Genomic DNA, 72,089 nt, shown 5'->3' with positions numbered 1-72,089 from the left:
AAGTCTACAATCAAGAGAAGACTTCACCAGAGCAAATACAGAGGCTTCACCACAAGGTGCAAAGAAGGCCTGATTAGACTTTGCCACAAAAAATAAAAAATAAAAAACATCTAAAAAAGCCAGAGCACTTCTGGAAAAGCATTCTTTGGACGGCTGAAACTAAGATCAACCTGTACCAGAATGACAGGAAGAAAAAAGTATGGAGAAGACTTGGAACTTGGAATGATCCAAAGCATACAACATCATCTGTGAAACATGGAGCAGTGTGATGCATGAGCTGCGTGGCTTCCAGTAGCACTGGTTTATTTAGTGATGACGTGACAGAAGACAGAAGCAGCTGGAAGAATTCTGAAGTGTATAGAGATATACTCTCTGCCCAGATTCAGACAAATGCAGCAAAGTTGATTGGGCGATGCTTCATAGTACAAACAGATGATGACCCAAAACATACAGCAAAAGCAACCCAGGAGTTTTTGAAGGCAAAGAAGTGGATTATTCTACAACGGCCAAGTCAATCTCCTGATCTCAACCCGATTGAGCAGCATTTCACTCGCTGAAGACAAAACAAACCATGACTGAAGTCAGCTGCAGTAAAGGCCTGGCAAAGCATCACAAAGGAGGAAACCCAGTCTCTGGTGATGTCTATGAGTTCCAGACTGAAGGCAACCATTGCCTACAAAGGATTCTCAACAAAATATTAAAAATCAACATTTTATTTACTATTTTAGGTTATTTTTATTTTAATATTTTACTATTTTAATTTTTTAATAAAATGAGACACCCATTTATTTGATAGATGCTATCTCAGGGTAGCAGAACACAAATACTGATCAATAAAAATGTGTGGTCTCATGGCCCTCAGGGGTCCATTTTGCTTCCACTTCCAGGACATCAAAAGAAAGAAACATGAAAAAAATTGTATGGTGCATAAGAGGATGACTATAAAGGGAATATATCCACCCTGCGGACAGTGAGCTGACAGACACATGCTGGTGAGTGCAGAATTGAGGAGCCATTCAAATGAGAACAAAGATTCCAAAGCATCAAATCAGACGCAAAACTGTTAGTCCTTCTAGTTAAAAAATAACATAAAATAAAAAAACAGCTTTGAGTCATACAGTATATGACTGATCAATGGGTCACACTTTACTTCACCAGTTTGTTATGAATATGTCTAACACATAGATCGATTCAGCAGTCTTTGGTTTGGATACTACAACATGTCTTTCCTTATTGATTGTACTGCATCGTTTGGTAATTTGTTCTTCTTACTGAAGTTCCTCATCTCATTTCTTGAAGCATGAACTTCATGGACTTAATTTTACATGTGTAAGAAAGATGTTTTTTGTTGTTGTTTTTTTGTTTTTCTGCATGGTCATACAAAAACAGCACGTTAGTATCTTATATAACTATGCTATACATAGATCATTGTACCACCCCAGTATGTTTTGATACTTGTTGTTTAAAGGATTATTAATGCCAGTAATGGATGGGAAATTGACCTGTGTTGCTAGCCTGAAAATCTCAGGCTTTTCATATAGAGAAATTACTTTGAATCATGTAGACCAGGGATCCTCAAATCTGGCCCACGAGATCCACTTTCCTGCAGAGTTTAGCTCTAACCCTAATCAAACACACCTGAACATGCTAATCAGTGTCTTCAAGATTATTAGAAAATCACAGGTAGGTGAGTTTGATCAGGGTTGGAGCTAAACTCTGCAGCAGATTGGCCCTCCAGGGAAAGATTTGAGGAACTCTGATGTAGACTTTAACCATATTTCTGAAATGAGAAAAAAAAAAAAAAAAGTCAGAGTACTCTGACAGTCAGCACAGTTGGACTTCAAACAAAACCTGGTTCTAGATCCTTTATGATCCTATTTCATCCTGTTTGCTTCCATTCCACTGTTATACTAGCAATAAATAAAATAATTGAATTAAATGTATACAACACCAATATGAGTAAGTGAAATTCTTTTAAAATTATATTTTAATTATAATGAAAGAATAATAATAACCCTCTAACACTAGCTATATCTATTCAATCTCTTTTCTATCTTTTATTGTTTATTTATTATTAAAAAAAAAAAAAAGCCTTGCTACATGTACTGCATTAGACTAACCGGGACTTGTCACAGCACTTACATATTGTTGCTCTTTTGTTGTTTTGATTGCTTCTATTGTCCTCATCACTTTGGATAAAAGCATCTGCTAAATGATTAAATGTAAACTTTAAAGGGGTCATGAACTGAGAAATCAAAATCCCTTGATTTCAGAACTCAAAACTTTGCTGTTAGTCTAAAAACAGCTTATATTGAAGCCAATCTGCCAAAATGACTTGTGGAATGTTCTACTCTATGATGTAATAGTGTGGATAAGCACCGCCTCCACCGAAGATCAACGCCTGCTTCTACATCACTGCCTGTTTAGCCCTGCCCACCGATTCTACATCACAGCCTGTTTAGCCCCGCCCACCAATTCAACGTCACTGCCTGTTTAGCTCTGCTCACCAATTCTATGTCGCTACCTGTTTAGCTCCGCCCACCAATATGTGGTGAAAATGAAAGGTTTTTTGAATTTAAACTTTCATCACCACAACGGAAGGCCTGCCTCTCCATTCATTCGATTGGACAATGGAAAAAAACGCGAATGACATGGGCGCTTTTCTGCTGAGAGTTGCTTTTTTTTTTCAACTTCAGGCGCTCACAGCGCTCCTGCAAAAATGCGAGGTGCCCGGGGCGCAAAGCGCTCACTGCCGATAGAAAACAATTCAAAAAGGCGCCTCTCACTGCAAAAAAATGTGTTCTGTCTGATCGGTTCCTTACTTCTAAATTATGTTTTTTGATGTAAAAATCTTGATAACATTATAAGTGGACCTTAGAGAACAGTACAAAATAATCATTTAAAAAAGCAGTTCATGACCCCTTTAATATGTATGACATTTTTACCTTAATATTTATTTTTACATTCTCTGGGCAAATGTGATTGAAACTCACCTGAGGGTTCCAGGGCATTGCTATGCTGTTGATAATTGTCACCTCCATCTAGAGTTTTGTTCATGTTTTACATTCTACTGTAATTGAAGTCATGTCTTTGAGTGCCACATCCTTAAAGCAATTTCTGAGAAACACCACTGAAAGTGGATCGACCCGAGCACCAAAGCATACTTCTAGCCAATCACTAGCGAGGGCATGATGGGGGAGGTGCCTGTGTTGCACAGCATGTTTGTGAATTTGGGAGTAGCTATATCAAGATAGGAATGTGACCCTTCTGGGTAAAAAAAAAAAAAAAAAAGCTGAATGGAAATGTCAAAACGTGCATAAATTCTAAAAATTAGCAAAAACTACAATGGAAACACAATTACTTAATACATTTCTTGATGTGCATGTTGTCTCAACGGATCATGTGATTGGATAACTGGACTAACCAGTGGGCCATTCTCATCGCACATCATCTCGAATGTTATTCTATTAATTTGGAAATGACTGAGCCAAAGTTCTTCATCAAAAAGATTTAATCACCTCTCATAACTGTCTCGCACGATTGCATTCCCGAACATCAGGCATTCAAACACAAGATAACATGACAGAGTTTGTTACTGCGTTTCATCTGGCACAAATCATTTATTATGTAGGAAAAAAGAGCCACAGTCTTCACCGGTTGCAGCGACTACAAATTTCATTATTGATACTTTAAGCCAGTTTCCCAGAAAGTGATGCAATCACACTAACTATTTATTTTCCATTGTTGCCATATTTTCCAGCCACACACCAAAGCCGGCATGCTATACAGAATACATGATAATGCAAAAACATGCATACAAGATATATGCATGGTTACATGACTCATAGCTGCATGTCATTTACATGCAAATAATGTTGCATGTGTCATGTAAGCCCAAATGCCACGATAAGAATTATACTGTTCTTGTCTTAGAAACTCTACTCTTAAAAATAAAGGTGCTTAAAAGGTTCTTCAAGCGATGCCATAGAAGAACCATTTTTGGTTCCACAAAGAACCATTCAGTCCAAGGTTCTTTAAAGAATGATCTCTTTCTTACCTTTTTATAATCTGAAGAACCTTCTGAAGAACCTTCTGTGAAACAGAGTTTCTTTAGATGTTAAAGGTTCTTTATTGAACCATTTTGACAAAAAATGTTCTTCTATGGCATCATGAAGCACCTTTATTTTTAAGAGTGTATATGCAAATACACGTTTGTGAGGCATGAATCGGTTCTCAGTTTTTCCAGTCACTGCTATTTTGTGTGGATTACGCCTGTTTTACGGAGGTGGTTGAAGCACGAGAGGCGCTTCTAAAAATGACTATTGGGAATGTATCTAAACACTCCCACCTCGTGTCATATATCTGAGGATTACGCCAAGAAAACTTGAGCAACAAAGAGAGATTAATGAAGTATGAAATGATGATTAGGAGGCGACAGTTCTGAGCGAGCTCACACAGCATGTCCTGTCGTGAGTGGGCAAGATAAGGCCCGTCACAGACAAGGTGATGATCTGCGTCCCTCCCTCCGCTTCCTCTCTCTGTTCTGCCACTAAAGTGAACTCCTATCTTCACACCTGAGTGATGGGGCTCACACCTTTGTCCATCTTTTTCCATTTTTCTCATTTTCTCTTTTCATCCTCCTAAAGCAGCGAATGTGAAGTCACACCTGCTGTCGGAGCCCATTGAAAGCGGCCCACAGTGACTGCCAGCGCGGCGTCGACCGCATTGCCGTTGTGACAGCGCATCAGCTGTAATGTCACGCTGACTCTGGGCTCCAGCTCATGTATTTGTGGAGCACTGATCCAACAGTCTCTTTTCAAGCCTTCATCTCTAGTGTGCCAAAGACCTTCCAGAGACCTTCACAACAAAGGCTTGTGCTGCTGTCTCGCCCATCTCACTACAGCAAGACATATAATGAATTCACTGTTTAAATTGCTGTGAGACATTTTCCAGCAAGATCAAATTTATGAGGAGTATGGAGTGCAATATATAACTTGTCACTGAAGGAGCCAAACCGTATGTTACAGTCTGGACTGACTAATAATGAATTGCTATTAATCATATGTGACCCTGGACCACAAAACCAGTCTCAAGTCGCTGGGGTATATTTTGTAGCAATAGCCAAAAATTATCCATTTTTCTTTTATGCCAAAAATCATTAGGATATTAAGTAAAGATCATGTTCCATGAAGATATTTTGGAAATTTCTTACCGCAAATATATCAAAACTTCATTTTTGATTAGTAATATGCATTGCTAAGAACTTCATTTGGACAACTTTAAAGGTGATTTTCTCAATATTTAGATTTTTTTTGCAACCTCAGATTGCAGATATTCAAATAGTTATATCTTGGCCAAATATTGTCCTAACAAACCATACATCAATGGAAAGCTTATTTATTCAGCTTTCAGATGTTGTATAAATCTCAATTTAAAAAAAAAAAAAAAGACACTTAAGACTGGTTTTGTGGTCCAGGGTCACACATAACTTCTTATAAGTACAATCTGTATTGTGTACCTGTTTCACTCGAAACAATTGAAGTACTTTTTAACAAATCTGATGTACACTAACATAAGATGAAGGTTCCAGTCATATTAGTGGCCTAAGAGAAGGTCATTTATATTTCATGGAGTGAGTCGCTTTATGGGGACTGACATGTTGAAATCATTCAGATCTGACATTTTCACTTTTGACGTAAAGTAATCGTTGATAAATGTGAAGAACATATTTCTACAATGGTTCTTGTTGGAAATCTGCACCGTGGTCCTGTGAGGCACGACATTTCGTTCCACTGTATGCCCCCGCATGTAGCGGAATGACAATAAAGCTCAACTTGACTTGACTTGACTTGTTACTGAAAACATTTGCTTGATACATCCACACCACTAGGTGTCAGTATACACTATCATTTAAAGGTTCGAGGTTGATAAGATTTCTTAATTTCCACCAAGGCTGCATTTATTGGCTAAAAATATAGTAAAAACATGATTCTTTTATTACAGTTTAAAAAACCTGGTTTCTATTTTAATATATTTAAAAACTATACAATTTATTTCTGTGATCAAAGCTGAATTTTCAGTATCATTACTCCAGTCTTCAGTCTCACATAATCCTTCAGAAATCATTCTAATATGCCGATTTGCTGAAAGACAAACATTTCCTATATTTATCATTGTTCACCATTCTGTTGCCCGACTCGTGTATTTTGCCAAATTAACATCTTTTACAATCAAAATTTATATTGCAGATATTTAATGATATTCTAGTAGGTGGTGACAGATTTCCAGGTGGTTTGAAATGGACTGAAGGTTGTAATTAACTATTTAATCACTGAGTATTAGCTTAGCCAGACTAAAACATTTTTAGCATGTTTTAAGCTTAAGAGCAGTTGGAGATTTATTAGGGATTTGACATATTAAATAAACATGACAAACACTTTTTGATTTATCCATCTTTCCCCATTCCAGTACCAAAATGGCTGCTGAATAAACCAACCTAAAGAACTTGCTTCCCTGGTTTTCCAATGTCAGGTAATATAAATCATAATTATGTAAAATTCTTAGTGTACAAATGATCTACAGTGTGTTACAACACAATGTTGATGTCTGATAATGGTTTTACTTTCACAGCTGGTTAAGTTTAGCCCATACAAAACATTTCATGCGTCACAAGTCGCAGACAGGTTTGAAATGATTTATGTGTGGAATGATATGCAGTGACAACAAAATTTACTTCCCACATTCATTTTTTTTTCTTCCTCTAAAACAGCGCCAATCAATTTCCTCACGCACACTTAAACGCATAGTATGGGTGAGCTACAATTCAGTGGTTCTTCCCACATTAACGAGAGAAGTGTTGTCAAATTTGTTAACTGATCGTTTGTTTTTTTGAACAGGCTGATACAGTTCATGCTATCTGAATTATCACAGTTAATTTTTGGTAAATCTTGGTCATGGCTGTCATTCTCAGACAAGACCATATAGTCTATTTCTGATAATTACCTAAAGTACAGGTGGACGCAGTATCTTCACTGTTACCGAGAATCAACTGAAGACGCCCATCATGGCTGTGAATGGCCACGTTTAAACAGATCAGGCTCAGTGTTCACAGTGAATGGTGGGACAGGAGGGATCTAGTCTTCACTAGGGGGTCTGGTTTTGGTTTCTGGTCTTGACTCCAGCTCTGGCTGATATAGGCCTGTCTAGCGGCTACAGAGGAAGAATCTTAAAAACGTATTTATCAAATGCATTTCATTTATTCTGGAGCACGTTCACTTAACAATTGGCACTTCAGCGCACATTATTTCAGTGAAAAGCCTGTCATGTTTAACCTCATGTCCAACTTAACCAGCTGTATGTGTTGGGGATAATTATTTTTAAAAGTAATGCATTACTATATTGCGTTACTTAGTTACTTGCATGGGAAGTAATGCCTTACTTTACTTTTCCATAACTTTTCCTCATCTGGGCTTGCTTCTTTGTTTTTAATACAAAAAAAAAAAAGTTATATTTTTGGCAAATGTAAAAGCCCCTTCACACCAAAAGTGAAATCAATAAGCCTCAGTCTGAAGGAAATGAGAATTCATGTATTTACAATAGAGGCCACAGCTCAAACAAACCTTTCAGCCGTGATGCCATTCTGCATTGCATGAAGAAAAAGACACAGGAGAAGAAAGTTCAACACTCTTCAGCAATAAAAAACACAAATGTTATGTTTATCTAAAGTCATTTTTGCTTATTAGCATGGTTGAATTGTATTATTGAATGTCAGCAATAAAATAGGATTAAATGCATAAGTTATATTTGTCTTATTTAACATATTTAATTATTGCAGGTTTGCATCATGTTCTGAGTTTGCATTTCATTTGAGGTACACTGTATCTGTTTTTGTATAAGTGAGATGAATAAATACATGTTCATATTTAGTCTAGATCTACAGTAATATCATGTTCACACCGCGCACACAACTCCTCTGCACTTAATCCTGATTTCTCTCAACATGGCAACACGAGAGCTGTCAGTCAATACATGAGGGGAAAAAGTAACTCCGATATTTCCTTCTAAATTTAAAAGTAATGCATTAATTTACTAGTTACTTGAAAAAAGTAATCAGATTAACTCATGCCCCTCTTCTTGGTGCAAACTTCATGTAAATGAGGCTCATTAGAGAAAGTTATAGAATGCTGCATTCACAAAAGTCAGCATAATTAAGTAAAGATACCTGCTGTAAAGAATCACACAACCATTCAGCTCACACAAAGGCTTTTGTGAAGAAAACTTAAACGTGTCAGTGTTGTTTTGGCCAGAGGCAAATTATGTCATCACGCCCAGTCTTTTGAAACATGAGGTTAAAGGGCACATGCTATATTCAGAAAACATCCCGTTTACTCATCGATTACATAAGTGCATGGTCTGGTTGCCATGACCACACAAAAAAAGTATAGCAATTACCATGCAATGCAAGTAATGCAGCCTTGAAGTCCTCCTGGGAAGTTTCTACTTATGAGCTTAGAAATGGTTATTGCGTGATGTGCGTTTGGTCTGAATAAAGTGGACGTGATGGCCAATGTCATGCTTCTTTCTCTCTTTTTCATTCCCCAACAAAGACATGAAGCCTTTTAGCGCTACCACAAATGTGAAAAGCAAAAGACATGCATTAGGTGAGTAATCAATTCTTTTTATCATTCTCGTTCTGCCACAGGCTTGAAGAAAGTCTGGAGCTTCCTGTCGGTAATTACAACTTTTCAGTGGCGTTCATGTGCACTGAGCTCATAAATACCATCAGTCTGACCCGACTTTGCTTAATCGCCTCACAAAGAAACAACTAAGAACAGAAAGATTTCACCTAGAGGACAGACACTCGTGTCTTGGAGTCCCGAGCGTCCTCAGAGTGCAGCTTCAGCTGTCTCGAGGTGTTTAGATCTGGAGGGTGGTTCAAACAGCAGCCGCCCATCAGAGATACGCGAGCTGACAGCCCTGATTTAGCAGCCGCCATATCACCAAGAGAGAGACGGCGACATGCCGATTACAGCAGTCTACTCGACTTATTTCTGCTCTTTATTAAAGCAGATACACCCACACATAGTGCAGATTTTCATAATCACACTCACAGAAAGACCATACGCACTTACATACAGGATTACTGCATATTTACTGAACTTCTCTCTCAGCGGTCCCAGTGGAGCTCAAGTGCCCCCTAGTGACCAACATGTTTGTTTGACTGAAGGCATGGCGCTGTCAGTATTGGAGGTTTGTGGCTAGATCGTGTCTGTTAGCTTTAAGATCAGTGTTTCTCAGCTGAAGCCCCAGCGCTGAACATTTTGTGTGTTTCTCTAATCAAGCACACCTGATCATTAGCAGAAACTCCAGGTCCAGAAACAGGTTTGCCAGAAAAGCGAGACCCTCAAATGTGCAGTGTTGAGAAAAGTCAAATGTTTGGAATTATTATTATTTATTTATTTAGCTTTTTCTTATCTGTCATCGCTCATCAAGGGGAATTTATTTGATCAAAATATAGTAAAGAAAAACAAAAACTTTTAAAACTACATTTTAAATGGACTGTTTTCCATTGATGAATTCTCAACATCATTACTCAGTCTTCAGTGTCACACGATCCTTCAGAAATATTAATAATGGTTCTTGTTATTATTAATGTTGAAAACATTGATTTTTTTTTTTCTGCTCAATATTTTTGTGGAGAGCATGATACATTCAAAATAACAGCATTTGTTTGAAATAGAAATCTTTTATACCATTATAAATGTCTTTACTGTCACTTTTGATCAATTTAATGTGTCCTTGAAAAAAAAGTCGTATCATTTTTTATTTTTTAAATCTTACATAATACTTTTGAATGATAGTGTATCACAGTTTCCACAAAACAAACATCGAGCATCAAAAACTATTTTTCATGCACTTTATCAAATGCAGCCTTGGTGAGCATAACAGACTTCTTTCAAAAACATAATATATATATATATATATATATATATATATATATTTTTTTTTTTTTTTTTCTTCTGAACTTATGACTTAAGTGTTTAATGTTTTAGTAGACTTTTAAATCTTTTTTTTTTTTCTTTCTTACATTTACATTCTCATTTAAACATTTAGCAGATGCTTTTATCCAAACTTCTGATAGCATGGACCAAAAGTACTGTTCAATTTCTTGTGCCTGGATTGTGTCTTGAGTGTGTGTGTGTGTGTGTGTGTCTTTAGAATTTTCATGGTTCAGTTTTAACATAAACTAAAAGCTATTACAAATAGTGACAAGCTAAACTTTCTGTTGCAACAAGAAACATCTCAGAGCGAAAAAAAAATGACTTGAAATGTTAATTTCATCGGTTCTTTAAAGATTTGATCATTTATACCTCAAAGCCAAAAAAAGATGTCATCTGTTCTTTATTGGTTTACTAATTAGCAATAATTTCTGTTTTAGAAGTAATTTAACTTCCGACAATCGATCTGTGTCTGAGAGAAATATATTTTTCCAACAACAAATGTGCACTCTAATGGCAATTCAGAACGATTTTACGTTTTGTGAATCGGTGGCAGATTTGTATTATATTAGTGTGATCTGTCTACAGTACATCCCACTGATGGTTAGGTTTAGAGGTGGATCGTGCTTTTTTTCTCAAAATTATATGTCTTCGTACCAATCGAATCATACATTATATACATATATATAGTAATATATGATATTATTTACTGTATATTAGTCACTGTTTTGTATGGATGTAAGGTGTTGGGATAGTTTGTTTAACAATGATTTAGTTTCGCAGCAGGAGGTTGTTGATGCTGAACCTCACTCGATAACACATGCTGTAACCAGGGAGTTTTGAGAGCTACAGTGTATAATTTGTTAAATTATACGTTACAGTGTTGAGTGTTCTGGCAATAAACATTTTGCCTGGCAATGATCCACTGAGAATCAACAAACCTGCAGCTATTGCAAACCCCTGACAGACGTTCTGGTCCCCACCTGGCTGAGGCGCCTCTGCTCAAAAACAGAATTATATAATATTAAATAAATAATACAGTTTAAAAAATGATGCTAACTATAAACTTGGGGCTGAATTTGAAATCACTTGTTGATAGTAGTTCACAGAGTTGGGTAGATGAAGAAAACTGTAGTTAGGTTATGTATTCTGACTACTTTTTAGATTACTTTATATTACTTTTTTATCTAACTTGTTTCAAACTTACCATTAAACGTACCATATTGATATGAAAAAGCAAAGAGAAAAAAAACATATTCTATTTTTTGATATCAACATCATAAAATGCATTAACCATTACATTACACCAGGGTTTCCAAACTGGGCTTAATGTAAGAACTGCAGTGGGTTTGATTGAATTGATACAAAGATACTAATTAATTAAATCATTAAAAAATATTTAAACGCTTGAACACTTGAAGACAAGTTGTTTGCCTGCATGTTAATGTCACCATTAACCAACATCAGAGAACTGTAAACATGCCAATGCCTTGTTAAATTATTTGAAATAATAACTGCCTTAGAGATATTTCAAGTAAGTATTTTGTTTGGCTGACTAAAACATTTGGTATTCCCTGCATTGTATGAACAAACAGTGATAAATATTAAACCAACAATGACATTACATTCTTCAAGTCTTCCAGAATCACCAGTTACTGGATGTCACTCTGGATATTATGACGTGTTTCACAGCTATAGATCACCAGTGCACTGTAAAAAATAAAATAAAAAATAAAAATAAGGCAACCAGCTTCAGCAGATTTTTGAGTTTTCTCAACTTGTCGTTTTAAGTTTATACAACAAAAATTTGAGAATCTCCCACAAAAATAAGTTGAGCAAAATCAAAAATCTGCTGAAGCTGGTAAAAAAAAATTTTTTTAAGTTCGCTCAACTTTATTTTATTATTATTTTTTTTTACAGTGTGTTTAATAACTTGCATAATTATTTGTTTCATACATGGTCTAATTGCTTGAGAAGTGTTTTTTACTCCCAAATTCAGAAGCTTGCATTGCAAATTTATTTGCATGACAGTTACATGACCATATGTGAATATAGTCAAAGCTAAATGACAATTGGATTTTTAGAGAGAAAAAATTAAAAGAGAAGCCCCTGAGAGAGAATCAATAAATTATTAATAAGTTACTGCCATTGCGTGAATAATATGTAATCATGTAATCCATAAAAAAGTAACTGTAATCTGATTATGAGCATTATAAAATATAATTACATGTAAACAATTACTACCCAGCTCTGGTGGTTCTACATGTTTTCTTAACATTCATTTACCAAATCACCATGGAATTTCAACTCAAATACGTGTAGAACTTTATAGAACTGAGTAAACTAACACATGCTAAAGTAAATGAATCTCTTTCTTTTTACTCCTATCTATCAGTAGCTTGTTAACTAACACAAATGTTATCATGACCATGAGGAAATATGATTGTTCACTGTTAGTTGCATGTAGTCAGAACTACTTCTGTCTGTTCAGACTGCAGTCACGTTCGTTCGCACCCACACTGGCTGATGTAGTGACAAGGCAAACTTGTGTGAGTTAACCAAGCAATGGATGCTTTGACACTGATATATTTCTCATGAGGGTATTATCCAAATCTGAACACGTCACAGTCTGTCACAGTGTACAAACAGGTGAGGGTGGCAAATGCTGGTTCCACACTTAAGCAAGTTTGGGATCATTAAGATTTTTGAATGTTTTTGAAAGTAGTCTCCTGGGGCCTCATTTATAAAATGTTGCGCAGAAACCATCCTAAATTTGATCTTACGATCATCTCTCAAATATGCATACGTGTGATTCATAGAATGAACGTACGAACAGAAAATGTGCGTATGCCTCTCTTTCAGATGTGAAATCTATGAATCGCAAATGATCTTGAACTTGCGCGCATTGAATGGTTTCAGCTCTCTGCCTGGTAAAGGACTCATAATTAATGTAATTAACATATAAAAGATCACCATTCATCATAATTTTGAAAATAATTTTTTTTTACATTTCAAAAACCTGCAATACTCCGACAAGAAAAAGTGTGTACATCTGCTCAGACCCTGACGTGACGCTAAGCACTTTTCCACATCAAAGACAGTTTTTACAAATATGAGCGCTGGCGTGGATTTAAGCGTATGCACGCTTTATAAATGAGGCCCCTGGTCTGTATTTATTTGATTGTTTTCCATTTAAATGCATTGTAAAATGTAATTTATTCCTGTAATGCAAAGCTGATTTTTTTGCATCATTACTCCAATCTTCAGTGTCACATGATCCTTCAGAAATCATTGTAATGTGCTGATTAGCTGCTCAAGAAACATTTCTGATTATTATCAATGTCAAAAAGAGTTTTTGCTGATTAATATTTTTGTACAAACTGTCATACATTTCAGGAGTGTTTGATGAACAGAAAGTGCAAAAGAACTGCATCTATTTGAACAAATCTTTTGTAACATTGTAAATGTTTTTACTGTCATTCTTGATCATTTTAATAATAACAAATAAAAAACCTGCCCTTAATCTTTTTGTAGACCCATAAAAAGCATGCTGGCTGGTGGTAATGCATCATCCTCTGCAATTTTGATTCAATTCATTAAAAACTAACAAGTCCCACTTTCTCACCTCATCTCATCAAAAACCATAAAAAAATAAATAAAAAAACCCCACTTCATTTCAACATTCACTCTCCTCATCTAGTCCCATGCAAAGCATGCTGGGAACTAGAAAGTTTAATTTCACACAAAACAGTTAAATATACTTCTGTCTTACAAATTTAAGTCAATAGCATGTAATATATTTATGTTAGGAAAAAATGTTCAAGACTTAATGCATTAGCTCATTTTAATTCATTCAAACAAGCAGCAAAATAATGTTTTGTGTGAACTGTGTAAGTGTGAACATTATGCTAAACATCTCCATTTATGGTCCACAGCAGGTTTAGAACGACATGAGGGTGAGTAAATCATTACAGAATTATAGATTTTGCACGAACGATTTCTTTAAATGGAATAAATTAACTTGTTTTGCAAAATTAACAACAGTGTATTTATAAACCTCCAAATCAAGTATTTTTGCAATTACTTTCCAAAACATAAACTCAGAAACTGTAACAGACTTTGAAATGCACAATCCCGCGATCTACCATCATTTACAATATATAACTCACGGGGGAAAGGAAGATCCGTTTTATTTCAGTGAAGGACACACAGGATCCATTCACAAACATTCATAACACATCTTTCATTATGTGTGCTAACGGTGTGGATCTCAACTCTGATCCTGGGAACCCAAGCATTGCACTTTTACCTCCTTTATTTACACACAATTCAGACTATAATATCACTAGCAGAGCGCTGCATGAACTGAAGTGCTGCGGGTCTCCAGGTCCGGAGTTAAAAACCACTGTGCTAAAATATCACCAACATTAGTGCCATTTATACCCTGATGTCAGTAAGTACAAAGAGACCACAGACAGTGTAATTTCTCATTATGGGAGTGTCTTAAATATCACTTGAATTGTGAGTCTTCACCTTCAGATTGGAGATTCACAAAGTGGATAATCTGGCTACAACAAGACATTTTGGCACCAAAATAAAGGGAAACTGAAAAATAAGTGCCTGGTCTAAACTTCCACACTCAAAAACAAAAGCAAATACTGAATGTGTTCCAACGAAACATCACAAATTGTTGCTTTTCGCACGTAAAAAAAAAAGGAATACTGAACTTGCTTTTACAAATACGTGACACGTCAGGCTTGAAGAGCTGAGCTTGGCTGTGCAGGAAGAGAGTAATGAAAAAACGAGACAGCTGGAAGGGCAAACACAAACTCCACCTGGGGCGACACAATCCCCGTCCCTGTCTGATTCGGGTCCGTCAGTCTCTGAGGGCGGTTTGTGTGAGCGTGTCGGTGTCTCATTTGGCTTTGTCGGCGCCCTGCGTCTCTTCCTCTACCACTACAACGGGCAAATTGTGGAACTGACCGTTGGCCTCCAGCTGTATCTCCTCCGTCTCGCCTTGCACCACCTCCTCACCTCCTTCCACCACAGTCGCTCCGCCCTCGGCTTCCTCGCCCTCGAGCTGCAGCTCCATGACGCTCACGCTGTGGTCGCCGGCGGCTGGGTCTATCTCGATGAGGGTGGTGTTGTCTTGGTTCTCCTCCTCCTGCACGACACTGACGACGCTCTCTTGCATCACTACCGTACCTGCCACCATCTGACCCTCCTGGGCTACGCCGGAGGTCGTCTTCTGCGTGAACTGGACGAGCTCGACGGGGCTCATAAGCTGCCCGTGGTCCTGCATGGCTGTGGTGCCCAGCAGCGTGAGCCCAGAAGCCGGATGGAGCGTGATGGCTTCGGTTTTTCCGTCCGAACCCGCAGCGATTCTGGTGAAGAGCTGTGAGCCGGCGGGGAGAGCGTGTAGGGTGACCGTGTTGGAGGCTTGGTTGAGGCCGGCCACCGCGAACGACTGGCCGATGGAGGAGAGGGTGATGGGGGAGAGCACAGTGAACTGCTGGGGCTGAAGGGTAAGCGGCTGGGCGACGGACGTGCCGAGCACGGTGGTGGAGGCGGGCCGCTGGAGGCGGGGGCGTTTGGGAGCACGTTTGGATGGAGGCGTAGAGGGGAGAACCAGACTGCTGAGGGCCTGGGATTGAGACAACCAGCTGAGCGACTGTTGCCGTTTCTGCTCCTCCACCTGCTGTTCCAATGCTAAACAGACACACAAGAGATACAAGAGATGGTATTGTTTTCAGAGAACTGAAACAATCTATGAGACTGACCAGTTCTCACTATTTATTATTAACTTTGAATTTGCATCATTAAACTCTTAATTTGCTGCTTATTAATAGTTAGTAAGGTAGTTGTTAAAGGGATCCAATCTGTATAATTGCAGTGAATGGTGCCCTTGTTTCATATGATAGGCGCAACGTAAGATCCGGGTACAATTTACTTGTTCACATGGTTTTCCTGTGCTGTACACAAAACTTTGTTCTCGCGAGATTACACGCTTCTCCCCGGAGCTTACTCTCACGAGACTACAGTCTTCTTTCTGGATCTTACGTTGCGCCTTTCATTACGCCTACATCATACGCTCGACCGCCTTGTTGTGAACGCGCCTGCTTGAGAGACCGGAAGCTGCACATTATAGTTTATAAAGTTTTAAAAATCAACATTTTTCTTAAACTAACGCATCGTTTCTCTTCAGAAGGCCTTTATTAACACCTCGGAGCCGTGTGGAGTAGTTTTATGATGGATGCATACTTTTTTCTCTGATTCAGAAACAAGGGCACCATTCACTGCAATTATACAGATTGGAACAGACAGGACAATGTGGAATATAACTCTGAATGTGTTCATCTGAAAGAGGAAAGTCAGACACGCCTAGGATGCCCTGAGGGTGAGTAAATCTTTGGTAATTTTCATTTTTGGGTGAACTATCCATTTAAGTTTAGGTATTTACCACCAATAACGATAACTATAAAGATAACTATATTAGCATCCACACCAGCGAACGATATTGTCTGTTTATTCTAAGTGCAGGCTCGTCTTCCGCTTTAAATTCTCGGGCTTGTGACTGCAGGATTGATTCTGATTGGCTGTCAATATTTTTATTGTTCATCAGCTGGAAAAAAATCTTTCTGAAAGTGATTTCAATAATATTGTTTCTCTGTGCCTTTATCATTATAGTTGAGGTGTGGACTCCGCTATTCTTTAATATCGAGAACGACTTTCACAACTATACTTTTATCGTTTTCTTTACAGTTATCATTCATGGTGTGAATGGGCCTTTAGGGATCTAGATTATGGTCATGCAGACTAAAGGCTCGTTCACACCAAGAATGATAACTATAAAGATAACATTAAAGATATAGTTCTAAAAATTGTTCTCAATATTAAAGGCAGGGTAGGTGATTTGGTTCAAAAACATTTTTTTGTTATGCTGGTTCAAAGTCTGTTTTGCATCATTAAACTGCTGATTTGCTACTTATTAATAGTTATTATAAAACGGTTAGTTCCAGTCCTCAATTCTGATTGGTCAGCAGCTGTGTTTTATTCAAGATAAAGCACAGCTATGACCGTTTCACCCAGCGGTTCTGTGTATCACTGCGCAACAACCTTAGCAACCACCCTTAGCAATATAAATGATCAATAATATAGCATTAAAACGGTGTTGTATATTATGCATTTCGGCAAAATTAACTGTTTGTTATTTATTTAATGAAGTATGAGTGACCCCTGCTGGCATTATGTTGCATCTTTCATCTTTAATTTTGAGATCACGCCCTTCTGCTTTGCATCGTGCCTAAAAACCCCCTTCATCTATGATTTATTCACAATACAGCACAGCCTCGAGAACCTTGGTGTTTACGTAAGGTAGTTGTTAAGTTTAGGTATGGGGTTTGATTAAGGGATCTAGAATATGGTCATACAGACTAAAGGCCCATTCTCACCAAAAACGATAACTATAAAGATAACGATAAAGATATAGTTCTAAAACATCATATGGTGATTTGGTTCAAAAACATTTTTTGTTATGCTGGTTGAAAGTCTCTTCACATCTCGATAGCAATCACTAAGTTAAGTGGTCTACATTTATTTATATGTATTTATATTGACTGTGGAAGGCATAGGACCATAAAATGTTCGTCCAAACAAAATGTTCGGTCCGAACATTATGATAGGCTGTCCTGCCTGCCTGTCAAATATGTATTTGCATACCTCTGTGCACCCGGTTTGCGCAGACATGCTATATGATACGTGATATATTTTCTCACAGGTGAATGAGACATGAGGTAATCTGACAGCATTGCATTCAATCCTTCACCAACGCCGTCTCTCATCGTGTCGCTGGTTAAGCCTCTGGTCTGCCTGAGCGCGTTCATGTGTTTTGGGGGAGGTGTGGCTTTGCAAAGTGAAGGGAGGGTGGGGATCTTGCTTTCAAAGCTAGCTTGCTATTGCTAGCTTTTCCGAAATCGCCTACCCTACCTTTAAAGAATAGCAGAGTCCACACCACAGCTATAACGATAAAGGCACAGAGAAACGATATTGTTGGAATAACTTTCAGGACAGTTTTTTCCAGCTGATGAACGATAAATCATTGACAGCCAATCAGAATAAATGCTGTAACGAGCTCGAGAATTTAAAGCGGTAGATGAGCGAGAATAAACAGATGATATGGTCCGCTGGTGTGGACGCTAATATAGTTATCTTTACAGTTATCGTTCTTGGTGTGAACGGGCCTTAAGACATTAATATGTGCTAATAAGTACTAATAAACTGCCAATATTGTAGAAATATGCATGCTAATAAGGAACTAGTTAATAGTGAGAATTGGTCCTTAAAATAAAGTGGTACTCTGTGACTTTACCACGGTAATGAGTGCTCTTATAAGCACAATGCTTATGTCTAAACCCCACTTAAAGATGGCATGAAACGGAAATTGCGATTGAGTTTTCTTCCCAACTGTGATGTATGTCTGAGTGAAACGACTTCTCGAATTAGAAAAAAAAGAGGGCAAAACCCAGCATTACAATATCCAATCAGAGACCAGGCTGCTAAATTCTGATTGACTGCCTTGACAACCAGTCACAACATTCCTTGCATTACCGACGACAGCAGAAGATGAAAAATACAGTGCATGCATAATTATTATGCAAGTTGATATTCTGATCATATTTTTTTCCAAGCACATTTTACCAATTCCAAACAACATCAATCTTAATACTACTATTAATCTTGTATTTAATCACTTATAACCAATATATAATTGTTCATGAACGCTGGAAGTGAAAAATGCCTTATATTTAGGTGTGCAGAATTATTAAGCAGGTTATCTTCTACAGATAAAATCTCAAGACTAAAAATGAACTCCCAAAACTTACTGCCAGATTCTGGAAGATAAATAGAATATAAAGATAAATTAATAGAAGATAAAGAGTAGTACAAGAGGATGTGGTGCTGGTCCTTCAAGAGTCACTCTCAACTTATCTGTCTATAAAGCCTATAAAAATATTTAAAAAATCAGTCTTCACTTCAGTATGCGATTCTTATAATGTAGGGGTCATTTTATTAGGATTCTATACTTAACCTAAGTCTCTGAGAACCTGACACCTTGTACTTCTGGAGACTCATTGCAGTTCTGGATAATGGTGGCGCTGGAGACTAAATGGTTCCTGGTGATTTCACACCTAATTCTTCACCTTAATTCCTAATTCTTTTGCAGTTAACATGCATCTTTTCTTCTCCACATGTTTTTGACTGACCCTGCTGACCCACTGAGCATTTTGCTGTCCAATGGTCATGCATTATTAACTTTGCAATTTCTAGTATTGCATTAGTTTTGAATATTTCTCATGGGCATTTAATAATTTTTGACTTTCAGTCTGAGTTAAATCCCTATTTTGGACCATTTTATCTGTAAAAGAAAACCTGCTTAATAATTCTGCCCACCTGAATATAAGACATTTTTCACTTCCAGCCTTCATGAATAATTGTATATCAGTTATAAATGATTAAATACAAGATTAATAGTAGTTATTAAGATTGATGTTGTTTGGAATTGGTAAAATGTGCTTGGAAAAAAATATAATCAGAATATCAACTTGCATAATAATTATGCATGCACTGTATTTTTCATTTTCTGCTGTCGTCGGTAATGCAAGGAATGTTGTGATTGATTGTCAAGGCAGCCAATCAGAATTTAGTAGCCTTGTCTCTGATTGGCTGAAATTATGGCATATTGTAACGCTGGGTTGTGTTGAGCGTTTAGAGCAGCACTGAGGGCAGGCATCAGGGGAGCAAGCTAGTGAAGCATTGCACGCGCAAAAGAGAAGGTCTGCACACATCCAAAAACATATTTTAAATGCAAAAGTGAATTTTGTGCGCTCGAAATACTTTCTTCTTTGCGAAACAAATATTTTCTCCACAAAACTCAGTTCGCGCACGTGCAAAACACACTCAAAATATGATCTTTTGCGCGCAAGATTGTGGCAGAGATCTAATCCCATAGTTTCAAGGGATATTTGTGTTCACGAGTAAGAGATAAAAGAATGTCTCCATTTCAAAGTTTATGGGACAATGCTGTGAAGCAGTCATTTTTCATTGCTACTGATTGTAGTATCATAATCTTAATAACTAAGTTTCAATAAACTCTGCTTCTTTTTTATCATCATCACTTCGTCTCCTGCTTCTGCTCTTCTCGGGCTTGCCTCAGTCAACTCTTGGTTAATAGAGTTTTGGGTACCAGACTAAACACTGGTTTTAGGTATGAGACACGACTTGCTGTTAACAGGATTTGGGTATTAGACAACGTTGCTGACTAATTGTTCTGTTTCCAGACAAAGCAGATATTTTCTGACAGGATCTGGCGTCTGTGGCTGGATCTAATATTTCTAGCGTGGAAGCTTGATCTAACACACTAAACCTGATCAGTAGCTCAGCTGGAACAGCATTGCACTTGTAATATTGAGCACTCGGGAACAAATCCTGTCAAAACACAAGTCACGACACTCAATAAAAAAGCTCAGACTTGTATCAAGCTAAAATTTTAGCTTTAGCAAACACGTTTTCATCCCATGTTTGATTTTGTCAACACTACTTGTTAGATTTAGGTGGTATGTTATTGAGCATTAAACTTCCTTTCCAAACTGCCACGATACAAACAACAACCATCGTAAAAAAAAAAACATTGCCACATTCACTTTCACCTGTGTGGGATAAACTGAACTTTGAAAGTGGCGCAAAGCGTGCAAGAAGCAACGTAATGTCATTTTGCAGAAATGTCACCATAGGTATGTTTTTCCAATGAGTCTAAAGCCCTATTCGGATGGGACTAGTTTTCTAAACTACGTTTGAGTTTTGATTCCTATCGCCCGACGTCTGCGATTTATGTCCCGATTCAGACAGGACTAAAATCTCTGTGTTTATTAGAGGTGGGAGGGTCTGTTTTGTACATCTCGCTGTTGCAGAGATCACATGCTCTGTATGCGTGCATTGCGTATAATCATATGGACTGTTTGCCATTAGAATAACCACAGGTTTACTACAAATGCCATGGTTAAGCTATGGCTAGTATAACAAAACCATGGTTAATTTGTGGTTACTTTAGCTTAACTATTTTATTTTTTATTTATTTGTAGTAAAACCATGTGCAATTTTCGTAAAGGTACATATGTAAATAAAAATATTATGTAATAGAGTGAAGGTGAGTAATCTTACCTGACTCTGATATTAAAGTAGCCAGTCTTATATGAAACATATCAAAAATGCGCGCAGTAGTAAGAGCATCTACAGTAGTTATTACAAAGGATGTGTGAGAAAAACACAGCCGTGGCAGATTCGGACAGGATTAAAATCGCAAAGTACGTCTGTGAAACACAAATTTCTCTAACAACCCCCTGTAAAACTATTCCTGTCCGAATAGGGCTTAAGTTAGAAGAATGTCTGTTGGGGAGCATCAAAATAAAGTGCTAGAGGATATTAAGTAGACAGTCTACTAATACTCTAATGACTGCTAGTTGACATGTAGTTGCAAAGTTACTTTAGTTAGTATAGTGTCTAAAGTGAACTATCAAAATAAAGTGTTATGCCGCTATTCCAAATGTCTATATGCAGCTCATCCAATTAGAATTTATAGTAGAAACTATAGGAGAATCTTTCACAAAATTATTTAATTTAATATGTTTTAGAAACACTTTTAGAAAACCTGTGAATACGAATGATGGGAATTTGTGAAATAATCTAAAGGGCGGCTGGGCTCAGAAAGGCATGTTACCATACAAAAATGTAACTCGCACAAGATGACACTCGTGTTTTTCCGCTGACAGACAAAGATAGAAGTATACTTGACTGATAGGAGATCACTTCAGAAAATGAAGTGGAAAAATTTAGAAAATTACCTTTCATGCAGTGTGTAACACAGCTGTAAGTGAATGAAGACATCCTGCAAAGTTTTAAATCTGAAAGTGCACCGTGTATAAAGTTATTTAAGAGTCGACTCTGAATCATTGAAACGAGTCATTTTTAAAACGAATCCCAAGTCGTTTCATGTTGACATCAACATTAGCATACTGACACTGTGCTCTGCACTGAGGGTAACTCCGTTTTATTTGGTTGTTTTTACTGCCAAAGGACGAGGCTGTGAAGAATCAATGGTTAAAGTTAATTTTTACAGCAATACCACAGCAGTATAGCCCCAACTTTGTGTTGTGTCCCCGTAATTTTATTGAAGACTGCTACAGTGTTTCCCACAGACTTACACTCTATGTGTGGCGGGGCTTCCCCCATGATACATATATCGGTTCACATTTACAGCTCTGCGTGTTTGCTGCGTGAAACCATCAGTCGATTTTCGCGTTGGTCTGAATGAAAATGCAAATTCATTCTTTGCCACTAGGTGCCGCTTTTGGAGCGTTAAAAATAGCTGTTTCCCCGGTAACGCTGTACACAAAGCAGCACTGAGCTCACAAAAGCTGCTTTATGAAATGGAAATTAACTCGACAAATCGGACCAATCACCGCAGATTAGCGTCACGCAAAGGAGGGGTTTGGAAAAATGAATCGTTGAGCGAATCGTTTGGGAGTCGTTGAGCAAATAAGGTAAAAATAAATGCATATTATAAGAAAATGAATGTGTTTTTTGACCTTGCATGCATGTCAACCTGTTGTTGGGGACTCCCAAAACCAAAATATGAACCTTTCATAACCCATAATAGGGGCACTTTAACTGAATTCATAGACAGACTGAGTTCAGAAAATGTTTCAGCTTGTCCAAAAGTTTGAGATGGAGGTGGTGCAGCCTGGAGCAATGGGCGTGCTGAAAGGAGGCGTTCTGAAAGGTGAATCAGCACAACAGAAACTACCCCTAACCCCACCCCCACACCCTGACACACAGCTTTGTCGACCAATCATGAAGACTATTCTCCATGCCCCTACCTTTCGGCACGTCCATTGCTCCAGCCTTCTTGAAAAGTTCTAGTCTGAAATAGAGATGCATCCATCCGATACTCAGTATCGGTATCGGCTCCGATACTGGCAATTTCTACTGGATCGGATACAAATATTGTGAGTATACTATTCTGTGTTATTGTTAAGCCCCACGAAAGGCTCAAAATCATTATAAAGCAGCATAAAGTTTTCATGCGCTATATTTCAAGTGTTCTGAAGCTGTTCCATAGTCCGAGGTACAGATGAATATTTAAGTAATTAAATTCAAGTTCAAGTAAACTCTTCTCTCCACTGTCTGTCATCCTCCATTCAGCAATCAAACTGCGTGTCCGGTTACTACAGTCAAAATGATGAAACTCTCTTCAAAAGTGCACAATAACTGAGATTTAAAACTGTTAGAAGAAAAGGCTCAAACTATTGCACAAATATAATACACTACACATCAGTATCTCTTCTCTTTGTACTTTGAACTCTTCTATGCGGAGCACTGTGACTCCGTGTTGCTTCAAGCGCATCATTCTGTGCACCGGATGCACATAAGTGCTTTGTGCCGCTCTGTATTGGAGCCATAGCCTTTTTCTCTAAATGTTTAGATTTTATAAAAATTATTGTGCACTCATGATTTTCCTAGATTAGGCTATCTCTTGCTGATGAATCACCACTAACCTAGTTTATAACACTGTGCTGGTATCCGATTGGAATGGATCGGTTCTGAAAAAAAATGGTATCATTGCATCCCTAGTCTGAAACCATCTCTACTGTCTCTTCACTCACTTGTCAGTGCTCTGAGGACCTGCGTCTGCTCCGGGTCCGTCATTTGCCGTCGAACATTCAGAATTTGTTTGATGGAGTCCAGCAGGTCAAAGACTTGTGCCAGGTTACTCAGAACCGCAATCTCTGCAAGATTCACAGATCACTTGATCACATCTCACGCACACACACTAAACACCAACTCAACATTAATAGCCACATTCTGCTACCACAACTACACCTGAATTACAACACTACAACATAAACTGACAACAAAATGACACACTAAATGTGTTTTTCATGGATCTCCAATCCTCTACTTGAACTACAGGCCACAAGATGCTCCAAAAACAAAACACACCTACAGGTGAATCTCATCAAGTCTTAAAATGAATTGAACTGGTTAAATGAATAAATTCAATTAATTCAGCATTTTTAAATGATTGACAGCTCTAGCATAAAAGTTATATATATATATATATATATATATATAAAAATTGTATTGCACCTGTATGTGTGTATATATATATATATATATATATATATATATATATATATATATATATATATATATATATATATATATATATATATATATATAGGTGCATCTCAAAAACTCATTTTGATATAATTTACAAAAAATAACTTTTTCACGATATTCGAATTTTTCATATACATATATATATATATATATATATATATATATTATTTTGTACATTATTTACAAATAGTATTGATGGTCCTATTTATATTAAATTAACTGCTGAATTAAGTGGGGTTTTTTTCATTTATTGAACCGACAGCCTGCCTGCCAATATTTATTTGGATTTATTTATTATTTTTGGAGTTTTCTGTGAAAAATCACTGACAGTTTTGCAGCAGGAAGGATTCATTTTATGGTACTTTGATCATTTTTGTGGTATCCGCAAAGAGTGACTGACAGTTGTACAATTCTGAGAGTAATTCAATTATGTCACAGCTATAATGTGATTGGTTAGCAAGGTTTTCTGTAACAGACTTGTTATTTTAATGAAGTCTCTTAAGGTTGTGAAAAAATGTAATGGTATAAATGTTGCAAAATACTATGAAACTCTATTTGGCATCTTGTGAATCTGTAACTAGCATCTGGTTCAGATGTTTTTGATTAGGGTTGGAGCTGAACTTCACGGGACAAACCTGTCACAGATGAAGCACTGACCTGCGTCCTGTAGAGAGCTCTGATCCGTGCGCAGCTGAACTCCTCTCAGCAGACTCAGCAGCTCTGAGCGGATATTGGTCACCACCTCCCCCATCAGCCCCACCTCAGCGATGCCCCTCCAGAAACTCAGCGTCTCGTCTGGGGTCACACACACAGTACAGCACTCGTGACGTCTGTGGATGCCATCTTCATTAACGCATGAGAGTCCTGAGTGAGGTCTGAACGCTTACCTGAGATATCAGGTGAGTCTCTTTTCTCTGGGGTTTCTACCATGGCTGTGCTCCACTCCACCGTACCGATCACGTCTTCTTTCTTCTCCTCTGCTGTGGCCGTCTGACCTCCGTTACCCACAGAAACATGCCCTGCAGGACACACATACAGACACTGTGTATTAGGGTCGTGATATAATTTAGGGTACATTTTATGTCCATTGATGATTACATAACTTTCCTAACATATTTTATTAATTGAGAGAATACATACTATAATTGCACACATATATTTTGCGCACCCTGTTTTTCAGTTTGACCCTTATATCACAGTTTTATTTTTGCGATGTCTGCTTTTTGAATGAAAGAGTCTTGAGTTCAAAATAATGAATAAAAAATATATATTAGTGCTGTCAAACGATTAATCGCATCCATCCAAGTTTTTGTTTACATAACTTATGTGTGCATACTGTGTATATTTATTATGTAAATATAAATACACATAAACACATCCACGTATATATTAAAGAAAAATGTGTTTATATATTAACTATATTTATATATAATATACAATATAAGAATATGAATATATAAATGTATAAACAAAATATTTTCAAAATATATACTGTATGCGTGTATATTTATATATACACATAATAAATATACACAGTACACATACATATATATATATATATATATAATGTAAACAAAAACTTTTATTTTGGATGCGATTAATCACGATCAATCATTTGACAGCACTAATATATATATATATATATATATATATATATATCCTCAATTTATTTCTGCAATCTAAACACCTTAGAAAAATAGATTTTTACTCACGTCCACAAAAACTAATTCTGTCAACTACATTACAAACCAAACATCCCCCTGAAAACTAAAAATGGTTTATCATAAAACTATATGACCAGCACCATGTGATCATGTCATTTTCTTCTGCAGCTGACATTTTGAACACATTATGTTAAATGTTCTTTAATTTTTTTTAATATATTTCATCTCCAATGTGACCTATTGTTAAGGAGTATATTAATTGCATGTCAACAATGTTGGGGGCATTGTTATGGTTTGCAATATCTGTATCATTTTAATTCAAATAAATATTAAAATCTGAGGTTAACCTGGTCAAGAAATTAACATTGGGTTGGCCAGACAAGGCCTACCATTAAAATTATGAGTCAAAATGGCCAAATTGTCAACTATGTTACCCGTCGATCTATACAGTTTGTCTGTAACGCAGTTAACAAACTCACCAACAGGGAAAGCATCTTTTATCTGTAATATCAAAACGGTGTTTAATGATAAAGCTTGGTGACTAGCAGATAAGTTACACTGATAAAATATATCAAGTGAAACCAATAGCTGTTTTATTGAGAAAGCATTTTATATTTTATATAAGCAATTATACGTAAATACTTTGACGACAGACTTTGTTCAGGCGTTTCAGAATGAACATAATATTTCAGACGCTGTGGAGCGAGATCTGTCCGCTGGTTAATCAGGTTTTGTCGTCCCATAGCACAAAGTCGCATGACTTTTTTTGATGTGCATGGAGGAGTTTATTCGTCAAATGCGTTTCCATCTCCCATTATTCACATTAACGCTTAAGTCAAAAGCACCTCAAGCTAGCGTAAAAAACTTTTTTGCGAATTACGTGATGTTTCCATCTCTCCTTTCTGATGTGATACTTCAAATGCGCATAAAAATAGGGTGATGGAAACACAGCTACTGACTACCCAAGTGAAAAATAAATATACTTAAATGCATTTGAAATACATTTATTTCATGCTAAGTATATTACAAATAAAGTTTTAATATTTATACACTTAATAAAATCTCCTGAAATTGTACTTTTAGTATACTAAACTGGTATACAGTCTGCTAAATTGGAACAACTAATTTTGTACTTAATGCACTTTAATTGTGCAGAAGTAGTGCTGAAGTCCAATTAAAGATATGCTTGATTGTGCTAAAGTGGAACTATTGCAAGTATACTTCAGGTACACTTTAAATATTTTGCATTTAAAGTCCGATATTATTCAAAGATCACACAATCCTCATCAAAAGTGACATTAAAACACATTTTAGACTCAATATTAAGAAAAGTGCATTGTGCACAAGTAATATGCCAAGTACAGTTTAGTTAAAAATTTTATATCAGTAAGTCTCGAGTTGTCTGTCAGTAAATATGTTGATAGATTTTAACTACACTTAGTTTAAAATAAATGTATTTTAAATATATCACTTTTTTACTAGGGTAAATAAGCCCTTTTGTGTCAGTTTAAAGTATAAGTCGTGGCCTAATGGTTAGAGAGTTGGACTCGTGAAGATTGCGAGTTCAAGTCTCAGGTCCGGCAGGGATTGTAGGTGGGGGGAGTGAATGCACAGCGCTCTCTCCACCCTCAATACCACGACTGAGGTGCCCTTGAGCAAGACACCGAACCCCCGACTGCTCCCCGGGCTGCCCACTGCTCCGGGTTTGTGTTCACGGTGTGTGTGTGTGTGTGTGTGTGTGTGTGTGTGTGTGCGTTTTTGTGAAAAGTCAGGACATAGATGTGTATAATGACAAAGGTATGACAGGTATTACAAGGTGAAGGTGACTTTTCAGGACATTGACCCATGTCCCCACTTTTCAAAACGCTTATAAATCATACAGAGTGAGGTTTTTTGGGGGAAAGTTGACATGCACAGTCTCCTGTAAGGGGTAGGTTTAGGTGTAGGGTTGGTGTAGGACAATAGCACATACAGTAAGTACACTATAAAAACCATTACGCCTATGGGATGTTCCCACTTTTCACAAAAACGAACATGTGTGTGTCTGTGTGTGTGTTCTGACCCTGAGCTGTGGTGGGTGTGCTGAGCCCACTGCCGTCCGGTGGGAAGCGCGTGTTGTTGATCAGCAGGTCGAACTTGGTGCTGCGGCAGGTGTTTGTGCAGAGAGTGCTGTGCTGATAGAAATCCAGCTGACCCGAGTCCATCATCTTCCTTCATGACACACACACACACAGCTGTCAGAGGTTATGACTACCACTCACTGAAGAATATACGTTTTCATTGAAAATCCAAAAGGGGTCAAAGTGGGGACTTTTCCTTGAGCTTGTGTAACAAATGAGCTTGATATACAGTGGTGGCCAAAATTATTAGGCCACTAGTATTTTCAGCAGCTAAAAAAATGGTTATAAGTCCGTTATTTCTATCTTTGCTGTAATGTGTCAGTAGGAAATATCAGTTTACATTCCAAACATTCACTTTTCCATTGATTGTAATAATCCAGTGAGATTTTGAGATCTGATCCGATCATCATCAGTCTGTCTGCAATGACATGAAGAAACCGAACAAACAGAGACAGACTAAATCCAGAAGAACTGCGTCTCCAAGACGCTTCAAGAAACCTTCCTGCAAAGCTCCTGAGAAACTCTGCTGAAGTGCACCGAGGGCAAAAGCTGCTTTAAACACAAAGTATGCTCACACCAAATGTTGATTTTAATTTAGTTAATAGAAGTTATTTGATAAAGAAAATCTATTTATGACATTATTTTTGACAGCATCCTTATTTTACAGCATTTTTACACAAGTGCCTGAAACTTTTAACAGTACTGTAGCTTTGCAGGTAGGTTTCTTGAAGCGTCTTGGAGACGTTGTTCTCCACAGTTCTTCTGGATTTAGTCTCCGTTTGTTCTGTTTCTTGCCAGACAGACGTTAACCATTGCTCAGCGAGCAATATCGCAATACAGCTTTGCAAAGAGTTTGTTGTTGAAGGATGAGACTGTATATTGGACTCAACAGAGTAAAGGGCCGTTCACACAGAATGTGTTTTTCCATTCCAATGTGCTACTTTCCCATTGTTTTTCTTTGCAAATGCGCTACATGGATGTCTGTGACCATTGCGCTCGCATCTCATGTCTTTTACAGCGCCTCGCACATGAGTGCCTTGTTTTTAAGACGCCTTGTTAAGTTAAGAGTATTTCAACTTTAACACACAGCGCCACTTATAAACAGTGTTGGGGAAAAGTTACTTTTAAAAGTAATGCATTACAATATTGCGTTACTCCCTGAAAAAGGAACTAATTATGTTACTTAGTTACTTTTTATGGAAAGTAATGTGTTACGTTACTTTTGCATTCCTTTTTAAATCTGGGCTGGGCTTAATTGTTTGTTTTTAATATAAAAAGTTCTTCTTTTACAAATAAAGTGAAATAAAAACGCCTCAGGCTGAAGGAAATGTAAATTCTTATCTGTACAGTAGACGGCGCCGCTCAAACAAATTGCATGAAGAATATGACGCAGGAGAAAAAAGTTCAATACTCTTCAGCAATAACAAAAATGAAACATTTTTGCTTAGTAAGGTTGAATTGAATCATCAAAGGTCAGTAGCAAAGACACTGGTTAATAAAATGGGATTAAATACCTACCTTATATTTGTTTTATTTAACATATTTAATTATTGCAAGTTTTTATAATATTCCGAGTTTGCATTTGACTTTTTATTCATTTTGAGGAATACTGAATCTGTTTTTGTGCAGGTGAGATGAGAAAATACATGTTCATATTTAGTCTAGAATTACAGTAACATGATGTTCACACAGCGCACTTACTCCCGATTTCTCTCAACATGGCAACACAAGAGCTGTCAGTCAGTACATGGGGGAAAAAGTAACTGGAGTTACTTATTTGAAAAAGTAACTCAGATATTTCCTTCCAAATTAAAAAGTAACGCATTACTTTACTAGTTACAGTTACAAAACAGTGGACCAATCAGAAGCCCCCAGAGGCGGGGCAAGCGTTGCAAGCTTTTGTTTACAGTAGCAAATTGGCATGGCAACTGTTTAATTTGACGCCAACATGGCAGAGGAGGCATTCTGCGCTGCATTTTTTATAAAACCATTCCTCAGCACTGCATCTCGTGTTTTTAGACACAAAGACGCGTTCTGTGTGAACGGCCCCTAACAGCTTGTAAAAAAAGTGCAACACAATTACTAATTCCACTTTTTAAAAACACAATTTTGAATGAAGTGCATTAAAAGAAAATACAACATGTGACCCTGGAGCACAAAACCAGTCTTAAGTCGCTGGGGTATATTTGTAGCAATAGCCAACATTACATTGTATGGGTCAAAATTATAAAAAAATGTTATGCCAAAAATCATTAGGGTATTAAGTAAAGATCATGTTCCATGAAGATATTTTATAAATTTACTACCATAAATATATCAAAACTTAAATTCTGATTAGTAATATGCATTGCTAAGAACTTCATTTGGACAACTTTAAAGGTGATTTTCTCAATATTTTGATTTTTGTGCACCCTCAGATTCCAGATTTTCACATAGTTGTATCTCCGCCAAATATCATCCGATCCTAACAAACCATACATCAATGGAAAGCTGATGTATAAATCTCAATTTCAAAAAATTGACCCTTATGACTGGATTTGTGGTCCAGGGTCACATATGCGTAAATGCTGAGCAGACCTGAGCATAATCCCACCCATCCGGATCGCTCGCTTCCAGTCCTTCAAGGTGGCTTTACCCGACAAGTGCACAAACTGCTTTGGACTAATCAACTGATCCTCATACTGCGGAGAAACAGAGAAAGCCATTAAACACCTTACCAGCGGTTATCTGCAGCATTAAGCTCTACTCGACACCAACCTTCACACATTTGACATTGATTCCTGGGCAGACAAACTTCTTGAATAGGAGGATGGCTTTACTCTCGCCGCATGTAATGGGATAACCAAGCTCCAAATCCTCTCCTTCAGCAGACGCCTCATCTGAACATACACACACGCCAACAAGAGTTTATTGTGGCAAAATTGCATGAGGTGTATTTAGTGACAGCGTAATCCGCTGCTTGGAGAGAGCTGATAAGTTTGAGCAGACAGCATTTAGCTTGCAGGAAACTACAGAATGATTACTGCTAATAATTATGATGTGAATTAAAGACGGTTTGAACTACATGGCTGCATTTTATCAAGAACACATGAGCTGTGCAAAACCTGCTGCCATGATCCGAAGAAAAACCACCACTATTAAGTTTTAGGACATGGTTACCTTGTGTCTCCACAGCCACAACTGCAGCATCTGTCTCGCTGCTTTCATCTCCAAGCCTATCAAACATAAAACACCATCTATAACATCAAGCTGCACCCGTTTACTCCCAGAATAGTTTTAGTTTAATATGACAGATTTGATGCATTGTTATTATGTTTGTGTTTTGGTCACCCAGCTGTGATGGGCTGCAGCTGCAGGATCATCTGAGTCTTGCTTTGGTTGTCTGGATCTGCATCCTCTTCCTCAGCGCTCTTCACCACCACCATGTCCTCCATGGACACAGTGACTTCTGTCTCTGCCATAGCCCACGCTCTCCTTCAACACCGAGGAGTATGACAGTCCTGGTTTATATTTTGGATTTTAGTCAAACTTTGGAATAAATGTTTAGAAATTAAGAATTTGAAATCCCTGCTTTCTATTTGTATATATTGCAAAATGTCATTTATTTCTGTGATCAAAGCTGAGCATCATTACTCCAGTCTTCAGTGTCACATGATCCTTCAGAAATCAGTCTAATATTTGCTGCTCGTCATGATTATTATCAGTGTTCAAAACAGTTTGTGATGCTTATTATTTTTGTGGAAGCTATGATACTTTTTTCATGATTTTTTGACAAATACAAAATTCAGATGAACAGCATTTGAAAAAGCATTTTAAAATCTTTTGTAACATTATAAATGTCTTTACTGTCACTTTGTTCAATTTAATGTGTCCTTGAATAAAAGTATTACATTTTTAATTTTTTTTTTTAAAGAGAATGATTTCTAAAAGATCAAGTGACACTGAATTTGAAATAAAATATATTACAATAGAAAACTCTCTTTTGAATTGTAATAATATCACTTTTTACTGTATTTTTAACCGGACTTAAAAAAAAAAAAAAAAAAAACTTGATTATTTCAAACTTTTGGCTAGTAGTCTACATAATAATAATAATAATAATAATATGCATTTAAATGTTTTAATTTTTTTTTATTCCATTAGTAGATTATAAGTAGAAGACATTTAAATTTAACATTGAACGTGTTTAATTTTCTTAATAGACAATCCTGGTCTCACTGGGCACAATTCATGTGTTCATGTTATTCCAAAAACATTTTTGAAATTAATCATTTATAAACCTTGTAACATGCTCCACCTCTTAAGCAACATAAACACATAAAACTTCACAATTAAACAATGGTAACATGAGTCGACGTGGAAATGGTGTTCAACTTAAAACACCATTGTAGACTTCAATGCTTTATATTTTCTTTTTTTTTTTTTTTTTTTACAGAAATAAATTGAGGCACCAAGAATAATGATCATTGGCAGCCTCGGGTTTTAAAAATTGCACATCCGAAATCTCTTGATAGCGATTCCGTAACTGTATCAGAAAATCTCATCCACAGCTATGCCAGTCATAGCAGATGCCCTTTTTAATCTTGACAGTCCCTGACTGGAAGAGCCACTGTGAGTGTCCGAGTCTCTCAGAGACGGTTGATCACAGACAGTACTAAACATCAGACTGTATACCATTAATTCAGTATGAACAAGTGAAAATGCAATGTGTGGTCAGGCCAATCTACAAGCTAGTGTCTAACACATAACATTCACATCAGGAAAATGTGCATTCATAAAAATAAAAAAAAATAGTAAATAAAAAAAGAAAGAAAAAAAAGAGTTACCCAAACCTGATTAAAACTGCCTGAAAAATTACTTCAAACAGTCACTTCAAGTTGCAACAAGTATTTCACTATTAAATTAATTAATTAATATATTAAATTACAATAACATAAGGTATGGTTTATATTAACTACATAACCTACTAGTTTTATATCCACAACTAAAAGAAAAATCCTTACTGCCAGGCACTAGTAGATATTATATGTAGACATGTATGTATCTAAATAAATAAATACATATTCTTTGGTCATTTTTTTTTTTTTGCTCATCTGTCTAATGAAGATTACTAAACAGCTGTCTTTCTACAAGATACGTGCACCATGGACTTAGCGTGATTTATAGACATGGTACCATGGTAATACCATGCTATACTTTGAATTACGTTGGAGTAAATAAACACAGTAACGTTACCACGGTGCGTCTGAGTTCTGTTGTATAATAACTGTGATATGATCACTGTACCGTGACATCCCTAACATTTACATTTTACCATGGTAACAATCAATTCTACTAAAATACCATATCAGCTATTAGCCGAACTATAACACTGCTGCAGCGTTTGAATGAGATCTGGTGTGCATGTATTATGATTTAACAGCAGTAAAAGTATCTGTAGTATTTTAGCGGAAACTATGATGGTTGCCATGGTGAATGTTTCTAAGCGACTGCACTTTTTAGGAGTGTTGGGCTCTTCGGAGGCTAATTCAGTTAGCATGTTAGCCCTTCACGTTGCGCCATTTCATTCTCCCTCGTCTGCTGGACGTGATGCTAACGCGCTATGCTAACCCACAGCTTCATTTCGCTGTTTGTTCGTTCGCTCGTCTGGGAGTGAACGTGTGTTTACAAACAAACAGCACATTCACAAACACCTCGAGCGCAGCTAATTCACGCAGCGTTCGCGAGCCGTACTGTATCTTAATGACGCGCTGGCGTCGCGCCGCGGTGCTCTGTTCTCATGACGTCTCCCGTGCGGCGGGACGCACACACACAAACGACGCGACGCTCCTCCGCCATTCGACGGAGCTTCCGTGGACGCTTCTCGTCGACGGGCCGCCGAAGTCCTCCGCCGCGCTCGAGGCGTTTATCCGCTACGTTTGAGAGAGAGAAGTGCGCTGGACTGGCCTTACCGTTTAGATCGCGCTCGGTGTCATCCTTACATTGCGAGAGGCTTTGCGTGAACATGCGCAGTTTGTTTGAGCTACACTTCCTGCTCAAGCTCGTCCCTGTTCCAGCCAGAGCCATGAGAGACTGTACTACACACACAGCACTGTTCCTACTGAAATAAACCGGGTTATGGGACGTTTTATGTCTTTAAATAAGTGAAAAGTTACGGTGCGGTTTTAAAAGGTCGCTTTTTTTTGTAATAAGTCTGCTCTTCCGCGGTTCGTACTGTTCTTTGCGGCTGTTTGTGTGAAGTACAACAACTTCACAACATCAGCTGATCTTTGAAGGGGTCTGCTTCGGATATTTGAAGAGTTTATTTGCAAAAACAGATAACTCCGTTTTTATTACTTTTCTTAAATCATGTTTTTTTATTGTGTTATCATGTTTTTATTCTGTTAGTTAGCTGTATTATTATTATTAAGTTATTAGGCCTGTTATTTAATCAAAGCAACCCAACTGCGGGACATGATTTTTGAAAATGATTTTTTTTGTAAATTTCTACACTAATATTCAGTGTTGGGGGGTAACTAGTTACATGTAATTACAAAATAAGGTTACACTTTATTTTAAGGTGTATTCACTATATTGCCAAAAGTATTGGAACACCCCCTTCTAATGAACAGGTTTGACTACTTTAGTAATTTCCATGAGTACAAATCTTAATGTTTAAGCATATAATGATATTTTATTAAATAATTATTAGTCAAACCTGTTCATTAGAAGGGGTGTCCCAATACTTTTGGCAACGTAGTGTACATTTAAGTATTGAGTAATATTAATTAACTACATGTACAATTTACTATATGGTTAGGGTTATGATTAGGGTTTGTTTTGGGGTTACTGAATTATGCATAATTTATTGTTATTATAATAGTAAGGAAATGTAACGTGTAGCAAGGACACCTTAAAATAATGTTAGCTAAAATATTTGTAACTAATCTGTGACAGTTACTGAGAAGAAAAGAAAAAAAAAGTGTAATTAAATTATAGTTACTTATGAAAATGTTAACGATTACAAAAACGTTACATCTGAATATTTTCACACATACGGATTTGATTGATTTCTTTCCCAAACTGCACTGAGTGCTCTAAAATATGAGAAATATTTCTGTCATAGCTATGCAAAGATTTGATTTCAAAAACAGCATCATAGCTATGAAACTATATCTTGTTATGGTTTTAAATCTGTATTAAACTGTATTTTGAGAAGTCTGGCAGTAATCAGTGTTGAGTCCTGTAAGGTTAACCCTGCCTGCTTTAAATGTTTCAACATGATTAACATTCATTAGAAATGTAGAAAAGTACTCAAAAAGTAATCAAATGCAATCAGTTACTTTAATGAAGTAATTAAAATAGTTACGCTACTTATTACATTTGAAATAGAGTTACTTCTATTACATTTCCAAAGTAACCTTCCCAACACTGCTGCTAATATTAGATAAAATTGTTCAAACTAACCTGCTAATGGCAAGCAGTTGCAACAAATCCATAATCATCATCATTATCACAATTATGGGTTTATTGAATTTATGGATTATTATTACTACTCATGAATAATCAAATAAATGGCAATAATCGTGAATGTCTGTATAGGTTATGAAAAAGTCATGGAAATGCATTGATAGAAGAGCAATCTTTCATTATATGTGACCCTGGAGCACAAAAGCAGTCACAAGTAGCACAGGTATATTTGTAGCAATAGCCAAAAAATACATTGCATGGGTCAAAATTATCTATTTTTCTTTTATGCCAAAAATCATTATGAAGATATTTTGTAAATTTACTACCATTAATATATCAAAACTTAAATTTTGATTAGTAATATGCATTGCTAAGAACTTCATTTGGACAACTTTAAAGGCGATTTTCTCAATATTTAGATTTTTTTGCACCCTCAGATTCCAGATTTTCAAATAGTTGTATCTCAGCCAATTATTGACATATCAATATATTGCTTATTCATTATAAATCTCAATTTCGGAAAAACTGACCCTTATGACTGGTTTTGTGGGTCCAGGGTCACATATATCATATCACATATAATTACAGTGCTTTTTATAAAGATTATATTTTTGTTTTAACACACACAATGAAAGTATTCATCCGCACTAGCACGACTTACACAGCTTCTTGCATGTTAAAGCTTTAAACCGCTCATGATATTAATAAATTGTGTGCTCTGTAATTAAATTCCTTATCTCTTTCGTTAATAACATATTGTGGGGCGCCAAGTACAAAGATCATTAGCAGCCCCGAGTTTTAAAAATTGTGCATCCGAAATCTCTTGATTGCGATTCCGTAACTGTGTCAGAGAATCCCTTCCACAGCTATGCCAGTCATAGCAGATGCCCTTTTTAAGGAAAGGTGTTTTCTGCCTGAAGTTTACATCGAAGGAGCCGCGCGTCTCGGCGAGGGTAACCGCACTCATCCGCGTGCGCAGCAGCACAACGATCAGATTTAGTGCGCTGCACAATCTCCCAAATCATTTCAAACTGTAGGATCATTTGTACAAGATTATATATGTATTTGCTGTTTGATATGCTAAATTATCTTAAAACAGATGTGTAGGAAGATATTCTAGAGTGAAGCATCATGGGATGGGGGCGGTGACGGTCATGATTGACAAGCACCTCGGCCAATCATATAGCTCTGGTGCTGCGCCGGCGACGTCTGAATGGCTAGTGACTAGAAACTATGTTTGAAGGAGAAAATAGTAAAATTACAAAAGATAAACAACGTGCTAGAATATCTCAGAGGTAAAAATGTTTTACTATTACACATTTAATCTACTGTAAGTGTCTTTCATATTGCATTCGTCTGTGAGAGGGAATGCATATGGTTATAAAGTAGACATGGAAAAAAAGTATCTATTTCCGACTAAGGGATTTAAAAAGCTCTGAACATATGGTAGATTTACTAAGTAAAACTATACAATACAGCATTAAGAAGCACTATTTATTACAATATGCTAAACAATGCCTTCTTCAGCCTCGATCCTTTTCATCGAGTTCGATTAATAGAAACGCTTTCTTTCTACAGACATTTCGAGTCAGCATTAAATGAAGAATCACCCTTAATATATTTGAGAAAAAAAAAAATGTTATAGATTTTATTTTAATCAAACAATCTGTGTGTATGTTAAAAATAAATAAATAAATCACAGACTGTAAAATAAATAAATAAACCTTTGGCCCTCTAGCGGCTGAAGCATAAACGTACGCATTATTTGCGGATGAACATGTTTTGGTAGTTCTGCGGCTCCGCTATTCTGCGCAGATGAATCAGTTTTTTTTTTTTATGGGATTTTGGTTAAATCCCTTAAATAAGATCTGTGGTTCACGCAGGCACAAGATAACGTACTTTCACGTTTTATTCTACGACATAAAACACACCAGTTACACCCCACGCATGATTTTTTTAAGCTGTTACGTTTCTTAAAAAAGACAGGTGCTAATGTTGCTAAATGGGACTACAGGCGCTGTCGGAGACATTCAGCGCCATCACGCCGAACAGTTTATCAATTTATAGTATTTTCCAATTGTAGTATAATTTGTAATACAATTAATTGTAGAAGAACCAATGAATAGTTTCCCGCATTTTATATTGTTGTTCAACAATGTTTTTTTTGCCTTCCCCATGAAATGCAACACAAGTTTTCGGGAGGAAGAAGCTTGTTTTATCGCTTTCCTACTGATGCGGAGACTCTGGGTTCAGACCATAAGGTAAACTCATACGATTATTCCATGTAAACACCACATTTACCGACATTTTGTGTACAATCCTAACAAAACAATAGATGAAATGCGGTACTTTATTCACTAAAATAAGCCATATCCAAAAACTTGTGCACTCTTAGTCGAGGGCAGCCATAATATCACATATGGCGCTTTTCCAATGCATGGTACGGTTCGGTACGGTTCACTTTTGGGGGGTTTTCCACTGGGTACCTGGTACCTGGTACTTTTTCAGTACCACCTCAGCTGAGGTTCCAAGCGAACCGTACTATTACCAAAACGTGACGTATAAACTCTGCTGATCACTGATTGGCTGGAGAAAATGATCACTGCCTGCGTCACGAGACACAACAGACACGCTAGATTTAAATCAGCACAGCCAGCGAAGGATCGAACGTTTTGAATGAACGCACCTTTTTTTAACAACCAAAAATGGCTGTTTTGTTTTCTGTTGAGGAAGTACTGACGTTCCTCTCGTTCATAGCCGAGGAGCGGATCCAGCGAGAGCTTGATGGAGCGACGCGGAATGAAAAAGGTTTTCAGGAGTCACGGCAGTAGATAATCCCGCCCACTCTAAAGTGGTACTAAACTGCAGTGGAAATGCGAACCGAGCCGAGCCGTGCCGAGCAGAGTTGTACCACACAGTGGAAAAGGGCCAATAGTCCTAACGATCATAACTAGGCTATAACTTTGTCTAGGCTATAGGCAAATAGACCAATGCAGTAACTGGTTGAGAGACTGGCATTCTTACCAACATAAACATTGCTTTGTAAACCTAGCAAATGTGATGCTATGCTATGTTGATTCATGTTTTATTACATTTTCTCGCTTTCCATTTTTGCTTGCAAACTCTTTTTGGTTCGAAGGACAGCTGCTGTGGCTTCAAGTTATTACCACTGCATAGTTGTAACTTCACTTTATTCATGGATGAAAATTCAAACGAAGGAATGATGAAAGTATGCAGTTTTCCACAAAATATGTTGTCATCATTTCCAGTTTGTGTAATGTTGCTTCAACCGTTGTGCCTCTCCGAGCAACACAGAGATTGATTCCTGAATGATTTAGTGTTTTTGAATAAATCAGTTGAACAAATGGATGAGCCCAAAAACGCCCCCTATAGCCTTATATAGTGCACTATTTGAGGGGACAGCCATTTGTAGTGGTGTCTGAAACCATTATTAATATACAGAATTGTGAATTACTGAATAGCGGACGATATAGTTGTAACAATGTAACCTGAAGAATAAATCACAAAAAATGAACAAATGACATTTGCACAATGGTGAAATCATATTGAACTGCTTATCTTTTACATACACACACACACACACACACACAAATACTGCAAGAGATTACCGGTCTTAATTCTAATTTTATTTAAACATAATGAATCTTATATGACATTTACCAAATCACAATGCAAATATATTGACAGTTTACAATGCCCAGAGCTTGATGTACATCATTACTATTAGCAATCATTACAGCTGATTTAACATTTAAAATGTGCAATACATTTCACTCTGCTCATCCACATCAGTGATGAACCCCTATAAAGGCCTGTATAGATGTGTTTATGTGGTTAGAATGGACAGTGGGTGACTAATGAAAGCCCTGCTGTTATACTGAAGTGTTCTATTCTCTATCTATAATACACTATAAACTTATTCCATTTACACTAGCCATTTGATTTATTTCACTGCAACCCGATTTTATTAAAATGGAGTCATAGAGCTGTTCTCTGTTGACCACCAGGGGGCGTGTACAATGTATTTGGCACCACCATGAATGATTTGATCATTGTTATAATGCATTCATATGTGAACTAGTACTTGAGAAGCAATTTGTGCAGCTAAATATGCCATGAGTAAGTACTTAATGAATGCAGTTGCCATAGAAACTACTCAAATTGTGCAAAACCGTTCAGTGACCGCAACACAACAGCAGTGTGGTCACATATTTCAGTCCTTCAGGTCTTCATTTGAATATTTATACATGTAAACACACTCCTTTAAATATTACAAAGGTAAAAGAATCTAATTGAATCAACCCATCAGAATTTTTAATGTCATGTTCAGAAAATGTTTCCATGAGGCTTTTTTCGCATTGCATTCACACTGTATTTTTACATGTGTCAATTGCATTGGTAAATTTAGCCTTAATCCAACATATTAACTTCTCGCATTCTTATCTATTTCCCATCCCTGTAAACTTTGTATCCACAGCTTCCAACCTGTATAAAATTGCTAACATTTAGCACATTTAAGTCAGATTTTAGTCTGATTTTCCTTCAGTTATTGCCATGTCTCAACCAAAACAGTTATGTTACAGCATGTGTTTAAAAAAAAAAAAAAAAAAAAAAATCTGTACAAATAAACCCTGTGTTCAAGTGTTGGATGAAAAGTTGGACTTATTTACTCATTTCATTGTTAAAGTTTACACACAGCCAGTTTTCTGCAACCTCACTCACATTTATCTGATGTTTTTCATCTGCACAATAAAGCAGTGAAAATGAGCAAAGGAACCTGATTGTCCTAAAGCACATGGATCCAAAGCAACAGAATCTGCCATTTTTTTCTCATTTTCTATGAGAAGTCTGCATATGATCAGCTTTGTTTACCTATATGTGTGACCCTGGAGCACAAAAGCAGTCATAAGCAGCACGGATATATTTGTAGCAATAGCCAACAATACATTGAATGGGTCAAAATTATCGATTAGGATATTGATGCCAAAAATCATTAGGATATTAAGTAAAGATCATGTTCCATGAAGATATTTTGTAAATGTCCTACCGTAAACATATCAAAACTTAATTTTTGATTAGTAATATGCATTGCTAAGAACTTCATTTGGACAACTTTAAAGGCGACTTTCTCAATATTTAATTTTTTTTTTTTTGCACCCTCAGATTCCAGATTTTCAAATAGTTGTATCTCAGCCAAATATTATCCTCATAACAAACCATACATCAATGGAAAGCTTATTTATTCAGCTTTCAGATGGTGTATGAATCTCAATTTAAAAACATTGACCCTTATGACTGGTTTTGTGGTCCAGGGTCACATATCACAGAAGATAATTTGGCAGTTTGGGAAAATTGCACACTTGGTCTGTAAAACCAAAATATGTGTAACTAATTGTATACAATTCAGATGTTCCTCTGGCACAAAGACTTTGCCCTGCTGCTATTTACAATGCATTTAGCCGTACAGAAATGTATGTACAAACACACCCAGTAATGCCGACTCTCAGCAATGCTGCCTGCAAAACCTCTGTACAGCAAGCATGACTGAAGTCTTACTGACGTGCTGGTGAGATGAGGAGTGCCCTTATATCTGTTATATCCTCTGCTGTGATCTGAAGCAGCACATGGTCTGGGTTACTCGTCATATACAGATAGTTAGTGGTGCTTGTGGGCAGTTGCCTGAGCAATGCTATACTATATGTGGACGTTTGGCATTGCTATGCTCACTTGCAAGTCTCTGGTGTGTCGATATGGGTCCCGCTTACACACCAAGAATGATAACTATAACTAAAATGATCGCTATATTAGCGTCCACACCAATGCCTGATAACATTTTGTCTATTATAAGCATGCACTGCAGATCTTCGTCTGCCACTTTAAATGCTCACGCTCTTTAAAGTCAAGTGTTTTCTGATTGGATTTGAAGTTCGAATTAGAATGATTAGTAAAACTTTAGTTGTTGTTATAGATATTGTTCTTGGTGTGAACTTCCAGCACATCTTTTTTTTTCACTTGTTTTATTGCTGCTAAGTGGAAACTACAGCAGGTGGTGCTGTGATCCACTAGTTTAGTTCAGCTGGGTGACGTACATAAATCTTGCTAATATGGAGTACTGTGTGTATCGAGCATGTTTTGTTTTTTCTCTACAGCTCTGTTCCAATCTCTAGTGAGCTCAAAGTATACTCCGGCCTTTAAGTGTACACTAGAGTATGCATATCTTCAGCATGGTACAAACATAGCCAGATTGCTCAGATGGCAATGCTCCAATGTTCTCCATACTTTGGGTGTAAGGCGACATCCGAACCAATGGAACTTCATAAGTGACTCATTTGTAATGGTACACATAGGTGGAAATTTGTTGTAGACTTGTTTGCATGCTGTGATACTCTAATAAGCACAGACAATAAATAGCACCACAAATACTGGGTAAAATAGTCAATTTATTTCAATTGATATTTTCCAGTATTGAATGAGATGTGGTTATTTACATGTGCTGCAGCCGGCATAATGTTGCTGACTATCTTTTGGAACAGGCTTTGTGTCAGGCATATATCATGCTGTCGAGGTCTGCAGATCACTAGATTCCTGAACAGAGCATATGAGACGTGATTACACTGAATTGTTTTAGAGAATGAATACTACGTTAAAAGATACAAAATATTACTCACGCATCCATGGGCAAGGTGACCATTTACAATAGGTTGCATTCATGATTATTTCCTGAATTATTACAGCATTTTGGCTCCGTGCTCATAATAATGTCTGCTAAATTTGGGCTGTAAAAAACAAAGTGGTATTAAAGGTATAGTTCACCCAAAAATGAAAATTCTGTCATTAATAACTCACCCTCATGTCGTTCCAAACCCGTAAGACCTTTGTTCATCTTCGGAACACAAATTAAGATATTTCTGATGAAATCCGAGAGCTTTCTGACCCTCCATAGACAGCAATGCAACTGCTACGTTCAAGGCCCAGAAAGGTAGTAAGTACATCATTAAAATAGTCCATGTGATTCAAACGTAATGTTACAAAGCTACTAGAATACTTTTTGTGTGCAAAAAAAAAAAAAAAACTTTATTCAACAATTTCTCCTCTTCTGTGCCAGTCTTTGACGCACATTCATGACAGTACCATGACGACATGAGGGTAAGTAATCAATGACAGAATTTTCATTTTTGGGTGAACTAACCCTTTAAGGAGTAATGTATTGTTGAATGTGCGAAATTACGTTTGCAGACCCAGCGATCAGTTTGAGGGGAGGTTTACACGACAACAATCTACTACAAAAAGTTTTGTGTACAGACATCAACAAAATGAGCGCCGTTCACATGGCTCCGTAAAAATTACTAAAATTGCTGTATTATGCATGCCAGGCCAGTAGTAGCGATGCCACTTTGTAAAGAAACGTGTGCATGCTTATAGACTGAACGCATAATACACATGCTCATGATGTTACCATTTTCACAAATTAGCATTTTTATAGTTTACATGGAGACAACAATGGTATTGTTTCCAAAAAACTTACACTTTGAAACCCTTTTTCAAATGTGTTTTCAAGCCCAAATGCAATGACCAAAAAAGGCATAAAAATTTTCCATTTTTAGTTGATAACAGTGTTGTGTAAAAATCTTAGGGGGCATTCACATAGACTGCGTCTTCGCATTTAAAATCACAGGAATGTTTTTAAGCACAGAACGCAATGGTTTGGGGACGTGCTTTTGAGATGTGGTGCAATAACGGAAATAACAAAAAAGCCAAACATCAGAATAGATTTTTTTTTTTTTTAAAGAAGCAGGTTGTGATAAGAAAATGCCATTCCAACTTGCTACTGTACACAAAAGCTTGTAACCTGCTCTGCTTCCGGGGTCTTCTGATTGGTTTTGGAACTGACATTGATGAGCGGCGCAGTGAGTAAAAATTGAAATTCTTTTAAATTGACACAGAGTCTTAAAACGCAGCGCTCGTGCGAGGTGCTGTAAAAGAAGCGAGCGCAATGGTCATACAAATCCGTCTAGCGTGTGTTTACATCGAAACACAATAAAAAAGTAGCACATTGGAATGGTAAAATGCATTCTGTGTGAACGGTCCCTTAATCTTACCTTTTTACCTACAAATTATGTCTACCAGCCAGTTTTCACTTTTACGTGTTCTTCTTATTTAAAGACTCCAGAAAATCAAAATTGGAGTTTTGTGGCTTTCAGCCCATGACTCTTATGAATATAGATGGCATTTATGTGCTATGTGTAGTCCTAAAAACTATTAAAAACACACATTCAGTGTTTTGCTACTGGGAAAATATTATGCTCTCAAATGCCCTTTTCCTAATACCACCCGCCACTGACTAGCAATAGGAAGTAGCACGGCTCATGGCACTGACATAAACTAATGGCTATTGGATGTAGTTTTTTTAAGGACACGCCATTTGTCCGTCTCCAACTTCCATTTTCAATAAGGAATGTCAACACAGGGAAGAAAACCATGTAGTCAAGCCATTTAATGGGGTCTTTAAAGTATTTAAGTGTAGATAAGATTGCAATCACGATATGTTCTCTCTAAATGTTAACTGCACTATAGTAATAATGGTTAAAGGGAAAGGAGCAAGCCAAATAAACCATATTAGCTCCAGAGGATGTGAAGTACAACTAGACTCTAAAATCCTTTATCCGCATGTTATCCACAAGATTGCTGCAAACTTCAGAACATGATGTGATCTCCAACAATATGAAGCAGGGCCTGTCCATTCAAGCCCAAATATACTACACCTTCGAGTGGCTTGTACCTCAGACAGCGACAACAAGGTAAGTGCAGCGGTCCAGGCCTGAGGCAGTGACCATGATGCAACACGTTAGTGAAAGCGATGACCGACTGATACACATGTGAGCGATTACAGGTGGCTTGTGGGAGTCAGCAGTTGCAGCTCTTTTCTCGCTCCGCCTCCTCCTCTGCGGGATAGAGAACTTTAGCGGTGAGGCCGCTCTTGACCCCGTCCCAGCCGTCGCGCGTGGAGATCTCACCCATCTTCATCAGCTCATAGATGTCCCGTGTGAGTAGCTCGAAAGCACGCTCCACGTTGCTGTTGCACTTTGCCGAGGTCTCCACGTAGCGGATGCCGATTTCGGCCGCCAGCTGCTCCGCCTCGTCCCGCGTCACCTTGCGGTCGCGGCTCAGGTCGCTCTTGTGGCCGATTAGGATGTAGACCATGTGATGAGGCAGGATGTGCTCGCTGACCTCTCGGTGCCATTCCCGCACGTGATCGAAGGTCTTCCTGTTCGTCAGGTCGAAGACCAAGAGCCCGCCCACAGAGTTGCGATAGTAGGAAGTAGTGATGGACCTGACGGGATGAAGCAGATGATATATTTTAAAGACTCTTATAATTAACCCATTTAATATCACCAGTCACAACTGTGTTTCATTTATAAAGCTTTAAAAACCTTACTGACTGATTTCCTGCAAATATGGAAAAAATAAAGGGTCTCAATGAAATATGTGCAGTTTCACATGATTAGTGCCGTCAAACGATTAATCGCGATTAATCGCATCCAAAATAAAAGTTTTTGTTTACATAGTATATATGTGTACTGTGTGTATTTATTATGTATATATAAATACACACACATGCATGAAAAATATGCCATGTTTATATATTTAATATATTTACATATGATATAATTTATATGAATATAAATATATACATGTACATATTTTAAAAAAATGCTATATGTGTGTGTCTTTATATATACATAATAAATACACACAGTACACACATATACTATGTAAACAAAAACTTTTATTTTGGATGCGATTAATCGCGATTAATCGTTTGACGGCACTAGTGCAAATTGTCACATGACCAGAGCAGTTTATTTCCTGTTTGCACCTTGAGAAGATGATAACTGCATTCAAGCTCCAAAAGAAAAGGCTAGTGAAGTATGTTAACATAAAGATATGACAAAGATTTCTGGTCCACATTATCTTTAAGGTGTCTAGTATTAATATATGAGTTCACATATATTCAGTTTTGTTGAGTGTGGTCATAGAATGAGTAAACATCTTGATGGTCACAATAGTGACCGGTGGGATAACAGTGAACTTAGGTCTACAATATAAATCCAATTGCAGTTGTTAGTGAAGGCTGCACTAAAATGTTGCAATGACAAAATATTGCACTATATTAAAAGTTCAAATGTTACAAATAAGTTACAATGTTGTAATTGTCACGCCCCTGGACTGTTTTTGTTGTGTTTTCCCTCCCCTTGTGCTCCATGACCCAGTTTCTTCCCTGTCTAATTAGTTCATTCCCTGCACCTGCGTTTAAGTAATTATCCTGTGTATTTAAGTTCCTGTCTGTGTGTTTCTCCCCTGTCGGGTCTACTCGTTGAGTTTGTGCTTTTGCTCCTGTTCCCATGTTGGATTCTCCCCTGTGTTTCGTCAGTAAAGACGGTTTGTGATTACTCGTGCCTCCTGCGTTCTCTCTACAATGACCGACTGTGACAGTAATACTGGTAGCACTAATATAACAATTGTATAATATATGTTACAATAAAGTAATAATTTTGAAATACGTTGATGGTTGTATTTTTTTGTCTTTTATCTCAGTATTCCTATCAGTGTTGTATAAGGGTTTTTTATGCATAATAGTTACCCTAGAGTGTGATGAAACAGAGTTTAAAATAGCTGGGCTGAGATATATAACCGTTTTCATGACTGCAGAAATATGGTAATTCAGTATTCACATTATCCCACTAGTCACAATTGTGACCGACCTTAAAACATAATTTTTTACACTTTTCCAATTTCCGATTATCTCAAAGGGTTACTAATCATCTGGATATTTTCATGTCTGGAAAAAAAATTGGGATTAAACAGGTTAAGTGCACCAAATCATGGCTAGAGAATTTTAAAGGGTCATCGGATGCAAAATTCACTTTTACATGTTGTTTGAACATAAATGTGTGTTGGCAGTGTGTGTACACAACCACCCTATGTTAATAAAAATACAGCCAGTGCTTTTTTTTTTAATCCCCAAAAATAATATCCCCTTTCTTAGATCAAGCCGTTCTCAGATGCTTGGCTGTGTGACGTCATCCGGACCCAGGCCCCTCCCACGACTGTTGATTGACACTGGTGTTTTAGCACAGACCTGCCCTGAGTGAGCTAGAAACAATCTCCCGTTGTTTCGACTCCGGAGCGAGAATGTCTTCATAGCGATTGAGGTGTTTTGTTGTTGGATATAATAATGAACATAGCAGTCGTCTTTTACTCCCAACATCTGAGCCGATGGAGACGCAGTGGATTTCACTTGTTTTTGAAGGGAATGCACCCCCCCATCTACCTAAATGCGTCTATATTCGTGTGAATCATTCGTGATCCAGCTTCATCTACAGAAGAAGAGAGTATAAGGTTTTTTTTGTGTGTGAATATTTGCAAATCGCCCTTTCCTAATAATGTGCTAGTTAGCAAGTTTCACGATGAATGCGGCTAAAGTTCAGAGTCTCTCAGAGAACGGCTGGTCACCACACAGAAGAGAGGGGTGGGGTGAGCAGAGCTCATTAGCATTTAAAGCGACATGCACCAAAACGGCTCACTGTGAACAGAGCTGTTTTTGACAGGGTAAAAAGGGTGCCGTTTTACACCACCATTGAGAAATTTTAATCAAAGTATATTATAGACTTTTCATCAAGACCCTATAGAATCATACCAACTTGTAAAATGGGCATCCGATGACCCCTTTAAAAGCAGATCATTGTAAAGGAATATTTTGGGTTCCATATAGGGTTGCAAAGGGGCGGACAATTTCCAAAAGTTCTGAAAACTCCTGTAAACTTTCCAGAATTTTACAGCCCTGAACATCAGCGGAGACGAGGACAACTAGATGAGCCCCAGAGACTGATCCCCAGAGAAGACCCTGTCTCCTAGACGGCCATCAGGACAAGACCAGAGGAACCAGATGAGTCCTTTGCACAATCTGACTCTGCTTTAGCCTAGATTTAAACTGCTGATTTTGTCTGGCCAGAGGAGAATGGCACTATTTCGACACACTATTTCCCCGTCTAAATACTGTAAAGCTGATATAAAGCCACCCAGCTTTATATCAAGCTGATGTAAAGCTGCTTTGACACAATTTGCATTATTAAAAGCGCTATACAAATAATAGTGACTTGACTTGACTTGGAAAGTTTGGGCAATGTTCTGGAATTTTCCAGCCTTTTTGCAACCCTAGTTTGACAGCATTTGTGGCATAATGTTTCAATTATTTCAACTCTTCCCTTGTTTTCTTGAAAAAAAGCAACAAAATTCAAGGTTGCAGTGAAGCACTTGAGATAAGAGTAAATGAGACCGATTTTTGGAGGATTTAGAAGCAGAAATGTGCAACCCGATCTCATGTGAAAATATAATTTTACAAGGTGGTGAATTTGTACAATCTACGAAATGTATGACTGAGAACGTACAAATTCATATGAATTTGCCAAAATGCAAAATAGTAATAAATTGCCATTAGATAGTGCTGACAATGTAAATCTCTTGAAGAATTTGATAAAATCCCTTACATTATCTTTCTGTTAAAACTATGTCTTGTTCCAGCTGTAACGCTGTTTAAATTATTATTATTATTATTATTAATATTATTATTATTATTTCAGTTGTTATTGAACCATTTTGTTACTTTACTCATGTAACCTGAAACAAGAAATACCTGATGATTCGCTTGAAACCAGAAACCACTGAGCCTCCAATTGTATTCATTGTATAATATATAAAACTTCTGGATACCTTGTGGACATTTCAGTATAATTCAAACTGATAGATGGATTTTGCAAGATCAAAAAATTACATTTCAAGTATGAAAAATCTAATCAGTTATAAGATTAAGCTGCAAAGTTGCATTTAAAAGAATAAACAACCTTGGAAAAATGCATAATAAAGATGTTTCAGGAGGACAACATTAAACCTACAAAAGAGTGTTCAGGAGGCCACTGCGGCCAGAAATGAATGCATTCCTTATTTCTTTGTTTATTTCACTGCGTGACAATAGCACTGGCACATTTTCAAGCAATGTGTCCATCTATGCTATATAAATGTTGCATCTGCAGTGGCGTGTTTTGTCACATGCACAGTCAGAAGCACCATTGGCCTATTTCATAATCCATCTTTACTGAAATTCATTTTAATTACACATTTAATCCTATAATAGATCATCTTGAAAAATGAAAATGTTAAGCTGAGAATGTGTATGTCCATTCTATCATAATATGATCAGACACACATATCATGTGGAAATTAGTACAGTGTGTGTCTGATCATTCAGAATATGAAAACAAGAAAGGCTTTTCCGCTGGTTGATTTGTATTTCATGAACAGTTCTTTAAAGCAATGAGGATGGATGTTTGTGCTTCCCTGAAGGCAGGCAGTGCTTTGAAATATAGGGCAAGCAGATCAGAGACAGCAGGATCTGAGCCCAGTCACAGTACTAAACCAAACACATGCTCATCAGCACAGAGTCCAAACAGGTGAGGCATATGATGCTGGAACAAATCAATGAGATGAGCCCATATTTAACTCATTCATAAACAGCTCTAGGCCTGTGAACGCCTGCGTGAATTGCATGCATTACACGACACCCAGCAAGTAAATGATTTATAAAATACTGATCCAAAGGGATAAATATGCATGCTCTGCACGATATATTACACAACCAACGGCATCACAAAATGTGATTAAATCATACAGTAATGCACACACAAATAGCACTATGCATGTACACATAGCCAACATAATAGCAATAAAACACAAGACTAACCTGAATCTCTCTTGTCCGGCGGTGTCCCACAGCTGTAGCTTGATTTTAACGCCGGGCTCGATGTCTAGTGAACGGGCGTAGAAATCCACCCCGACCGTAGGGTCCGCTACATCGCTGTATACGCCATCCGTGAACCTCTTGAGCAAAGATGATTTGCCCACCGTCGAGTCCCCCAATAAAATGATCCTGAACTGGTATTGCCATAAAGTATCCATGGCATGGCGAGTGCAGAGCTCCAGCCACGGGCTCAGAGACAAAGCGGTGTTTACATCGAGCGTGTGGAGCGGAGGATGAAGGTGGGGGCTGAGCTGGAGGTGCTGCAGTCATGTGACACTCATTCTCACATCTCGCTTCTCAATAATGTGTAACTACAGTAAATGGAGTGAACTGCTTTCATGTGAGATCTGGAGGAAGCGGAACCTGTTTTGCAGAATAAGCGTATTTCCTTACATGCGTTATATAATGCTGTTCCCATTCTATGTTACACGAGCAGGCCTACACAAGCGTTTATTTAGTGTGCTTATGTAATATTTATAAAGCAATGAGCCCGAGAGACGGTGAACTGCGAGGGTTTTGGTAGCTACTGGTAAACAGTGCGTGAAGCGGAGTAATGGGGTAAAGTCCCTGTAAAGCAACACCTCTTGGTTTATTGCTCGTGTAAAACACCATTGCTAAAAAACAAAGTGTTTAATAATTAATAACATGTGTGTTCAATAATAATCGGGCTGGAGTGAGCAATTAATCCTCCAAAAATCAGTAGCCTTTAATAATATATTTTTCATTAAAACATTATTAAGCCTTACTTTATTATTATTATTATTATTATTATTATTATTGTTGTTGTTGTTATCCTGCTTCTGCTGGGCAAAAAAAAAAAAAAGGCAAATTGAATTGCAATTATGTTATTATAATTGTGTGGGTGTGATGGTATGGATATCAGAACCTGGTTTGTGTGTGTACTAATTATTAACAGCTACCCAAGACTGATAATAATAATAATAATCCAAAGTGTTGGAGCACAAAACACTTGTTTAGTGTTTTCAAAATAAATAAATAAATAAATAAAAACAGTGGCATTATATTATGTAAACAAACTGGCATTTAAAGGGTTGCAATCCTACAATCCAAATGCATTAATACATTTTGGTATGTGTGTATATATATATATATACACACATTATCTTGATTATCTCGGCTCGGTCCAAGCGGAGTAACTGGCCCTGTCCGTGGTGCTGAAATACTCGTGACATTATTGAGGCTGTCGGGGATTCAGCATATGAATTAACAATCCCAAAATCCGGAATATGCTTGTAAATACCATGTAATGTTAAAAAAGAGATAAAGCGCTTAATGGGGTTATCTTAATCAGCTGACCAGTATCCCACTAATCCTGATCACAGAATTACCCCGCTATGAGTTCATGCATGGCATAATCTGTGGACAGATGGAATTAGCCATTACATAATCATGGGGTTTTGTGTTTTTTAATTTTTTTTTTATTGGAGCTAAAGGTTATAATTCCCAGCCAATGTGTAAAAGCAAGTCAGTTAACGACAACAGCATGATAATAACTTTATAATTTCAACATATATGCATGTTTTTTATTACAAATATATTTCACATTGAAAAAATAATAATTTTCAGTTGAATAAATAAAAGAAAGTCATCAGATACCATCAAATATATCTCCGAGAGACGTCAGAAAAATCCCAGAACTACATGCTACAAATCAGAACTACATATCCTATCAAGCGTTGCGACCCAGCCATCTCATTCAACCAATCAGCGATGAGCCCGTTGACCAATCAGCGTTACGTTTCGCTGTATAAAAGCACGCGTCACACCCTCCTCTTCCTCCTTCATCCCGCTTCCTCAGAGAATGGAGGTGAGTGTTACGCGATCCTGAAACATCGAGGATTGTATGCTGTGTTTTAGTAGCTAGTGTTCATGAGTAGTTTGTTTGGATGTTACGCCACTAGTTCGGTTGTGAATTGCAGGCGTGCAGAGTGTTTGAGGAGTTTAGTAGTAACCGCGATGCAGCGTGTAACGGCGTCTGGCCTCGAATAAAACGGTCTTCCAGTTTAAAATATTAAATGACTTGCGGACTCTTATAAGACTTCTGAAAGCGATCTTTTGGTTTTGTGAATTAATGAACGTTTGCATTGCTCAAAACTGTATCAAAATGCCAAGTCTATAGCCTTAAGTACATTATGTAGTCACTTGTGTGCGCGTCCTTATTTTAATACGCTATTGCTCTATAATTAGGCTTATATCTGTAACGTTATTTCAATTGTGAATCCGTGGATGTCTCCCTGACTTTATTTTTTCTGCTTTCCAGATGTTTGTCGGAATGAATATCGGATCACCACGTGGTTCCGCCGCAGTTTCTACTGCAGAGGTATTGATTGAATTTTAACGATGTAACGTTACCTTTACAGTGAACGTGCATCTTCACGGGAGCTTTTTAGCGACTAATGAACGTTTGGCCCGTGCCCACTTTAAATAATAATAAATAAAAATAAAAAAATATATGTGAAGTTGATGGCGAGACTGAAGCCGTGGCCCTGATCGAAGCCGTTCCCGTTCCTCTGTAACGGATGCGGTCAAACAGGAGCCAAAAGCAACACTTTTACCGACGGTCGCTGTACAGTTCACCTGTAGCTGTCCCAGCAACATTAAGGAAAAGGACAACTGAAACTTGTCTTCACCGATATCTGTCTTGAAGTAGCCCTGCCTAATGTTAGCTGTTTCTTTCTTGCAGGTCGGATGATGCAAATGAAACTGAATCAAGATGCTCCTTGAGATGGTCCGAGTGAGCCTTCTCTGAGAGGTTGGTATCCCTTTAAGGTTTTTGTTTTAATGCCGGCTGTGATGACAAACTTGCCCTCTCTGAGAGCACCGCTCTCTTATGACACTCAAACGCTCCTGAGCCCAACTTAACTTCTCTTATAGTTTATGGTGTTCTGTTGGTATCTCTTTGGCTTTAATGTTGTGTTTTGTCTTCTCAGATGTTGCAGCGCCGTCCGTGAGAAGATGTCTGGCACGTGGGTCCATGTAAGTTCAGCATCTGTAGTGTGGTGTTGCACGTTTCCTGAGAATCTGTGCTGTCCGTGTGCTCCAGATTCTCCAACAACGTGCTAAATCAACGGGCAGACTTTGACTGGCCCGTCTGCCGGTGTCTGTGTCGGTCACTCTACTGTCCAACACTCACTCTGGCCGCTGAAGTGGTCATGCATGGTGATTGGTGTCGTTTTATTCACTTTCCTCTTCTTTCTGTCTTACAGGTGGCCTGTAGGACCGGTGGAGCTAGTGCAGGTATGTTGCTGTCAGCTTTTAATGAAGTACAATGATTCCTGATCGAGGATGACAGCTATTTTATTGGTGACTGCTGGATGAAACTTGCGGATATGGGACTGAGATCAGTGCTTGTTAATTGGAGTTGTCTGTACTTTTTTTTATTGTGACTTAAGGTAGTTTTTAATTTTTTTTTTTTTTAGGTCTGCTACAGCTCCTGAACAGCAAGTGGAAGTCAAGCCTAATATTAACGGCTTGTGGATTTGTGTTGCATTGTTTCTTTGGATTCATAAAATAAAGATGCTTGTTAACCACATCCTACCAGAGTTTGAAGTTTTTTTTCTTTAAACCCTTATCTATTCCATGAAAGTGATTTCAGTTTTTGAATAAACTTATATACTGTTACTACTTGAGGTGACACTAAATGAGTAGGGTATGAAATATTCATGCTTTTATTTACAGTTTTAGTAAAATGTAAACTTAAACATTACAAAAGTGAAATACTGTTAATATTACAGTATCAAAGTTAATGGTTAAACGTGTTCTGAGTTTTTAGTGAACAAATGACTACTAGGTCCACTAGTTGTCCAGAGCAAGTTTAAACGGCAACATCACATGCATGTACAACAGGTTCAAAACAAATGGCGCTGCCAGTCTCGTCAAATCCTGTTCCCTTGCAACTGGATAATCTATAACTGCATTCCAGTAGCACATCCTTATCAGAAAGCACTGAAAAAAACAAGAACAAGTATAATCTAAAGCTTCTCTGGAAATCATACTGTAAGCAAATGCACTCATGCTGCAGCGTACCATGAACCGACTCATTCCTGAGCGAGTGAGCATAGTTTGAAGTCTGCCATCTCTAAGTCTGGAGAACTGCTGCTGCTCCGGTCGCTGTATGTTTCTCTGTCAACAGAAAACAACTCGTCTGGTACAATGCAAAACTCATCAAACAAGGTTCTGACGGCCGTCACCATCATGCAAAATGATAAAAGACATTTTGTCAGAGGTCTATGTTCAAGAATCAGGTTTTATTATGTGAAATCTCTGGATGACACCGGGTGAGGGATTTAGCCGCTCGGGGAACATCAGTCCATACCGTGGTGAGAGCCGACAGCCTTTCTGAAGATAACCTGGAAGCCTCCCGGCAGCGGCCAGCAGGAGGCCCAGGTACGGCGGAGACGGTTTAATGGGTCTGGATGTGAATTCTGGGTGATACTGGACACCAACAAAATACGGGTGATCTGCAAAACAACAACAAAACCTGACTGCTTATGACAAGGGGTTACAATATTCACTATAACAATGTTAATAAGCGATTGCACATATAAATGTTGAAGGGTGGCAAATATGCTTTCAAAATAGTATTTCAATTAATCTTGTGTGTGAGTTTCCTCTGACGTACCGTCCAGCTCTATGACCTCCATTCTCTCGCCCTCCACGTCCTGACCCACAAAACGAAAGCCCTTCTTCTCAAAATGCAGCTTCAGCTCTGGGTTCACCTGTGCAAACAGAACAAATAAATACTTTGTACCATGCATGTTTACATCGGCTGATTTTAATCAGTTTAATCCAATTTTCAAATTCTGCAATCTAGTTCATATATCAGCTTACACAAGTAATACATGTATTCCAAGCAAAACTTCAGTGAGCATAATTGACATTTTCAACATTTAGTACATATTCAAGGGCAGTCTCCTCCACTGACCAGTTCATCAGACGTGAACACAAACATAGAAAAAGCATACACCTCAGCACTGTGCCTGTGTGCATAATATTTAGCAGTTCAACTGATGAATAGTCAAGCATATATGCATGTAAATTTAATTGTTTACACAAAGGCCTTTCACCCCGATTCGGCCACCAATCCAACTATAACTGAATTATTTGGGTGCTTATATGAAAGCATAGCTGTTCACAAAGAAATGTGTTCAACTATAGCAAGCAAAATGCCTCAGCAACTGAGAACGTCATTTTGAACTCATTCTAAGAAATGAATGGGTTTACCAAATCTAACAACATATTTTAAGCTGACAACATAAAAATATCAATCTTTTCATTTTCAAGAGACAAGGAAGAATGTGTCTGATAATGACATGCACTTTAGAAAAATACATTTATAAGATACATATACATTTTAAGATGATTAATTTATATAACCACCAAAATCATAAATTCAGCATATTCAATACATCCCACAGTCCAATTTTTTACAATCACATTATACACATACTGTCATATAAATGCATCTATAAAAAAAAGCAGAGATGATGCACCTCGAAGCGATGTCTGTGTCTTTCCTCAACATAATCTACATCTCCATACAGTTTTCCTGTGAGAGAGAGAGAGAATGTGTTTAAATAAGTTCTCTGTTGTACTACTGGTGTAGTATTTCAGTTAGTGAAATGCAATTACGAAGTATGCTGTTTTCGGTTTTGAAAATGGTTCTCCTTTTCCCCAGCCGCATGGTGCCACCCATCTGCCCTGGATTGTGCTCTGGCATGTCAATCACCTGCGAGGCGACCAATCAAACACAGGCCAATCACTACATCTGCTCCATTTGCTTCGGAGGCAAAACAGACCAGAAATACACATTTGAACCAAATCTGAAACTCACCACTGGATATTTAGTTTCTGGGTCAAATTCTGTGGAGTTGGCATCTAGGAAAAACAAGAGTCACAATTTGTTCAGTATTGCTGGTTAAACATTCAGTACAATTTTTTTTTTTTTTGTGGACGTAGGAAAAACGTACCTTTCCAATCCAACATGTTCCTAGCAAATTCACACACAGCGAGCTGCATCCCCAAACACACACCTGAAAGATGAACGGCACGGGTTACATTCACAGCTGCTGCAGGACATTCAGTTTTCATGCATTTTAATGAGGTCCTACCGAGGAAAGGCTTCTTCTGTTTCCTGGCCCAGCTGATGGCTTGAATCTTGCCCTCCGTCCCTCGTACTCCAAAACCTCCAGGTACTAAAATACCACTGACGACACGAGAGACCGCAAGCAGTAATATTAGCAAAACTACATCAGGATAGCAGGCGAAAACTGAACACTGATTGCATCTTTCGGATGAGACGTTAAACCGAGGTCCTGACTCTCTGTGGTCATTAAAAATCCCATGACACTCATGGTAAAGAGTAGGGGTGTAACCCCGGTGTCCTGGCCAGATTCCCTCCTCTGGCCCTTATCAATCATGGCCTCCTAATAATCCCCATCCACTTGATTGGCTCTATCTCTCTCTCCTCTCCACCTGTAGCTGGTGTGTGGTGAGCGCACTGGTGCCGTTGTCCTGTGGCTGCCGTCACATCATCCAAGTGGATGCTGCACACTGGTGGTGGTTGAGGAGAGACCCCCCCATGATTATAAAGCGCTTTGGGTGTACAGCAATACACAATAAAGCGCTATATAAATGCATCATTCATTCATCTGAATTCTCCTCAATGAAAGAACACCATTAAGGCATTTTACTAAGCAGAATAGATTTGAAATGCATGAAATCAGCCATGTATATTTGTCATAACTCACTCCGCACTGCAGAGTTTCTGCCAGGCCTCGTGGTACTTCACAGGTTCCTCCTGTAACGTACCGGCCTCCAAATCTGCAGAGTCAACGTACTAGAGAAAGAAGAAAGAATTAGATAAAGATTCATTGATACAAATTAGTGCTGTTAATCCATAAGTTAATCAATCACTTTTTTTTCTTTTTAATATAAATCGCAATTAGTCCCACCTAACATTAAAGCTTTTAAACATACTTATTGCTATATATATATATAAAAATTTCACATTCAATCGTTTTTTTTATGACTGAAGGCGAGTTTGGCCAATCAGTGTACACTTACGTCACTGCTATTTCTAGAAACTATGGAAAAGTTCCTCCGGCGCAAAAGCACCTAATACTACTGATGTCTCTAAAAAATAACTAATTTAAATGAACTTGAAACAATCTTCACACAAACCCATTATAACAAATGTAAATTTACCTGTGCCCTTCAGCATATAGGAAATATACAGAAATTGAATTAAGTTACCAAACTTATATTAAATATAGGCTAGACGAATTGTTAAATCTACAAAAAAAAAAGTTATTGATTTCCTCTTTTTTTTTTTTCTTTCGTTCTTTGATAAACCGACATCACAGCAGCTGGGTTGTGTTATTTGGCTGCTATAACTTTAAGAGCTGCCGCTGCTGAACGTGACACAGATCTGACACACGCTCATAGTTTAATTCCAGCTTTAATATGAAATGATAGAGGCTACAGCGCGTAAGAAGAGCATATGCTACCAGCACAGTATAACAGCTGACAGGAGAGGAAAACTTGTTTTTAGTGACATATGGCCTGACAACATCTCATCTGACCACAGTTCACTGATGTTGTACCTTTTCCGCGCTTGTTTGACTAGCGCCTGTCGCTGAGGCAAAGTAGTGTGTATCTGAAAAGTCTCCTGTTTGATGTCGTAAAGATGCTGCTCCATGTCTAAATAAATGCAATTCTTGTCGAGAAAAGAGACAGGAGCAGCAGTTGTGAGTGGGTGGCCAACCCTAACCCTGCGTTAACTGCATTAAATATTTTTAACGCTGTAAAACTGGAAAAATTAAATCACATGCATTAACGCGCTAATTTTTGACAGCACTAATACAAATGCATATTGAGAACTTAAAGATGAAGTATTCTTTAGAGTACATCTGCTAAATCAATCTTATCTGGCCGTGTTAAAGGTTTCACTCACCTTAACCTCTAGTTTGTGGCTGATGGCGAGAGCGGAGTGCTCCAGGGCTTTGATCACAGAGGCATACGAGTCTGAAAACTTGGTGTATTTCCCTACCAGAGCAATGGAGCATTGCTCCAACAGCCTGTCTGACCTACCATACAAACACAGTGCAGATAACATTAAAAAAAGAGCCTTTTTTGTCCTTATCACAACATGAAACAAATCTTGCGCTACATGATCTATGATAGCTCAGTATTAACGTAAGACCTGATGCTGAAACGGTTTTTATGTTTGGAGTTTGTACTAGCCTGTCTGACATCTCTTTCCACTTTGCGAGCATTTTCCTGGGTCTGGTTTCAATGGGCAGGTTCAGTCTGCGACAGAAATATCCCACAACGCCCTGGTCTTCTAAGAGCAGCGGCACTCTGTAGATGGACGACACATCGTGTACGCAGATCACCTGCAGAGAAGACAAACTTTTAATTTAATAATTGTGCATGCACATAATGCACATTTCATGCTAAAAGTTAAAGATAAAGATTGCATCCAATATCATTAGATTACACATTTTGGCTCAGTTTCAGCTGCTTTTCCAACATGTTCTTGATAATTATGCTATACTGAATGTTCAGCTGTTATGAGACAAATTGTTCACATTAACTCAAAAGTTATGTTAGTTACATTGGATCCCGCGTGACTAAAAACCACTTAAAGAGCCAGACTAACCTGTTCAGGTTCCACATGACAGAACATGGATATCTTCTCTTTCACCGAGTTATCAAGTGGAGTGGAGCAACGACACATTACCTGCAAGAGCAAGAACAAAACAACACTTAAAATTCTGTGTGACATTGTCAATGTTGTGGACATGACCAACTAACATTTTATAAACAAAAATATCAACATACTTTTTCTTAATTTTGAATATTTTATGCATCCATCATTTGAATCTAAATACAGTTGAATATGGCTTGGTTTGATTAGTTTTTAATGACACAATATTTTAAGATTTAAATAGGCTAAACATCTGTAACTTTCACATGCACAAAACTAACAGTCCTTACGCAAAAAAAGAAAAGAAATCAATTTAAAAAAACGTGGTAGTTTTATTACAAAAATGTTCCTTTGATAGCTGTAGATGTGCTACTTTTAAAGGTAACATGGATAAAAACATTTAAAGCTGCAGTATGTCATTTATAGTAGGTCATCACAGTGTAAGGAACAAGTGGATAGTTTATTTTTAATTGCATCCCGGATCGTGTGAGGATTGTTCGGAGTATTTTGTTTTGTAAACGAGGCACAGCGTCATGGAGCGTTCACAAAGAAACACTGTTTGTGATGCAGCTGCAGTCAGTCAAAAAATAAGTAAATTATTTCATAATGCTTTGTCTGGAAATTACAGTTTTACAATTTTGATTATGTTGTCAAAACACTCAAAACATGCAATACATAGCGAGGGGGCATTGATACTGTTTACAATGCAGTGACGTTAGCAATCATAACAGTGGCCGGTTACTGACTAGCCTTAAAGGACCCGCCCCTTAAAACAGGTCGATTTTAGACAGAGGGTCAGAACGAGGGTTGAAAATAATCATTTTTCCAGTTTTTGGGGCAAAAAACTTAAGTAAACCTCAAAGAACATACTAAAATAATTTTAAAAAATCCACATCATGACCCCTTTAAAATTCCTCTAGTCATAGAGTTTTTTTTAGGTGGATGCTGAGGCTTTTTAGGTCGGGTAGAATCTGCAGTCTCTGACCCAGTTCGTTTGCTGGCTTCAATACGCTGTGTTTTCCACCAACTGGCAACCCAGGGTGTTAAAATCCTATTGGGTAAACTGGCCATGGGGGCGGAGTCACACAAAAACAGACATTCTGTCACAAATTCAAAGTAGAATACAGGGTTTTAATGAGTTGACAGTTAATGAAAAACATAAAATAGCCCTCTCCACAAAGTCATCTCTAAATTAATCCACTGTGGACTAAAAAATAAATAAATAAAAATGCTCTATGCAGCTTGGCTCACCAGGTCAGGTGACAGTCCCAGTCCTCTGAGCTCCCTCACACTGTTCTGCGTGGGTTTGGTCTTCTGCTCTCCTGTAGCGCTGGGCTGGACGTCACGGACGAGACAGTGTGTCACTCATGTATGATATGATCTATGAAATATAGTCTAATGCACTGCTCTGTGTGTGGAAATGTGAAAACAACTCCTGACCTGTGGTACCAGACTGACGTGAATATTGCAGAAATTCTCTCTCTTCACTTTAAACTGGAACTGTCTGAAGGCCTCGATGAAAGGCATGCTCTCTATATCTCCGACCGTACCGCCCAACTGCAAAAACACATCAAAACCTCAGACATCAGAAACCTGCTAAAACATTTATTTTATCAAATAAAGTGTCCAGGGCTGCGTTTCCCAAAAGCATCGTAAGCCTAAGTAGATCTAACAATAGGGATGGGCGATACAGGCTTAAAAATATATCACGATAAATTCTGGTATTTACTGCGATAACGATATCAATGACGATAATTCAGGGAATCCTGTTTCTTTAGAGAAAAGTATTCTCATTCCTATTTTTACCCAAAAATTTTTAGTTTGAAAACTCCAGAGTTGCGTTTCAGTGTAAACGGACCAAATCAGAGACTTTTTAAAACGATGGCGTGGCTGCCCACATTCTCTCTGTGTATCCTTGACGACTGTGTAAACAATAATATCATGCACATTGTTCGTACCCATAGATATGTGTGGGTAGATTCCCCATTCGACCGCTCCAAGACATGTAGATACGTTTGTAGTCTAAATAATAGGAATCTACCTACACATATCTATGGTTGTACCTGCATGAATGGTCTCGTGACATGCGTTTTCGGGTTGTGTAGTGTAGACGAAGATAGTTTTCATTCTAAAACGCTGTTTTAAAACAAAAACACGCTAGTGTAAACAGGGCCTAATTCTTATCGTGGGACTTGGAGATAATTTTTACCGGTATATCGCCCATCCCTATCTACCAGTGGTCTCTACGATCAACTAACGATGCTTCGAGAAATGCAGCACAGCTCTTCTTCTCACCTCAATGACGCAAACCTGGGGCTCAACATCGTCATCGTCTACAGAAACTTTAGCTTGACGCATCACCCACTCCTGAATCGCATCAGTTATGTGCGGCACCACTGGAACAAATGAACACACTGTGAAACATGTGGAGAACATAGACGTGCCAGCTTCTCTTTCCAACACCGTTTGTAAAACTGTACTTACAGTGAACATCTATGGGGCAGACATGGACAGGAACTTCATCACTAATGCTGTGTTCACACTTGGCAGGTTAAAACTCTGGTGCAGTTGCTGTGTTAGTGTGATTCATCTTAAAATACATGCATGCTGCCATCCGAACCGAGACCCATCTTTACAGGGTGCTTTGGTCCACTTTTAATCAAACAAATCAAGTTTGGTTTCAAGTTGGTTTGTGTGTGCAACAGAGGACTTCCTGGTGCTGTTTTAAGTTCTTTACCGTTTAAAAATGCAGGTAGCCCAGCATACAGCATCGTTTGGGATGTCAGTTCTGCAAGTTACTTCTGTGCAAAATATACATGCCATAAAAGCAGTCCAATCAGGTTGTGACCTTGTACTTATGCGTTTTGTTCTGTATTTGTATATTCAGTGTTAAAAATGACAGTATGAATGCTAAGCAAACCAGGATTAAATGTATCATTTTTGTTTTTGGTCCAAACCAAAAGAACCAATATCAAGTGTGAACTCATCCTAAAAACTCATCCGTTTTGAAAGTAAGAGCGTTATAAACACATTAATAGGAGACCTCTTTCTCACCCTGTACGGTTTTGCCCAGGTAATCTCCCCTGCGCTCTTTGTTGATGACAGATTGGTAGATTTTTCCGGTGGTCAGGTTGTTGTCTTTAGTGAGTCTGATGTCCAGAAAACGCTCATAGTTGCCCAGATCCAAATCCACCTCTCCCCCATCATCCAAAACAAACACCTCACCTACACAAGACAAAATACATCACATTCATAAACAGGCCAACTATCACCCATAGAAATATAATAGACATTTTATAACTGTTATACATTGAGTGGTTGTGATGCTAATGTTTTGTTTGTTTTTTTTGCAATGGGGTTGCTAAGATGTTTTGAGAGGGTTTTAGCATGTTGCCATGCTATTAGGGTGTATTGGCCATTGCTAAGATTTGTTTTAAGTGGCTCTCTAGGTTATACAGGTCTCTAGATATATCAGGGGGCTGTTTCATAAAACAAGTTTACCAAATTAGACAGGTTTATTTCAGTTAGTCTGACTTCTTGTCACTTGATTTGGTTCAAAATAAGCCAGACTAAGTGAAATAAGCCCCCAGGTCCCATAATAGCCATGTTTACTTGCATTTCAGATTCTGTCTACAATCTGACCCACATATTAGGGTTGTGCCGACAGTATTGTGTATCAACGATATTCAGAGATAAAGTTAGATCGCCTGTGGCTGATGCCTTTGATGATAGAAAGACAATAATAACTATTATTATTAGGCTAGTATTATATAATTAATATTAGGGCTTATTTGTTCCGTCATATTTCTTTTTATGCGTTTTTACAGTGTTGTGTGTTTTTAAGCAATCACACACGATTCTGTTAAGCTTATGAATGCAATGACCAATCAGAGATGTTCAGATGAGTCATCGAGTTTTGTTGTTTTGTCATTCATTCAGTGCTTATCATGGGGCGGAGATACTGTTGACAAGAACCAAGCACACAGCAATGTGTGTGATATGCAATGCTCAGGTGAAATGCTTTAGTAATACTACAAATCTGCGGAAGCATTTGACATCACACGTAAAGGCGCCATGATTTCTGCAATGAATGAAGGGAGGATGGAGCAGACGCACTGTTTTGTTTACTACACACTTACTAAAGTGCGGATGACACTCGCGGTGTTTTCAGCTTCTGCCGTTTCACTATTTGACGATAAAACAAGAATATCATCTCCAGCTGCTCTGAGAGTCACTTCATTAGCATTGTACCGTTTAATTTGAGAAATCTACCATCATATCACATACACAGCAGCTGCAAGTTCCTCACAGCAACCCGTCAAAATAAAAGTTTAGTTTAACTTGAAGAAACTGTGTCAGAAATATTAGTATTTAGCAGTCTTAAGACTCAACAATGCTACTGCTACAACAACTAATAAATATTAATAAATCTTTATTTTTAAAGGAATAATCACATTTGTTTTCTTTTAAATTTTAACAGTAAATCTCTGTTGTGCAGCACTTTGTTGGTCAAAAATAAAGGGGTTTAATTTTTAGGATAAATTTGATTAGGATAAATTAAATTAATGTTTTATGCTTTCATCGGTTTACCAGAAAAATTAATAATAACATTTTATAGGGCCCTATTTTTGTTTAAAAAAAGGACCCTATACAAAAAAAAAAAATTAAAAATAGGTTTAAAATACAGGCCTGTGGCTCTTAATTTATTTTTATTAATTCACCATTTGTAAACTGATGTTTACTGTAAATTGTTTTAGAAATATCAATATCATTTGTATTAAAACTATATTTACTGAATGTAACCAAAAATAAAATCGAAACGAAATTGATACCCAGCCCTATTACATAGTGATGCTTGCATTTAGCAAGCAGATTGCTTCGTTTATGGCATGTTATAATGATGTGTAGCGGAGATTTATAATCAAGCGATATGTTTTATATGTACTGTAACATTTAATTGCAATAATTAATATTAGAAGTTGACGGAGCTTCTACGACGAGTCGCGTGAGATTACCGTGCTCGTACGGCGAGAAGGTTCCTGCATCTATGTTGATGTAGGGGTCGATCTTGATGGCTGTGACATGCAGGCCGCAGGACTTGAGGATGGTTCCCACGCTGCTGGCTATAATGCCTTTCCCGATGCCTGAGATCACGCCGCCCGTCACCAGAATATACTTCATACTGCCAATCATACCCTGGACAAATGAGAAGACAGGATTCACTTATACATGACAGGTCCATAAAACAAGGTTACACAATTAAAGTGAACACTGATTTTATCGCTTCTTGTTAAAAAGCTAATTTCATCATAATTTAAGAAAGATCAATTCCTAAATGCAATCTCATTTGGCCAAACTCCATGTCATGAGCAAACACTTTGATGAGACAATATCAGCTCCCTGAAGAAATCAATCAAATCAATGATCTATGGGTTTCTTTGTTCTCTATTAACGCCTGAGAGAACATTTTGTCCCCACCACTTTTATTAATCATCAAACATAATATAGGAGGCACAGGTTTACAGCAAATCATACTGCTGCTGAGCAAATAACTAGGTCTCAATGCATGAGTCACATTTACAGCTGATCATTTCCATGAGGAAACTGAATGTTTATTAATCATACTTTATCATGGCACAATGGCAACCACAGTTTCCATCAAAATACCCAAACTACTTACCTCTAAAAAATGCTAACAATTTATCAGTTTTAATGTACTTTTGATGTATTATTTAGAGACAATGTTCGTTACTATACCAAGTTACCACACAAGGGAGCAGTAACTGTAGTAGTAACTCTGAATACCTTGGTAAAATATGTATAAATGTAGTAACTCTGAATACCATGGTAAAATATGTATAACTGATCGGAAGGAGTTCAGATTTAGTTATCTTTATATTCACGCTTGCGACATGTAACGTTACCACGTGCTAACAATAGGAACATAAGTGTGTTACACATCTATATACGGCTACTATTAGCCAAAGATTACCGTGGAATAAAGTTCGCTTCGTTTTTGTTTATACAGTAACTTACTGTACATGTGCGGTGTTGTTTCTAGTACGCATACTTCACAAGCACGCTTTCCGCAACAAAGCTCAACTTACCGGGTTCTCAGAAAATGAGATTTTTGGAGACTAAGTGTAAAATGCTTAACCGTCCTGATGCGACAGATCTACAACAATCTCTACAGCAAAAAAAAACCCGGTTGTTAAAGCGATAATAAACGCGTTCACATCACTCCGGCGCTCATCTACACGTGCTGCGCGACCTCGCAGTAGCGGACAGGGTTCTTCTTCGTCTCCTCCTCCTTCTTCTTCTCTTGGTTAATGGCGGATTACAAACAACTTTTAGGTGCATACCGCCACCTACTGTACAAGAGTGTGTAACATCACCAGTGTTGGGCTAGTTACTCAAAGAATGCAATATATTACTCATTACTAGTTACTCCTTTCAAAAGTAATATTGTTACTTTACTTATTACTTTCTGGCAACAGTAATTAGTTACACTCACTAGGTACATTACTTTTTCTTCACGCCCAGCAGAAGTTGTAACTGTGTATCTTCCAGATCAAATTCTTCTAGAAAGTTACTAACAACATATTTCTGCCTCATCATTTGAACAAAATCCACATTAGATCGCAGTCAGAAGTTATTACAAACACTCAATAGTGATTGATAGTGACATTCAAGTGTTGTATTCATCTCATTAATTGTCATGTGTAGCTTGAAGTAATTTCTCCGTTACCCATATGTGATTAAATTGCGTTATGTATTTTATCAAATCACATGAGTTTGTAAGAAACTGTTTAATTTTCCAAAAATATGTTTAATTATATTAATATAATGTATCACATGCTGATCAGAGGGATGTAATGCCAGAGTAAAGTAAAGCCACAACTTACACAAAATATCTTTTTTTCCTGACAAAATCAATATAATGCAATATTTATATCTGCTGAATGTAAGCTTTTCCATATTCCAAGCTTGCCTGCTGCACTGGGGACTAGTGGGGACATCACATGCATGAAATACGTGAAAATTATGAAAAAAATGTTCGATTTTAAATCAGCGGGGTTGAGGCATCAAAAATAACTAAGCTGTTTTATGGAAAACACCTGAAATCTTATTAGTAATTAGTTACACTACTAGTTACTGCAAAAAGTAATATTATAACTAAATTACTAGTAACTAGTTACTGCCCAACACTGAGCATCATGTCATTTTAAGTGTGATCATTAAGGGATTTAAATAATGCTTTGCCTGAGAGCACACGTACATCTCAGAGACGTCTATTTGACATCTGCATTTACATCTGCAAGAAATCTATAAGACGTTTCCTTTTAGATGTCAAATAGACGTCTATGAGATGTCTTTAAGATGTTTATGATTCAGAATGTATGTAAAACTGACATCTGAAAGACGTTTGTAGACAGCAGATGTTTTCCAGATCAAGAGATCTTTAACAGACATCTTGCAGACGTTCGTGTGCTATCTGGGCTATGGTCGCTATGGTACAGTTCAGTAAAAACGTTAAAAAAACAAGTTAGTGACTCTTTATATTTTCTCAAAAATCAGATTTCACACTACATACATGCATTTCTTCTTCAAAAATGGTCTTTTACAAAAATAAATAAATAAATATTTTTTTACTGGCTATGACAACTACCCATATATATTTTATCTGACAGTTTTGTCTGACATCTGCACATTATGTCATACTTTGTTTTTATTATAAAATACACAATCATATAATAAATGTTACACTATCATACACAATCATATAATAAATGATTGTGTAAATAACTGTTGCAGTGCTGCAAAACTATTAACTTTTTTACCGCAACAAAAATAGCAATGTGCAGTGAAAGGATTGAAATATTTTCTAGTAATTAGCTACTTTTATAAATTATTGCAACCGCAATAATAAATATTTAAAAATATTTTTCTGTTTTTTTTATTAATCTTTTAGTCTGTGTAGTAGCCTTTCTTGAGAAACTAGCAAAAGAAAACACAGAGGAGCTTCTTCGCAGCCACAAACCCATACATACACAATGCGTTACCGCCCCCTGCTGGACAAATATCAATTCACACACACACCAGTCTTGCATTTCTTGAACATCCGTTTTGAGAAATTATATTTTATATTTTTTATTTTAATTTATATTTTATGTCATAACAGAACTTTCGCTCTCGAAGCAGCAGTGTTTGACATGGTAATAATAACCATAGCAACAGACGGGACAAAATATGTGAACATGTGCATTAAGACTCTCTAATTTCAGAAGCATCCTCAGTGATTGTTTCTGGAAGCTGGTTGATACACTTTTATTGTATAAACTATTTAAAAAAAACAACAACGAAATACAAATGCACTAAATAAAATAATTTAATAAATGCATATTTACAATTTAAACACTTAACTAAAATAAATAACTAGAGAAGGCTGACTATATTAAGCTTGATTCCATTTAGTGAGAAAAGCCTACTCTTCAACTGAATATAATCTCTGGTTAAAGTAGCCCAATTTCGCGGGAAAACAGCGGATTTGGCAACATTAGTAGCGGAACACGTATTACGGCGAGCAGGAGGACAGGCGCGTTTCGTAAATCGAACGAAATGTGCATAATAAGTGGGAAATGCGTCCCAATGTGCATATTATATATGAATAATAAGTAATATATAAAATTAATATTAATTCGTGGGAACGTGATATTATGAGATGCTATGTTGAGGGAACGACATCCATTTCTCGTGGCCACGTGTTCAATGTGTAAACAAACCTGCGTGACCATAGCAACCCGGGATTATCAGAGATGTGCTGAGTTCCAATTCACATCCGTTCTAAATAGTATTCGAAAATAGAATTAGTATGTCCCAAATCATAGTATGTTTAAAAAAGTATGCCAAAGATTCCCGGATGGTCTACAACTTCCGGTTAGAATTCGAAGCGCGGATCGATGCACACTCTAACGGCTAATATTGCCCACAACACATTGCGCGGTGGACGAGGATTCGATCAGAACTACTTGATTCATATTTTATTTAGAATTAAGAAATTATATTAATTAATATAGAAATTATTGTTATTATATTAACCTTGGCTACCGGACTGTATAAGGTGCGATAGTCAGCATTCAAATTACGTTTATCGTAATGTTACATAAAGTGCATAAAATAAAATAAGCCCACAAGAAAACATTTTTATCCATCCCACAGTCTTGTGAATCCATTAACTGGTCGTCTTTTCCCCGTAATATTTGTATATTATTATTATTAGCCTATTATTATTGGTTTTATTTTGATATTCGTCTATAGGTCTATTAGTTTTCATTTCGATCTCTTAACTTAACCTTCTGAATTGTAAATAAATGGTCGACATGCCAATAAAGCTTTGATTAGCTGACTGTAATTTTTACTGGAATGCAGTTTAAATTTAACATAGGCTATGTTTCATTTTATTTCGGCTAATTAATAGACCATAATTATAAACACTAAGTGTTTCGTTGAGGAATTAATCATTGGCGTAGCTTCATTTGTAAATGAAAACACAACACGCTCATTTATCTTCACACACGGGCATAAATACAATCATAAAGTCAAAACTTTATTAGCATAATTGTCAAGCGTTCACAGTATTTGCAAAATATAGGGTAGGCTAGCAAATACTATAGCGTAATTACACAAAATGTTAACTAGGTAAAGCGATACACAGAAAGTATAAAGGGTCACTAACTTTGTCAATTCTTTCATTGTTTTTTTTTATTATTTTTTTTTTTTTTAACGTTTTTACTGAACTGTACCATAAATTTGTCCTATGGTGTGACATAGCAAAAATCAAGAAAAGGAAAAAAAAAAAAAAAAACTCTTAATAATACATAAATAGCAAGAGAGAGATTTATCATCATTGTTAGACACTTATTTTCATGTAGTGCTGTTTATTTAATATGAAATTATAATTAACATCATTTTTTCCCCATGACTTGTTGGACAATTTCAAGACAAACTTTGACAACAAGACAAACTTTACTGCCATTCGTTTGAAAACTGCTGAAAATTATACCATTTTAAGTTGAGTGATAGTTGTATCTCCGCTATTGCAATACTCAACTGTGTTTTAAGATATTTTGAGATAAAAACAAATCTGTAGTTCTTTTATGTGTGACACACCATAGGACATTATGTCACACTAAAGGACAGAAATGGTAGTTATTAAATTAGTTATATTTAATGTTGAATGTCAAAGGAGAAAGAAAGTTTAATTTTGATACAAACAATATCAACATGTATTTTAAACAAAGCAAAAAAATAATTTTCATCAACAAAATTCAGTCTCTTAGTCAAACAGTATGTTACTGAACTATTCTAGCCCCCTGCAGCTAAATATGATTGATATTCAAACTATATTCATTAAGATGAGAATTAATTTTTTTTAAACTATATGTGACCCTGGACCACAAAGTGTCAATTTTCCGAAATTGAGATTTATGCATCATCTGAAGAAAGCTGAATAAATGATCTTTCCATTGATGTATGGTTTGTTAGGATCGGATGATATTTGGTCGAGATACAACTATTTGAAAATCTGGAATCTGAGGGTGCAAAACAATCAAAATATTGAGAAAATCACCTTTAAAGTTGTCCAAATGAAGTTCTTAGCAATGCATATTACTAATCAAAAATGAAGTTTTGATATATTTACGGTAAGAAATTTACAAAATATCTTCATGGAACATGATCTTTACTTAATATCCTAATGATTTTGGCATAAAAGAAAAATCTGTAATTTTGACCCATACAGTGTATTTTTGGCTATTGCTACAAATATACCCCAGCGACTTAAGACTGCTTTTGTGGTCCAGGGTCACATATGGCTATTCATTTTAAGGCATCATTTTATTGTATTTACTTTCTGAACTGTTCTCTTAGGATCTCCTCCCTTCTGCGTGGATCCCTGTTCATTTTCTATATATATTTCCATGTCCTCTCTCTTCCACTAATTTCTCTCCCTCGATTCTTTCTGTTTCGAAAACAAAGTATCACATTTTATACTTATTTTCATGACACTTTATAACAGCACAAGTTTTCTGTAAAAACATCAGCAAATAGTTTAATTAATGTAATCATTGCATTTAAGAACACTGAAAATGATCAAAAAAGGAGTTAAACAAATCTTATTTAATTATTTAAGATGCTTCTTAAGGAGAGCTTGTCCTGTGGTGTGACGTTTCAGCCTTTTTCTGTCAATTAATGATTATCATTGTCATCATCCACCATAGTTCAGTTCAGCTTTTAATTAATATGAGGAGAATCTAGGAAAAAAGGCCAAACCAGCCCACAGCGACTAACAAACTGAGGGGAAAAAAAAAAAAAAAAAAAAAATCATGTTACTTTTTTGGCCATATAAATATCAGCAACAGGATTAAATTGAGCATTTCTCCTTAGTTTGGGCATCTGAATAAAACTGAGGGTTTTTCCCCCCTCACTGAGTGTGAGCTCCTATATGAGCCATAAGCGCTTGGTGTATCATTGTTTTTATTATTATTATTATTTATTTTTTTTTTTTATGTAATAAACTGTTCCATTTTAAAATGAGATTTTTCTGTTTATTATTTCATATGTCATGCTTTACAAGGTTAATCACAGAAGGGTTACAATCTGTCAAATAGCTTTACAGTGTTATTATTTTGACGAGTCTATATTTAATTTCCTGCAGCAGGAAAAAGAGCTGTGGAGTTTTTTCACTGTCATCTTTCTCTCTTTTTTTTCTCGTTTGCTAATCATCTTCACACTGCACTCATCAGAGGGCACTCAAGTCAGTCACACCTGCAACTAAAAGACATCACACCAGATGTAACTATAAAATAAGTTACAGCGCTAAAATAAACCTGACTGCCATTTTCGCAGAAATATTTCTAATATAATTTCATTAAATCTTGCTGCCTGATCATAAATTAGCTAAATGCTCGACTCATCTGAGACTCTTCATCCATATTCCATAAAGTATATTCCCATATTGATCTTTAAAGAAAATAGAAACAATCGATTGACAAATTGACTTTTGGTTATTTGACGATTTGAATATACCTACCTACAGATTGAATTTAACTCTTTGTAAAATGACCTGCCATTTTCTCCTTGCTGATTTTTGCTCTGGAATAGTAGAAATGGCATGTCTTTATATTCATGCAGTGACATTTGCATTAAACGGTTAACGCTTGGAGGGTTTAAATAGCTGTAATACATCCAAAAACTGAAAAATGCTGCCTCCGAGGCAGGAAGGCATCAAAGCACGTCCGAATCCAAAGTTAGCATCACTTCCTGTCTCCTGAGATGCCTTCATCTGATCGATTTCTGAGGCAGCATAGATGTATCCTTTGATATCCCACAATCCTGTGCGTTCCATTCCAAAGACGGTCGATCTAAAAAATAAAGATGGCGGCTGGAAGTTGCGTTTGGTGGTTACTTTGTGTGTAAATGTATATTTCTGATTAACGTTTTGCACTTTTGATGTTATTTCTAGCGAAAAATGAGTATTACTTATTAATTAAATATTCGTTTAGTTATCACCAAAACTGTTCTATTTTGTTGTAGATCGTTAAACCGTTACGCTGCCTCAGAAGCCTGTCCGAAATCAGTTTCGTGAGGTGCCTTCGAGCAAAAACACTGCCTGTAAAGTCATTGCCTCATGAGGCAGCGAGGCAGCGAGTGTCCAGTGTAGAGCTGTCCAGGGTGCTGAAGCTGTAAACCACTAATACTTCCCCTGATAGCAAGCAACCATTGAATCAATGTTAAAAATAGTTGATTTATCAGTGTTAATGACATTGAATTAATGTCACTTTTGCACCCGCAATTAATGTTGAAAAAGTGTTGAAATTTCAACAAACCACCATTATTGTGATTAGCGCGCTTGCTTTAGTTGGGCTCTTGACTCTTTGTACTTTAATGGTAGGTTTTCATTGTTTCATTATTGAGGCGATGAAAACTAAGATCCATTGCTATCAGATGATGGTGACTGTAATCATTGGGAGGTTGTTTAAATAATTGCTCACAAGTGTGTTGTGTTTTTTATGTGTGAATAATGTGTGATACTACAGTCTGAGATTAAAGCAGTGGCACGGCTATCATACTTCTATGAATTAGCAGTAAATACAAAAAAATAAAATAACTTGTTAAATTGCTGAATCAATTAGACATCAAGAATCAGCGTATGAAACTCAATGGTGACGATTAACAAAATAAAAGTTTGTGCTGAAATGCATGCTGGGTATCAACAGTACAAAACTCATTCATGACTCCCAGCATGCATTGCAGTTGATCTGTTTATCTGAATTAGTTTGATGACTGTCACCAGTGTTGAGGTTTGTATGATGAGTGTTGATGTCTAAATGTTTCTGTATATTTTGCCACAGTATCTTTGTGAAACAGAACATTTACATCAGTAATGAAAGATCAACTTCAACACTTTTTAATATTATTTCTCAACTTTATTACAGCTTGACACCCATCACATGAAGTAGTCTACTCCAGCTTAACTTTAAAACTTCTCTTTCTTTATTAATGCACAAGTGTTTATATTGAAACACTGTTGTAAGCACTGAAAGAGAATTAACTTAATGAGAAGCAAGAGTCAAGAGCCCAACTAAAGCAAACGCTGATCACAATAATGGTGGTTTGTTGAAATTTCAACATTTTTTCAACATTAATTGCGGGCGCATATTAATGCAATATCATTTACATTGACAAATCAACTATTTTTAACATTGATTCAATGATTTTCACCTGCTCTCTTGCTATCTGGGTAGTATGGAAGCTCGTTTCCGCCACTGAATAAAAAATACAAAAGGTTATTGCAACTTTTTATCTCACAATTCTGACTTTTTTTCTCATAATTGCGTGATACAGACTCGCAATTTTGAGAGCTGGACTGGACTGGACTGGACTTTAACTCGCAATTGCGAGTTTATATCTCACAATTCTGAGAAAAAAAGTCAGAATCACGAGTTTATATCTCAC

General features: G+C 37.2%; 3 protein-coding genes, 1 long non-coding RNA gene and 4 other non-coding genes across 12 annotated transcripts; 3 read left to right on the top strand and 5 right to left on the bottom strand.

The window, feature by feature from the left end:
• Positions 1-14,172: 14,172 nt before the first annotated feature.
• On the bottom strand, positions 14,173-34,124 carry gmeb1 (glucocorticoid modulatory element binding protein 1). Of its 5 annotated transcripts, none has more exons than XM_058754243.1 (10): positions 33,969-34,124; positions 31,348-31,517; positions 31,177-31,232; positions 30,775-30,896; positions 30,595-30,698; positions 27,960-28,108; positions 25,121-25,252; positions 24,891-25,028; positions 23,717-23,839; positions 14,173-15,707 (listed from the first exon to the last, which is right to left on the bottom strand). In XM_058754243.1, exons 2-10 carry the CDS (start codon positions 31,476-31,478, stop codon positions 14,914-14,916), a joined length of 1,749 nt encoding a protein of 582 aa, XP_058610226.1. In that variant the 5' UTR covers positions 31,479-31,517; positions 33,969-34,124; the 3' UTR covers positions 14,173-14,913. The 5 variants fall into 5 exon arrangements, with proteins under 5 accessions (XP_058610226.1, XP_058610229.1, XP_058610228.1 ...); XM_058754246.1 differs by having other exon boundaries at positions 31,348-31,491; positions 33,969-34,122; XM_058754245.1 differs by lacking the exon at positions 33,969-34,124 and adding an exon at positions 33,751-33,960.
• Positions 32,461-32,596, bottom strand: LOC131526488 (U11 spliceosomal RNA). Its single transcript, XR_009267476.1, has one exon. It is a non-coding gene; the product is annotated as a U11 spliceosomal RNA (small nuclear RNA).
• Positions 34,125-36,225: 2,101 nt separating the features above from the next.
• Positions 36,226-36,361, bottom strand: LOC131526487 (U11 spliceosomal RNA). The gene has a single exon (XR_009267475.1). It is a non-coding gene; the product is annotated as a U11 spliceosomal RNA (small nuclear RNA).
• Positions 36,362-39,098: 2,737 nt separating this feature from the next.
• Positions 39,099-49,921, bottom strand: rab42a (RAB42, member RAS oncogene family a). The gene is made up of 2 exons (XM_058754573.1): positions 49,286-49,921; positions 39,099-44,818 (listed from the first exon to the last, which is right to left on the bottom strand). The coding sequence occupies exons 1-2, from the start codon at positions 49,498-49,500 to the stop codon at positions 44,392-44,394; spliced, it is 642 nt and encodes a 213-aa protein (XP_058610556.1). The 5' UTR covers positions 49,501-49,921; the 3' UTR covers positions 39,099-44,391.
• A 1,173-nt stretch (positions 49,922-51,094) lies between these two features.
• LOC131526143 (uncharacterized) lies at positions 51,095-52,908 on the top strand. The gene is made up of 6 exons (XR_009267387.1): positions 51,095-51,170; positions 51,624-51,683; positions 52,047-52,115; positions 52,294-52,339; positions 52,570-52,600; positions 52,783-52,908. It is a non-coding gene; the product is annotated as an uncharacterized LOC131526143 (long non-coding RNA).
• On the top strand, positions 51,843-51,978 carry LOC131526472 (small nucleolar RNA SNORA16B/SNORA16A family). Its single transcript, XR_009267461.1, has one exon. It is a non-coding gene; the product is annotated as a small nucleolar RNA SNORA16B/SNORA16A family (small nucleolar RNA).
• LOC131526492 (small nucleolar RNA SNORD99) lies at positions 52,638-52,710 on the top strand. The gene has a single exon (XR_009267479.1). It is a non-coding gene; the product is annotated as a small nucleolar RNA SNORD99 (small nucleolar RNA).
• Positions 52,909-53,010: 102 nt separating the features above from the next.
• Positions 53,011-64,400, bottom strand: ctps1a (CTP synthase 1a). Its single transcript, XM_058754268.1, has 19 exons — positions 64,181-64,400; positions 63,089-63,269; positions 61,128-61,298; positions 60,369-60,469; positions 59,514-59,630; positions 59,325-59,408; positions 58,026-58,106; positions 57,608-57,759; positions 57,318-57,450; positions 56,113-56,201; positions 55,474-55,568; positions 55,333-55,395; positions 55,197-55,240; positions 54,995-55,091; positions 54,856-54,911; positions 53,985-54,081; positions 53,679-53,823; positions 53,390-53,485; positions 53,011-53,308 (listed from the first exon to the last, which is right to left on the bottom strand). The coding sequence occupies exons 2-18, from the start codon at positions 63,264-63,266 to the stop codon at positions 53,401-53,403; spliced, it is 1,788 nt and encodes a 595-aa protein (XP_058610251.1). The 5' UTR covers positions 63,267-63,269; positions 64,181-64,400; the 3' UTR covers positions 53,011-53,308; positions 53,390-53,400.
• Positions 64,401-72,089: the final 7,689 nt, after the last annotated feature.

This window comes from Onychostoma macrolepis, chromosome 19 (assembly GCF_012432095.1).
Source record: "Onychostoma macrolepis isolate SWU-2019 chromosome 19, ASM1243209v1, whole genome shotgun sequence".
NCBI classification, from domain to species: domain Eukaryota; kingdom Metazoa; phylum Chordata; class Actinopteri; order Cypriniformes; family Cyprinidae; genus Onychostoma; species Onychostoma macrolepis.
This window is presented reverse-complemented; position numbering and strand designations above follow the sequence as displayed.

Bases quoted from the DNA above. Each gene is read 5' to 3' on its own strand.
- rab42a (XM_058754573.1), bottom strand. From the start codon at position 49,500: ATGGATACTTTATGGCAATACCAGTTCAGGATCATTTTATTGGGGGAC. The intron at 44,819-49,285 runs GTTAGTCTTGTG...TCATCCCGTCAG, and splicing joins GCCGGACAAGAGAGATTCAG to GTCCATCACTACTTCCTACT.
- gmeb1 (XM_058754243.1), bottom strand. From the start codon at position 31,478: ATGGCAGAGACAGAAGTCACTGTGTCCATGGAGGACATGGTGGTGGTG. The intron at 25,029-25,120 runs GTAAGCGTTCAG...GTGTGACCCCAG, and splicing joins AGACTCACCTGATATCTCAG to ACGAGACGCTGAGTTTCTGG. The intron at 23,840-24,890 runs GTCAGTGCTTCA...TGAATCTTGCAG, and splicing joins GAGCTCTCTACAGGACGCAG to AGATTGCGGTTCTGAGTAAC.
- ctps1a (XM_058754268.1), bottom strand. From the start codon at position 63,266: ATGATTGGCAGTATGAAGTATATTCTGGTGACGGGCGGCGTGATCTCA. The intron at 59,409-59,513 runs GTCAGGAGTTGT...CGTGACGTCCAG, and splicing joins ACGTCAGTCTGGTACCACAG to CCCAGCGCTACAGGAGAGCA. The intron at 58,107-59,324 runs GTGAGCCAAGCT...TTGCTCTTGCAG, and splicing joins TGGGACTGTCACCTGACCTG to GTAATGTGTCGTTGCTCCAC.